Genomic DNA, 50,527 nt, shown 5'->3' on the forward strand with positions numbered 1-50,527 from the left:
ATGCAGGGGCTCTTTTTTAACATCATAATAATACCAATAGTAATAGGTGCCTGGGGTGCAACCAAAATATTTGTAATGCCTTTCAAACATCAGCAGCATTGACAAAATCACCACCAGTCAATTACACCTTTATCTGGAACAGCTTACATCTTGTGATGATACCTTTAATATCAACAAACACAATCTGCCTATGCCATCTGTGGATAAAAATGCCAAATCCAATCTAAATACCTGGTTGATTGTGCAAGGAACCCCAATACATAAAATTACAATTAACAATTATTAATGTATTACTACATTAAATGATAATAAATGGAAATGGTAGTCCCAATGATTATCAGCATATTGGGTGACATACCAAAAGGCCTTGGGTAACACTTAGAAAATCTGCGCATTGACAAAAATTTCCCTCTGTCAATTACAAAAAAGCCACAGTGCTTGGATTGGCACATATACTATACTGACAAATTACAACATTCCAATTTTTTGGGATGAAGTCAGTATGAATGAAGAACAACAGTGGCTATAGAACTGAAAGTTGTTGTTGTGATTATTATAAAAGAAGGAGAAGGAGGAAAAAGAGAAGTTCTCTTTCCCCATCTTCCATTACCCTAAGTTAAGACACTTTGGAAAAATGGACTCCTTCCACTTGCTCAGATTTCTGAGATATTTAACCCCAATTTTGGCTTGGCTGCTGGTAAGAGAAATACACCTTCATGGGACAAACTGGGACATATGTCTGTATCAAATTTGCATGTGATCATTTATAGGCAAATTTATAAATAATTATTAGATTTAAAGCAACAATGACATGTTTAACCCTACTGGGAAGAATAAGACTTCCTGGAATGGGTCACTCGCCTATCCAGGCATTAGCTGTTGATAGGCACTTCAAGTCCTTTGCTTTCTCTTCTTGTTCAGGTTCCTTATCTTGAAACAGAGTCTTTCAAAAGCTGCGACAGAATCTCCTGCCATCAGTAAACTTGTGACAATCATCCCCCCAACTCCTATTAAAACCAGATGTCTATCAACTGGGAAGTGTGAAGAAAAATACTATTGAATAAATTGAGCATTGTAGAGCTTGAGTTATACTTTTTAAAAATTAATTTTCTTGGATAACTTTTTTTACAGAGTAAAAGCAATTGATATTTTTTAAAGAAAAGGAAAGAAAGAAAAAGTGATAAGTAAAAGAAAAGGAAAAAGATATAAAGAAGTTGCTCCTATCTTTCTTTATAGCAATTATAAATAGATTTATTGTCAATGTTCCGACTGACAAACCCAACCAAAACAGGCACAATCGAGACGATCCAATCTCTTAATGCACAACTTTATTGAGTACATCATTTTGGCACTGATGAGGGCAAAAGCAGATCTAGCTAATTCCTGTGCAAACCTACATAATCAAAGTATAGGATTCTCCCTCTCCATTAGGGCAGGTTACATTGTCCAATTGAGTCTCATTGTATTGTTATGAGAAAAGTCTTTGGCTTTGGCAAATACCTGCTGAAGTGTCCTTGGCTCTTATGCTCATCTTGATGCCTGAAGCCTATGTTCCATCTCCCCCTTCCCTCCCCTCTGGTTCATTGGCAAGCTGGTTGCAACACCAAAAGCATTCTTTGAATCTTGGCATTTATATTTTATCACCTCTGCATTTATGTCATGGCTCACTTTTTCCCATATTCTCCTTTTCTAATAGTCAAATCCATAAATCACAGGTTCATTGTTTTCCTGTTTTCATCCAAAAATCCATAAAGATTTTCCAGTTATTAACAGATATAGTTGTCTTTTCTCTACTCAGAGGAAAAAAAATCAATATTGCCATCTCTGCAAGTTCTGTCATCTGTCACCATTCCTCCAGCCTGAATCATACTTTGGATGGGATTGTCTCAGTACGAGGAGGACAATTTCCTTCTCCAATGCTTTTAGATTTGAAGTAGAAAATTTCAGATAAAAGAGGTTAAATTGAGGACCACTCTTTGTAAAATAGAACACATGGTTGTCCTTCTATCCCCAATCCTGAACTCATTATAAACCATGACATTTCACTTCAAACATCTCATAACCTCTATATTTCAAATAATGGTGGAATTTGCATGTTTCTTGGTAGGCAGTTGTCCAATGGTATCCAAATACTTCTAGAGAAACTGAGTCTTGTCCTTCTTTCCTAGTGGGAAGAAAAGTCAAAAGAACTCCAAATGCGTTAATTTTAGTCATTACATTTATTTAATCTCTTTACCATGTTTAATGTTTCACTTCAGATTGTGTAACCACCCACATATCTGCACTCAGTTCAGACAATTTCTTATGAACACAACTAAAGATGACAATTTCATTATATGCAAGGACCTAGGAGGTATGGGATGAAGATCTAATTGGGTTTTTATTTTAAGAGATAGTGATAAGTTGTTAATGCTGAATATACTTGCTTATATATTTTTTCTCGTGTTTTGTGGTATTTTGATGGAAATTTGTGTGCGTGTGTGTGTGTGTGCACATTTTATCTGTTTAATATTCTTAATAAAATTACTTAAATAAAATACTTAACAAAAGAGGATCTCACATAGAAGCAGAGAACAACATCTCTGTAAAAAGCTTCAGAATTAAAGGGATGGAAAAAAGATCTCTCTTCACTACTGCCCTCAATATTATGATAGCTTAATATTTCAGCAGAGTATATATCCATATAGTGGATGGATACCTTTGGATACCCTTATAAATATTCATACTAATATTGAAAAAGTTTGGCTCCCAAATAAAGTCTGGAGTAAATAAAACCTGTCTATTTTGATCAAGCTGTAATTTATCATGTCTAATCAGTTATTAATTCAATTTTCTATTAATTTTAAGTAATATATTTCATTGAAGCAAAAGAGATTTACAGGGCATTCAGAAAGTATTCAAGCCACCTTCACTTTTGTCAATTTTGTTATGCTGCAGCCTGATTTCATGGTCGTTGAAATTCACTTATTTTCTCATTAATCTACACCCAGTACCCTATAATGACAAAGTGAAAACAGAAGTTTAGAAATGTCTATAAATTTATTAAAAACAAATAAACCCTGAAATATCCATAGACATAAGCATTCAAATCCTTTGCAACAATAACTTGAAATTTAGGTCTGGTGCCCCCCATTTCTCTTGATTATTGCTGACACGTTTCTACATCTTGTTTGGAGTTGATCTGTGGTAAATTTAATTGGTTGGACATGATTTTGAAAGGCACATTCCTCTCTACACAGGGCCTCACTGCTGACAATGCATACTGTAGCAGAGCAAAAGCCATGAAGTCAAAGGAACTGCCTGTAGAGCTCCTTTGATTTGAGGAAGGTTCCTGCCCTGAAGGTTCCTAAGTGGCCTCCATCATTCTCAAATGGAAGAAGTTTGTCACAACCAGGAGTCTTCCAAGAGCTGGTCACCTGGTCAAACTGAACAATCGGGGGAGAAGGGCCTTAGTAAGAGAGGTGACTAAGAACCTGATGGTTGCTCCGACTGAGTTCCAGAGATCCTGTGTGGAGATGGGGCAACATTCCAGAAGGACAACCATCACGGCAACCCTCCGCCAATCTGTGCTTCATGGCAGAGTGGCTAGATGGAAGCCTCTCCTAAGTGCAGAACACATGAAATCCCACTTCCACTTTGCAAAAAAGCACCTGAAGGACTCTCAGACTGTGAGGAACAAGATTATCTGGTCTGATGAAACCAAGATTGTACTGTTTGGCCTCAATTTTAAACATTATGTCTGGAGGAAACCAGGCGCCACTTATCACCTGCCCAGTATGATCCCAACAGTGAAGCATGTGGGTGGCAGCATCATGCTGTAGGGGTGTTTTTCAGCAGCAGGGACTGGGAGACTGGTCAAGGTTGAGGGAAAGCTGAATAGAACAAAGTACAGGGATAACCTCAGTGAAAACACAGAGCTCAGAACCTCAGACTGGGCTGAAGATTCACTTTCCAACATGACAACGATCCTAAGCACACAGCCAAGACAACACAGGAATGGCTTAGGAACAGTTCTGAATTTCCTAGAGTGGCCCAGCCAGAGCAAGAGCCTCTATTGAACATCTCTGGAGGGACCTGAAAATGGCTGTCCAACAGTCACTATCCCATCTCACTGAGCTTGAGAGGATTTGCAAGGAAGAATGGCAGAAAATCCCCCAATCCAGGTGTGCAAAGCTTGTCATGTCATACCCAAAAACTCTCAAGACTGTAATTGTTGCCAAAAGTGCTTCAACAAAGTACTAAGTGAAGGGTCTGCATACCTATGCCAATGTAATAATTTCAAGTGGGTGTTTTTTTGTACAATGAATAATAAAAAAATAACACCAAAGAGTCCGTTGCTGCAAGAAATTGCAATAGAATGTACATTAAAGGGCTTGTAAAAGCAACGATTGGTCATGGAATTGTGGCCATAAGCCATGATAGCTAGAAGTGCAAAAATCACGCTTAGAGCTAGTAGCAGATATCAAAGACAAGTGACAGGACATCTTCAGCTTGTGAATCTCTCTTGGTCATCCGTTTCGTTGCTGTCAGAGATTGCAAACTGGGAGAGAATGGGATGATAGGTCCAACAAAGAAAAATTTACAGAATGAAAAAAAGAGGGAGGAAAAAAACCCTAAAATTATATACTTATGATACATATGTAAATGCACATGTAAGGATTATTAAATAATATTTAAAGTCTATGCAAATGAGAGAGACAAGGCAAACAGATTGATTTAGTTGCATATATGGGAATGAGGGCAGCCCACTTCTCTGTGTATCTTCATTACAAACGGCAAGTGACAGAAATAAACCCTAAATCTGTAGGAGGCAGGAGGGGGAGGCTAGGGTGAGATCTCTTGAAAGGAAAAGGCAAGCATTTGAGTGACACATGGGTCTGTGGACATTCGGCCTCCTCTCTCCTCCTCCCCCCATCCCAAGCCAACCATCCTCCTGGCTTCTCCCTTCAAGTCAGCAAAAATACTTTCTCTCCGCAGAAGGCCATATGTGAGTTGGTGGATGAAGTGATGTCAGCACTGGTCACCCAATGGGGGCCCACGGAGAATGTCCAAGGATCTGGTCCCCAGGCTGCCTCATAAGGACGTGTGCCAGCCTCAGAGTTTGGCGAAGGCTTCTGTTCAAGGACAGGTCATCGGGCTTTCCCTCCATCGTTGGATACAGTGCTCCAAGGACCATGGTCTGCTGAGAAAGAGGAGGAACTCCACGGGGGCACGAGTGACACTCCATTGAACACACAGCAGGGGAACAGCAGAAGCAGGCCAAGCCCGAAGAAGTGGGAAGCAGCTTTAAACACACAAGAGGACAGGTGCGGTAGGGCAAAAATGGAAAACGCCCATGCCAAAACAGGAGAAGAATGCCTGGCTTACTTTGGAGTAAGTGAGCATGCAGGCCTCTCTCCTGAGCAGGTGAAAAGGCATATGGAAAAATATGGACCCAACGGTGAGTGCTTTCTAAAATAACAATCCTTTTGGTACCCACTTGGCCAGGTGCCAGGATGCACAAAGGCAGGGGAAATGGAGAGCCAGAGAGCTGAAAGGATGTGCAGAGCAACATAGGTATGAGAAGCAAAGAAAGCAATCCAACCAGAGATGCACAGTGATGGACATGGATTCTAAAATGTAAGGAAGGACAGAAGCAATAAGTAGAGGTAAAAGAGGAGGAATCAACTATTATCAAAGAAAAACGGTCACATAGTTATTGGAAAGCAGGAAGGAGGTGATAGAGATGTTCTAGCAGAGTCTAAAATTGGCCATGGAAGGGGAATAAGAATGAAGGTAGAAGCAAAGCGCAAGAGGGAAAATTGACTATTGCAAAGTTGCGGGGTGGGGGGGATATAGTCATGCTGGGGCAGGGCAGCTGCTGCTGCTTTGCTAAGAATAACTCAGTAAATTCCCTTTGGTATGAACGAGATATCAAAATTGATGGCAACTTGTAGGAGCAGCCGGGAGGTTGAAACAAAAGAGAAACACTGATATTACACGGCCAGCGAAGTGAGCTAGTTAGATGCTGAGTAGATTTGAGAAGAGATGTCTTTGGGGAACAAAATGTAATTGTTGGTTGGTTGCGATGCTGCTGAGTGGGTGGATCTGGAGAAGCTTGTTTTGTGAGGAGTGGCATATCATGCTGCCAAATATGTAGATAATTAAGAGGATAGTACGATTTCCAAATTTTATAATGTCCCTCAAATACATGGGGTAAGGTCAAAAGTTCTGGATTCCTCAGTGGACTGGGATTATAACAAAAATTTGATCAGAGGGGGTTGGAAATGTGTGATGTGCTATTTTGTGGGACGTGCACAAGTTTGTAACTGCTCTAAATGACCCAATGTATTCCTTCCTGTCTCCTTGAAAAGTCCTACCTCCAAGGATTTCCTATGCTCAAACCAACTTTGCAATCACTTAGGCCGTGGCTTACAAAGTTTTAATGAAGTCATTAAAAAGCATACTCATTTCTGCAGAGATGTCCATATCCAACTCACAATTGCTCTCTAAACCTAAGCATGATCATATAACTTCTTTCTTTCTAACTGTCGGCTTATGACACTGAAAATTCACCTTAAACTTCATGGGCGGAACCAACTTCTTTGTAAATCCAGAATAGTTTCACCTTCTCTGTTGCCACCTTTGCTTTCCACTCAGCAAAAGTCATACTAGCAATAACCCTAACAAGCTTTTCTTTCTCTTTCTCTTTTTCTTTTCCTCTCTCAACATGTTGTCTCCGAACCCCAGAACTCCCAGCTGAAGAAGGTGAGTCCTAAAAAAGATTGTACATAAGTGTTAGGAAGGAAAAAAAAAAACCTGACCTTGAATGAGTATGCCCCATATGACTCCTACAGACCATAACACTCATTCAGTGGCTATTGGGTCTCCAGATGGGACCTCAAACTTTCTATTTAGAAATAAAATCTCAGATTAACCTGTGAATTGCCATCTGGTTTGTCCCAATCATTTCCATCACGTTCCATCATGATCGTAGTCATGGAGCTCTTCTTTTGACCAATCAGATGCCAAATTATGCCTCTACCAAACTATATGTTGTTCTATTCAGATCCATGTTCTGATTAGCCATGTATCACCCCAGCACCCATTTCCCCTTTCTTGGGCCTTAGAACTAATTCAAAGCTTATAAGAGGCATAGCTGTGATAAAAGATAGCTTGGTTCTTTGAAATATTATTGACCAAGTAATGGAGGCTGCTTGCTAAATGCCCCCCCCCCCAACATTTTTGGATGAAACAAAGATCTCTGTTTAGGAAACAGATCAATTGGGAAAAGGCAAGAGTAAAAAAAAAAAGGTTTGTATACCTTGCCATTTCTCCAGGTTAATGATTGCTATGGAGCTTCTGTTAACACATAGCTAGACTTGCAGAGAAGAACCTACAATTTTCCCAAGCATAACAGCTGGAACTTGTTGAAAAAATCTATCATAGATGTGTGCAGGCCCGCTATCCCTTCTCTCTTTCCTTGCAGCTCATTGCTTTCTTGATTTTTTTTTTTGGGGGGGGGAGGCAGGCTGACTTCCCCCACCCCATCTCTGCAGTCTCTGTCTCCTTTGTGCCTTTCATGCCACCCTTTCTTGCTTATCAGGCAAAACTATATGGGAGCTGGTGGTGGAACAATTTGAAGACTTGCTTGTGAGAATTCTCCTGCTCGCAGCCTGCATCTCTTTCGTAAGTGACACTGGCCTTGTAACTGAGGAAACTTGGGAAATCCACAGAGGGCTAAAGAGCAGAAGCAACCATTTGGGAGGCAGAATGGGAAAGAAGCTATTTCATGGGCAAGTGATGACTGCAAACATGCTCTCTGGGGATGTCATCCTGTGTTAGAAACACCCTGGTATTGGATTGATTTTAGATTGTTTAGTAATGAGTGGAGTTCTTAGTGCTCTCTGAATTTGGTAGTTTGCTTGTACCATAGACATTTCATTACACAACAAGGCAACATTATCAGTCAGAGAGTGTGGGGTTTGCTCCCTGTTTATAACTTGTGTGGGCAAGCTACTGTATATAAACAGATAGCAAACCCAACACTCTGTCTAACTGATGATGTTGCCTCATTGGGTAATGAAATGTCTACCAGCAAACCACTAAGTTCACACAGCACCAAGGACTCCACAGTTCAACTCTGAGTCACAGATATTACCTTCTATTGGTAATCAGTGTCAACAAATTGATGAATTAGGTGGGTGGGAAGAAATAACTCTCAAATGAAGGCAAATATACATGGATAACAGGATAATGTTGCAGGGTCCAAGCTTGGTTAATCACCAGGGCCAGAGTTTAGTCTTCAGAAATAACTGTAATGCCATATTTGATAATTCCCTTTAACCTCAAGGGTAGGGATTAACTAAGGCTTAATTTGGGTCAGGATACAGAGCTGAAATTATTTTCATTGGCAAAGTAGGCAATACACGTAAACGAAAACTTTGCATCTGAGCATCTTCAATGTATTTTTCCTCATGAATTCTTTTTCAACATTTGGAGTACTTGTAGATGTTTAATTCAATCAGGACATTCTGTTTCTTTTTCTCAGAACTAAAAACTGACTTCCTTTTGTGTAACAAATCAGGAAGTAAATTGAGCTAATTTATCTGCTCAGCAATTTATTTTGGCTCCTTGATGATTAAAAGCAGCCACCTTGTTTTATTTGGCCATTTTCAAATATTTCACAAAACAATTTCCTTCTGAGCAAAATCTCAGAAAACAATATGGGCATCAATGTGCACTGTTTCCCCCCTTTTTAAATACATAATTTTATTAAAAGTTTTAAAAAGGAGACTAAAAAACAATATAAACTAAAAACTAATACCAACTAACATAAAATAAGAAAAAAAGAAAGAAATCAGGAAAAAACCCTACAAGTGCAAGAAAGGAAAAAAAGAGAAAAGAAAGAACATGCAAAGAAGTGGCTTCTTTACAACAGTTGTAAACTTATTACAGTACAGTACAGTGGTAAACAATTGTACTTATTAAAATTACTCATTTATCTTTTAGTCTATGGTTAGACTTTCTTCTTTCTATAATTGATTCACTTTAATCATCAAGACCATAATCATAAGCTCAGAATCAAGAGTTCATAGGGTTTCCAAGTAACAATACATATAGACATTGTGCTTTCTCTGATCAAAAAAAGGTCAGTTTGGCCATCTCAGAGTTCTTTGATAAGCTTAAATCATAATTGTACTTCTACTATAATGAATACATTGATTCAGTCTAGAAAAAGCATATACTTGACCTGTACATTTCTGTTTAAAAATGAATGCTCTCGGGTTCATAGAAGCCACAAACTCCCTGCCATTTGTATAATACAGCAAACCCAAGCACAAGAAGCTGAGATTTTCCTTATTTCAGCACCCAGAAGCTCATCATAGCCTGTTGTGCTTCTGCCCAGTTTCCTGACACTTGAGATGCAGCCTCCTCAGATTGTGATATTAGATCTTTCAAGAGCACATGGCTAGGCTCAGCAACAAGAGGTCTCAGAAAAGGTCATAATTTGCAGCCTGGTTTTCATGTCTGCGTGGTTCAACATTTCATTCTCAGGCAGCCCAGGAATATTAGCATTTCCTTGACCAAAAACAAGCCAGTCAACCAAACTGTTCTGTCTATTTCCTTATTTTATTTCTCCGAGCTCTGTAGGACATAAGTATTATGGGCCTTCTGAACATCTGCTTTGGGATTGTATTATCATTGAAAAATAGGACAACAGTATAAATAAAATCAAGATCACATTGGAAATAGCACTGTCTTCACCATGGTTTCAAGACGTGTTTGGCTACAAGTTTCAGAATTTATGCAGTTTGGTTGAATTATTCTCTCTCAGAGGATGATTGCAAAACACACTTTTGAGATGCTCAACTGGCCCTAAACAAGATACATTTTATCTTTGGCACACATCTACACTTATCTCCTCTGCAGTTGATGAAAGAATATGTCTTTAGTGTTACCTTTTTTCCACTGTCTGTCATGCTTTTCCACTCCTGAAGCTTCATTAAATAGAAACTAATCTGGAAATGTACATAGTGCTTCTAATTTTTAGGATTGCAGTTATTTAGAATGAAGTCAGTAAGAGGCAGGCTTGTTTTGAATGTTAGGTGTTGAATTTGAACCTGCAAACAAAGAAAAAGAACTTTGGAGATAACTCTGGGAAACAATCAAGCATTACTAAGCACATTTGTACTGTTAATTGACTATAATCCTTCTAACAATTATGTCTCTTCCCCACAAGTATATCAAACAGCATGAGGTATATATTTGCACCAGGCTCTGTTCCTATAATAGAAACCCTGTCAGACACAGCTCTCACAAGCAGGGGGCAGTGTGAAACCTTGTACAGATGCTTCATTGCAATTGTGTGCAGCACATACCTTCCTTCCACATCTCAAGCTATACATAGTTACACACTTGCTCCTGCCTACACAATTGTGCAACATCCATGCGCATGCACGCATGCACACACACACAGCAGCAGGAGCCCTTTGTGCTGGTGCTATCAAGTTTCATGGAGATTGACTGACAGGCTTCATTTTTGTGCCAACCCAAAATGCAGGCTGGCTTCAGCTGTTTTCAAATGGCATGTTCAAGGAGAATTAAAAAGTAAATGAGATTTCAGAAGGAGAAAAGAGAGGTAGGGCTGGGATTTAGGATTCCTGACTGGAAAATGAACAAAGACCATATCTGAATGAGAGAGAAGTGGAAGATTAACAGCATTCACTCTCCTCCCTTCTACAACTATGTATATCTGTTTGTTTACAGGTACTGGCATGGTTTGAAGAGGGTGAAGAAACTGTCACCGCATTTGTGGAACCATTTGTCATCCTATTGATCCTGATTGCCAATGCCATTGTTGGAGTATGGCAGGTAAACAAACTAATCATGTTTTGTTTCATTGTAGTTTGGTGGATGCAGGTGTGTGAAGTAATCCAGACTCCAAAGGAAAAGGTGATTTGAAACATGTGTGAATGCACATGTATCTGTCAGCTGCCTTTAAATACAATGTCTCTTTTGCTGGAATTGCATAGAAAAAACCCAGGAAACCATGAGCTGCCATTACAAGTTACTAATGGGTAAAATATAAGTATCCTGTACACCTCAAATCCCCTTTGCCCCTTCAGAGCCAGATCCCTAGGGTTAATTCAGATGTTGCACAGGCATCAACAGATTGTAGTCCTCTAGTCAACTATAGAAGCTCCCTATGGACTTTAGACAAATCCTCTATATTAACCAACCTATCTCAGGAAGTTGTTCTGTAGGAAAATTTAGGACGGAGCCCTATACATGCCTCTTTGGACTCATAAATGAAAGGTGGTTGATAAACACAATAAATAAAGAAGCAAACAAACCATGCTTTAAAGCAGTATTTTTTAAACTTGGCAACTTTGAGGTGTGGACTTCAACTCACAAGGACGTGAAATCCACACATCTTAAAGTTGCCAACTTTAAAGCATAATGGGTACATTCACAAGCCACACCAAACCAGAGCCAAGAAAATCACATTCTGATTTAATGTAAGGTAAGAAGCCCTCTTTAGCACATGAAGGTATCTCTATGATGCTCTGAATGCACTACAAGATGGCTTAATATATATTTTGTTCTTCAGATGTACCTTATGAATATTATCTGACTGCTATCATGAGGAGATTGCTGTACTCTAACCTAGTCAATCTCGGAGAGCATGAAAGTTCTTTCAGCAAATTGCAGGGTGTCAAAATATCAAGGCTTAATGGAGTAGGAGTTTAGATCTTTACTCTGTGCCTGGCTCACCTTTTTCAGCTTGCTTTCTTGCATTGCTGAGGGGCCCCGAGCGGTAATTGAAAGCATCAAGAGGGCATCTTAACTCTGAGTGGGGCCCTTCTCCTTGCAGGAACGAAATGCTGAGAATGCCATTGAGGCCCTAAAGGAGTATGAACCTGAAATGGGCAAGGTCTATCGATCTGACAGGAAGGCGGTACAGAGAATAAAGGCCAAAGACATAGTCCCTGGCGACATTGCAGAGGTGGCAGGTAAGTGCAGGTGGGGGTGAGTGGAGGAGGAGGGAAACGCATTAAAGGTCATGGGGATTCCCCAGGGCAAAGAAGACTAAACATAGAATGAGTACCAGAGTCAGTTTGGATACCACAAGTTCTCTTCCATAATCTTTAAATCCCTAAGAAGCTCAAGCTCCCAACTTAAGCTATTAGAAATGAGGCGACTGAAGATGACAGATACCATTAGCAGTGACATTCAAAATGCTTAGATATTTCTGGAGCTACTGCTCTAGAAGACAGTATTTTCCTCTCACCCCAATACCTACTCCTTGACAGAGTAGGGTCAAGGTCAATTAAGTCGACGGGGTATCCCAGTATTCTCTAGTGCTTTCTTTTCTAGAGGACATATATAAGGGTAGTGTGATTATCTAGTAACAATCATCTACAGCTATATTTCTCTCTAAAGAGCAGCTGCCAAGATTTCTGCCTCCGATCTCCACCTGAGGATTTAAAAATGCTTCCGAGTTGGTTAAACTGAAGCAATTATTGACCCTGACATAGCATTTCTGTGTTGATTTAATTGCACAGGTTGCCTCAACTTGAACAGGGTTGGACAAAAGACTGAATAGTGATAAAGAAGCATTATTTTGTGAAACAATTGATTTGCAAAGATATTAGCATTAAGCAGGGATCAACCCATTATTAGATAAGCAGAGGAATTATAGCTGGAATACATGGCAAAGAAGACATTATTCTCTGTGAGCTGAAAGAAATAAAGGTCATTTTCACTTGCACCTAACCAGGACACAAAACACCCTGATTATATCTTTTATTTGCTGTTACCTAATGATATAGCCATCATTTTGTCCCCAATGCACAAAGAAGACAAGCTTAAGTAACCCTTAGTTATAATGGCAGTGAAGTAGCATTTGACTCTTATTCTAATGCTGTTCAAAGTTAGCTTCTAGGTAGGTCAAAACTGTCTGGTTTTGTTATCCATAATTTTGGAAGAAACTAAAGTGGCTGCAGTGACTTGAAACAGCGGCGGTTTAGGCAGATTGAGGCCTGGCAGGCCTGAGCAGCAATTTTGTGCTGGTTTATTTCTGCAGTTAAGATGGTAGAGAGCAGTTTAACTTAGCCCCAGAAAAACACCCTCAGCGAAGTCAAGAATGCTTCTATTACAGTAGAAGTGATTAAATTGAGATCTAAGGGAAAGTTCAGAATTTATCAAATTAATTGAGTGAATATCAACCATGAATGAATTAAAGGAAGGAACTGACTGGTTTTGAATTTCCAGTATGTGAAAAAGAAATGTTCTGACAATGTCTATTTCTACTGTAAATACTTCCTGTTATAAATTGTATTAATGACTACCCACTCTAGGCACCCCTCCCCTTTTCAGGAGAAGAGTTGCTATTTTCACTTGGGTTAGATAGTGTTTTTCTTCAGCCTCAAATCCACAGGAAGTTCTGCAGATGCTGCTTCAGCAAAATCTGAACAAGACCCCTCCATCATGGAGCTTGTTTACTCCTTGGGTTGCCCTGTCTTGACCCTGGAATAGAGGCGAGAGGGATGTTTTGGGAACAGACAGTCCCCATGGAGAGTGAGGGCTGTAGGGGGAGCAGTGAAAGCAGAGCCCTGAGGAATCCCCTTCAGTTGCACTTACTGGATAGCAGCTGCCCTCAGAGCTGGGCCAGCAGCCAGATCATTCCCTCCTTTCTAAATTAATTTAATTCGGAGATCATTTACTCTTGGGGCCAGTTGCACAAGTGTTTCCAAAATATAAAGGGCAGCCACCCACCCATCCATCCACCCATCCAACAATCCATGTGATGGAGCAGTCTCCCTCACGAGGTCTTGTAGCTTCTCGCTTTTCTTTTTGTCACACATTCACACTAAGGAGATCAGAGTGGTTTTTTCTTCTGTGTGCCTAAAAAAGAGAGATACTGCATTGCCAAAAAATTAATTAAAAAAAGAAAAAAAAAGGACAGACTTTACATAAAACTCATATTCTCCCACGTATGTATAGCAAATAGGGCAAAGTGTGAAGGGGAAATGTTTTTTTTTTCTCTTTTGAGTCTATACATTTAAGTATAAATTTTGAAAGGATTTGTTAATTTAAGTAGAATGCATGACATAACAACTGAACAGGAGATATGCTGGCTTCTAACAGTTGGTAGGCCACAACAAGCCCCTCCCCTCTCATTTTGTTCTATTTGAACCATTCCCTTCAAAATATGATCACTGCCTCCCCACCCTTGTCCTATCCCACACCAATTTGTCCTGGAGAATTAAAAATCCAACAGGAAATTAATACTCCAGCTCAAATATCGATAAAATAATACATGTGTGCGTGTGGCTGCACAAAAACTGAGAGGTAAATGTTTCCCTCTACAGAGAATGCGGGACTTAGAAACTCTCAATCCTTCCCCGTCTCATTCTTTTTAAAACGGAAAGCCCAGTTCCTTGGTCATGCTTTTTTTGTCTTGATCCTCACATCCTTAAAAATGTGCTTATTAAAAAAAATCCTAATATATATTTTGATCAATAAATCTCTGAGTTAGAAGATTTGGTGACATTTTCAAGAACACAACCAAAGATTCACCTTGCCTAGCGCCCTAGCTCTAGCGGCTACTGCCCAGCGATCCCGGGGAATCTTATAAGCAGGGTTTGAAGGTGACAAAATTTCCCTGTTTTGATTTCTCATGCTAATTACTCAAAAGGGGAAACTTTCTATACATAGATGCCCTGTTCTTAAATAGGACGCTGAATAGCTCTTGTCTGGTCCAACTGTCATTCATGATTTTATCACCTTCTTTCATGTGCCTCAGTGACCGAATGCCAGGGAAGGACACAATGTTCTTGTGTCTTCAAGAATTGCATAAGGAGGGGATTCATTTCCCTAAATTTCTTCTTAAATGTACCAAACTTGTAGTCAGTCCCCTGTGCATTTGGCGTCTGCTATCACAATATATATGGTAGGAGGCAATTCAATAGTTGGTAATAGATATGTATTATCAAAGAGACAGAGAGAGTGTGTTAAGTCAAAATCCTTGAATGTCTGCAGGAAAGAATTTAATAAAGATAAAATTCTGAGGAGCCACTGCAGCTCATGGATAACTCTGAATAGCTTATGCTCTTTGTTTTTTTCTTTTAAATGTTACTGGCCAAGCAACTTTAGCATCACTTTGGGGATGTAGGAACATAGTTATTGCCACCTTTCTCCTAGTCTGGCCTGGCCTGAGTTCCCCTCCCTGCCTAGGGAAGCCATGACCTCTCCATCTCCTTGAAGAAGAGAAGGCAGTGGAGCAATGGACAGTGCAGAGCAACCAGCTTCGCCTTGTATGGACACTGGCAGGCAGCTGGTGGTGCCTTGGGAATGTGATGAGGCAGGCAAGGAGGGAGAGAGAGAGGGAGGGATGGAGGGAGGGAGGGAGGGAGGGAGAGGGGGGAGGAGGGAGACTTAATGCGCTGGTGGAAAAGCGAGCTGGGATGCATGGGGACATCTACAGTTACCGTGCCTTGTCAGATGAAAGGAGGACAGGCAGAGGAGAAATCCACACTGGGATGCTACCTCTGGCTACCTTAGAAGCAAAGGAAAAGAAAATCACTTCCACCCCATCTGCATCCTACATTCTTCAATCCTGACATACCCAAAGCATACCCTTGATGATTGCCCACTTCTGAGGAAAACAGGGATTTTTGAAGTTTTTCCTCTGCATTTCTGAGCAATATTTATTAGTTTAAAGTGCATATGCAGTAGGTATGAACAGGTATCTGGTAACTGGGCAGAGTCTCATAAATGGCTTTAGTATGGCAAAGGTTTGTGTTTGTTAAATAGCTTAGCTGGGAGGGATTCTCTGAGGAGAATAGAAAGGTGAGAGACTGAGGAAGCCCGCCTGAACTAACTGGGCAAATGACTTAATAAAAAAAAGAAAACCAGAGAACATCTTGAAGGGGAATGGGGTCAAAGAATCCCAAAATTATTTCTGATTGAACAGGAAGAAATTGGATTTTTCTCAATGGAAGAATTTTATCACCACAGGAATTAAACCTCAAAAACTATATTTAAATGCTAAATGGGAGGGATTTACATAAATGCAGATGAACATTTTCACTCTTCTGATTTCAGTTGCTCCAATTGGTTGCATGTTGTTTCTGCCATAAATAGTAGTATATTTATTTCTGAAATGTAATGGTGTAGAAAACAAATAGGAGTGCGAGTTAATGTATAAAGGACATTTCATCCACTGAAATTCCTGCTTCAAAATTTGACCCCAGTAAGAAATGTTTGTCATTCAAGCTACCTTCAGTTCTGTACAAATAATGTTCTTTGTCTTTACGCCAATGTTTCTTGACCTTAACAATTTTAAGATATGTGGACTTTAACTCCTAGAATTGCTGATTGGGAAATTCTGGGATCTGAGTCCACATATCTTAAATCAGCAAAGGTTGAGAAACACTGATCTAGACGGTAAAAAGAAACCCATCCTGATGATCCTGGGTAACTTGAGTTGTTCGATGGTCTGTCCATAAAGTTTTCAGATTTGTTACTGTCTTCTACTGCCCTCCAGTGGATGCCAAACCTCTTTTCTTTCCTTAATATAGAACTTGGGTCAATGGATCTGTAGCTTTTCTGACCCAAGACATTCTGCTGTCTGAAGCAGAAGATAAGGTAGCTTGCATGCCTTAGAAACCATCTGGATTGGAAATTGAATTTCATCTGAGGGCAGGTGTCTACTAAGGCAGACACGTAGCCTGGAATAAACCTTCTTCTTTGACAGAAAGGAACTGAATGCATCATGGCCTGAGACAAACTCTTTTTTTTTCCCTACTGGAAGGGCTGCCAATACCTTGCTTCACAGTGGAGGGAAACCTTGTATAACTTCCTTATCATAATTTCTCATGCAATGACTTGTAGGTTGAGCAATTGACAACACATGCTTCATGATGTTGCCATACAATTGTCACACTTTAGAAACTATAAGCCAGGGACATCAAACTCACAGCCTGTGGGCCAGACCACTCCCATTTCAGTGAAGGGGAAAAAAGTTGTGATATGTCACGTGCCGATGATGTGTCGTCGTGAGTTCGACACCCCTGCTATAGGCCATTTGCATGATAATATGACTGACACAAATTATGGCATTTGTACAATGACATCATGAAGTCAGTGACATTACTAAAGCATCTGCTGGACATCTATTAGTCCAGGTGATGGTTTTGGTTGTGGTTGAGTTCACATAATACATAAATAGGCTGAAGTCAATTCGTTGTGAAAACTCAGTAGGGTTATTTTGTGACCCAGTGATTGGACATATACGATATACAAAATCTGGTTAGGGAATTAACCTATTTTCTGAGTTTACATAGTATACCGATCTGTAAATTAACTAAATGGATTGGGTGTTTCACAACATGCTAAATCTGGAGGAACAAATTACTCAAGCATAGTATATTGTGCCTATGCTACCATTAGATTTTTATTTGACCTGATTAAGTTATGCCAACCCAGAAAATTGGATTAATTCAGAAAATTGTGGTTTACTTAGCCCTGACTTAGCTTATAGTCAATAGCAGGTGTTTTATATTGTTTACATCAAACAATAGTGACTGTTCTATGGCTAAAACTGGAGGTTATTCTTTTTTTTGTTCCCCAGTTGGTGACAAAGTTCCAGCTGATATCCGCCTCATTTCCATCAAATCCACCACTCTGCGTGTGGACCAGTCTATTCTGACAGGTAAGGAACTCATACACAATACATTAGCAATAAATAAATTCTGCCCATAAGATAATTTTTTTTTTGGGGGGGGGGAATTAAAATGAAAGGGAGAAAGAGGAAATAACAACAGAGACGATGTTTTTAAATCTCAGTCAATCAGCGAAGACCTGGAGAAGAACCTATATTTTAAACCACTTTGTAAAGGGGAAGGATAGGACTAAATAGAGATCATAGACTCTATGGATAAATCTGTGGTTGGGAAAACATGCCTCAGAAAATCATTGGTATAGGTATGATTTGGGTATGATCTATACAGATGTTGTTCAACCTTGGCTAATTAAAGATACTGTATGTAGACTCTAACTCCCAGAATTCATTAGCCAGCTATGCTGGCTGGAGAATTCTGGGAGTTGAAGTCCACAAGTCTTAAAGTTGCCAAGTTTGAAGACCTCTGATCTATGCAATATGTAATACTTGCATTCAGTCATAGTTATAGTATAGCCTTTATTGTCATTGAACATCATGTGTACAATAGTCAGGCCATCCTGACCCTGTTTTGTATGAAGCAAATGATCTGACCCTTTATATCTTCACCCAGGTGAATCTGTCTCTGTGATCAAACATACTGACCCTGTCCCAGATCCCCGGGCTGTAAATCAGGACAAGAAGAACATGCTGTTTTCTGTGAGTATTATTGGCAGGGCTGAAGATGTAAAGTCTCGTGATGCATCTTTTTGTCCCTGATCCAAATAGTGCATGGCAGGGATACTAATGGGAATTAAACATCATATTACAATTGTCTTTATTTGGTAACACAGTGGGATAAAGAATCAGTTGAATGTCTATGGAGATTCTCAGTCATCCAGGTCATGGTTGCCCCAAAAGTGCTTTTTCAAAAGGCAACTGGACTTCCCCCCTCTGCCTGAAGATATTTTGCTTCTCATCCAAGTTCATCTCAGAGCCGAAGAAGTTTCTTGGATGAGAAGCAAAACATCTTCAGGGAAAAAACAAAGTCCAGTTGCCTTTGGAAAAAGCACTTTTGGGACAATCAAGTAACATCATTTTATTTGCTTTTCCCTGCTTTTCCTGTTCTCTCAAGCAACAATGCAAATTGATATTACATTTTATTTCACCTATAGGTAACTGAGGAAAACAACCAGCTTGTAAATTCCATAATTTTATCCTTCCTATTAATAACATATGACTGTCAGAAAGTGTGATATGATATAGCCAAAATTTGAATATGATTGCAAGTCAAATACAACTAGAGAGACATGGCAAGTGTAAAGTAATCAAATTATTGACTATGTCATCAATCAGTATTGACTCTAAGTGACCACAGAAAGATTGTATCCAAGATGATCTGTCCTTCAGATCCTCCTATGATTCAGCTGCACCTGAATCTGCTGATCATGCTTTTTCTTTTTCTTTTTATCTTTGCAAGAGCTAATTTTGCAAATTTTAAGGAAATGTACTGTTATTTGCTTATTTTTGCTTCTTCATTAAGAATTTAGCAGCATGCTAAAACCTCACCCCAGAAGGTATGCACATGGTTCTTGGAATGGGTGATGGAATGGGAGTTTTGTGGCTGCCATGATCCCTAGCAGAAGTAATTTCAGCAATGGCCAAAACCAATGGCCTCCAACCTTTTGGGCACCAGGGACTGGTTCTGTGGAGAGAGATTTTTCTGTGGATCGGAGGGAGCGTGATTTTGTGTGCTGCCTGCATCCAGCAGATGGGGCTTCACTTGTCGTGTGGCCCGGTTTCTAGCATACTGCGGCCTGGTGCCGATCCACGGACCAACGGGTTGGGGACCCTTGTCCTAAACAATAGTTCCAGCCATAATTATTATTATTATTTTAGATAGAGAATGAACATGCTATAGATGTAGCGCAGACATGTTCTTTATACTGCCATGAGGACTAGAGAACTTAGATTTTAAAGAAAGGAAACAATGTACTTATGCAAGATTGTACATAGCCATATTTACAGCCTTCTTTATCTAAAATAACTTAGTTTTGCCCATCCATATTGAGTGCCACTTTCCTTTGTTGATTTTAATCCATCTTGTTCCTATTCCTCTTCGTCTTCAAACTCACTCCAGGGTACCAACATTGGTGCCGGCAAAGCTATTGGTATCGTCATCGCCACAGGTGTGAGCACTGAAATTGGTAAGATCCGTGATGAAATGGCGGCCACAGAGCAAGAGAAGACGCCACTACAGCAGAAACTGGATGAGTTTGGTGAGCAGCTGTCCAAAGTCATTTCCCTCATCTGTGTGGCTGTCTGGCTCATCAACATTGGGCATTTCAACGACCCCATACACGGAGGCTCCTGGATCCGTGGCGCCATCTACTACTTCAAGATTGCCGTTGCCCTCGCTGTGGCTGCCATCCCAGAAGGTCAGTTGAGGCCATTCCAGGTTTCCACAACCACCTGTCCAGGCTTAATGAAAGCTGGCAAATTTCTTTCTTTTTTTAAATAGCTTTTGCTGCCATCGTATTTTTGTGATTTCATTTTCTTCTGCACTGTACATATGGTTCACTGAACTCTGGAAACAGTCTGAAAGAGTTGGAGTCTAGCCCTTTAGATATTAACCCATACTCTTGCAAAGCCTTAAGTTATCTGTGACAGTATTTATACTTTGTGCAAACTCTCATTGTTGCATGTTGGCTTGTTGAACCCCCCCCCCCCCCATACTCTAGTTATACATAATGCTAAGCTATAAACACTGTTTTACAAATTTAGGTGGTTGAATTTATAATATACAGGTAGTCCTTGACTTACAACAGTTCACTTAATGATCGTTTAAAGTTACAGCCAGACTTTAAAAAGTGACATGACAATTTTCCACACTATGACTGTTGCAGAATCCCCATGGTCAAAATTCAGATACTTGGCAACTGACTCATACTTATGACGGTTGCAGTGTCATTGGGTCAGTTGATTACCTTTTGCAATCTTCTGACTATCAAAGTCAGTAGGAAACCAGATAAATGTAGCAACTGTGTAACTAACTTAATAGCTGCAGTAGTGATTCACTTAACAATGGTGGCAAGCATGGTGGTACAATGGGGCAAAACTCACTTAACAAATGTCTAATTTAGCAATAACATTGGGATCAATGGTGGTCATAAATCTAAAACTACCTGTAATCACATTAAGCCAAAACCAAAAAGAGCTCAAAACTTCAGGTTTAAATGTGCCACTGATACTTCTCTTGGCATTGCTACGTATTTCCTATATCCTAACTGATTTTATTTAATCTTTATTTAAATGGAAAAGCAGCAAATGGGGAGCTAGCAGATTGCAAAAAAAGTGGCATTCTCTATCATCCCTTTTCTTGCCAGGAAAGCCTTGGGAATTGCATAGAACAAAGAGGCATTTTTGAGACAATAAAGAAGGGAGCGGGTACAGCTCAATGCAAGGTCTGGAAGGATCAGAGGTGGTATTCAGCAGGTTCTGACCAGCTCTGGAGAACCGGTAGTGGAAATTTTGAGTAGTTCGGAGAACTGGTAAATACCACCTCTGATTGGCCCCATCTATTCTCTGCCTCCCGAGTCCCAGCTGATTGGGAGGGAATGGGTATTTTGCAATAACCTTCCCCTGGAGTGGGGAGAGAATGGAGATTTTACAGCATCTTTTCCCTTCCACGTCCACCAAGCTATGCCACGCCTACCAAACCATGCCCACAAAACTGGTAGTGAATTTTTTTGAATCCCACCATTGAGAAAGATGCCCACCTTTCTAATATAGGTAGTTCTCAACTTACAACAGTTTGTTTAATGACTGTTCAAAGTTACAGCAGCACTGAAAAAAGTGACTTATGACTGTTTTTCACACTTACAACCATTGCAGTATCACCATGGCCAAAATTCAAATGCTTGGCAACTGATTCAAATTTATGACAGTTGCAGTGTCCTGGCGTCATGTGATCCCCTTTTGCGACTTTCTGACAAGCAAAGTCCATGGGGATGCCAGATTCACTTAATAACCATGTAACTAATTTACAACTGCAATTCATTTAACAACTGTGGCAAGTAAGGTCGCAAAATGGGGCAAACTGCACTTAACACAGGCCTCACTCAGCAACAAAAATTTTGGGCTCACTTGTGGTCGCAAGTCAGGGACTACCAGTAGAAAAGCCAAATCAACCAAGAAAACACAGAGCATCCTAGAGGTGAAAGGAGTTACAATCATCTTGCAGACTTGCTTTCTGGTACTTTGGTTTGTTCTAACCACCCAGGCCCTCCATGGCAGCCATTTTGGAAGACTGACGGAGAGGAGGGTGTTTCTTAAAATGCAAATGTGTCTACCTGCCTCGCTCACACACACCCCGCACCCCCCCCCCCCAAGCTAGGTTTTCTGGTGTTCTGACTACAGTAATGTTGTATCACTTGGCCTTTCATCACAGAGAACAGAATTATGACCTTTTTTTCCAGTCCTTCTACTACAATGTTGTCACTCTGAGATTTTTGAGATTGTTCAGATCCAAAGTATTTCCTATACTATTGGGCTATGACACACTGTTATATTTCTCATTACAGCCTTAGCATTTTTTGTCACAAATTGGAATCTAATAATGTGAGTTTCTCAATGATATCTGAAAAAGAAGTATAATTATAGGTAGTAAGGGCTAAAAAAGGGTCATCCAAGTGGATTTGTTTGAGTGTGATATGAATTCTCCAAGCTTATCTTTTTGCTCCTTCCTTTTCTTCCTCCTCAGGCCTTCCCGCTGTCATCACGACCTGTCTAGCTCTGGGGACTCGCCGTATGGCCAAGAAAAATGCCATTGTCAGAAGCCTGCCCTCAGTGGAGACCTTGGGCTGCACCTCCGTCATCTGTTCCGACAAAACTGGCACCCTGACTACCAACCAAATGTCGGTTTGCAAGGTGAGCTGAAGGTGGATGCCAGCATTTTTCTCATCTAGAGTCTCTCTTTTGGGCATCTCATCTTCATTCTTATTGAAATCTCCTTCCTTCCTTCCTTCCTTCCTTCCTTCCTTCCTTCCTTCCTTCCTTCCTTCCTTCCTTCCTCTAGATGTTTGTTGTGGACAAAATAGAGGGAGATTATTGCGCCTTGAATGAATTCAACATCACTGGTTCCACCTACGCCCCTGAAGGAGAAGTGTAAGTACAAATGTGAACTCTAAACAAAGCCAAATTTTAAACCTGATAGCCTAAGCCTAGATAGATAGATAGATAGATAGATAGATAGATAGATAGATAGATAGATAGATAGATAGATAGATAGATGATAGATAGATAGATGATAGATAGATTTGATTTTTTAATAACCAAAGTTAATACTTTAGTTTTTATGTTATGCTAAATAATGTTTTGCTTCAACTATGGTTTTCTTAAGTTGAAATGATTGGACTCACCAACACATAATTTATGGATTATTATGGTTTGAAATTATAATGGCTTGTTTCACACAAAATACTAGATTAAAACTAAATAAAAAATATTCTTCCTTGATATGGTATTTATTCTTCCAGAAATTCCAGATGCTTTGATTTCTTAGCTGTTGTTTTGCTTCTCCCATAATTCACAGAAACAATCTATGCTCCTTCCAATTATATATCTCGGCCACTGCTGAATTAAGCAATGCCATGGGCATCCTATCCCAGTGGGGAATGGGAAGCAACAGGTTCAGATGAATTCTGGCAAGACTGAGTAGCTTTGAATTTAGGGCCCTATAAGTTGCAGGACGACTGTGTTTCCCCCAAAATAAGACAGGGTGTTATTTTCTTTTGACCCCCGAAATAAGTACTTGACCTTATTTATGGGGAAGTCTTATTATTTTTGAGGTGCAAGAGGCAGCGAGCGTGGTCACCTCATGGCTGCTGCTGTGTTGCAATATTTTTGGGGAGGGCTTATTTTCAGGGGAGGGCTTATTTTAGCACATGCACTCAAAGGCCTGATTGGGCTTATTATCCGGGGAGGGCTTATTTTCAGGGAAACAGAGTATGCTATCCTCAGTGCTAGATAGGGTCTGCTGTCCTAGATAGACAATGTAGTGCACAATGTAGTGTCGTCCTAGACTCACAATTTGCTTAAAATATTCACAGCTAGGGGGCTTTGCATAGATTTGTGTTATGTGCCAGTTGAGTCTGTTCCTGGATGAGGGGGGGACTCTGCTCACTGTCACTCAAGCCCTAGTCACCTTCCAATTGGAATATTGTAATGCACTCTACATGGGGCTGCCCTTGAAGAGTATCCAGAAGCTTCAACTGGTGAAAAATGCAGCAATGTGGGCAGTGAGGGCCACAAAGGATGAACTTTGTAATACTTGAAACATGGTTTCTGTAGTACTGTTGCACTGGCTAACTAAAAGGGGCTTTCCACCAGCAGTTACATATGTTTCTAGGACAGGACGTCCTTCACAAGCTGCACTGATTGCCAATTTGCTTCTAGGTGTGATTCAAGGTCCCAGTTTTGACCTTTAAAGCCCTTCATTGCGTAAGGATGGGTTATTTGAAGGACCACCATTTCCCAATTACATCTGCCCATCCCATAAGTTCTGGCAGAAGAGCATGCTGTGGCTTCCATCTGCTATACTTGGTGGGCGTGAGGAGGGAGGTCACCTTCTGGAACATTCTTCGTCCCTGAACTGAAGTCAGTTCTATCCTTACTTAGTTTTCAGAAGTCTCGTAAGGCCTGGCTATGTCATGATCTCTACAGAAGTAGTATTCAGCAGGTTCTGACCAGTTCTGGAGAACCGGTAGTGGAAATTTTGAATAGTTCAGAAAACCGGTAAATACCACTTCTGACTGGCCCCGCCTCCATCTATTCTCTGCCTCCCAAGTCCCAGTTGATTGGGAGGGAATGGAGATTTTGCAGTAATCTTCCCCTGCCACGCTCACCAAGCCATGCCCACAAAACTGGTAGAAATTTTTTTTAATCCCACAACTGATCCTCTTACTAATTTAATAACTTATGTGCCTCATGTTTTTTACACTTTTAAATAATGATTGTTTCTAGCATGTTTATTGCTTTATCTCTTTGCTGTACGCTGCCAGAGTCACTTTTTATGAGATGGGAACCACATACATGGGCTATATAAATAAACTGAATACATTTTTAAAAACTTTTTTGCATATACAGATTTAAGAATGACAAACAAGTCAGAACTGGACAATATGATGGTCTTGTTGAACTGGCCACAATTTGTGCCCTTTGCAATGACTCTTCGCTGGATTTCAATGAGGTGAATGCTTCTCTTTGGCTTCATCATCCACTTCTCACCAATTGTTCATTAAGGGATATGTGTGGCCCCTTCCAAAACAAAACAAAACCAACTAATTCATCATTTAACTAATAAAACCAGAAGCAAAAAAAGATGAAAATTAAAAAAAATTCTTTGGAGTCTAAAAACTTTTAAAGGCAATATAAAGATTTTGACCTGGCATCCAGAAGAATCGTATGTAGTACTGGACAATGCTCTTGTTCTGACCTAGGCTTCCCAAAAGCACAAAGCTGATTCCTCATCCCGATAAAACCCCTTTTATTTATTTTAAAGTGAATTCCTCTCCAGCAGGGTCCCGGCGAACAGTCTTTCAGGAGATTTCACAACTACAGACCTTTATCAGGCTTGAAGAGCTGCCAGGCCAATATCTTCCAAATGCCACTGTAGCAGACAATATTTGGCAAGAAGTTTGGAACAAATCACCCTAATGAATTGAACTAATTGTCTCCTGCAAACTCCCCTCTCATTTCGCTCCTCTTTATTCCCTATGGGAGGGGCCATTCACCAACCACCTGTGGCTTTACTCCTGAGTCGACCCTTGTTCCTTAGTTGTTCCCTTCTCCTGGCAGCTCTGCACTGGGAACAGGCTCAGCTGTTCTTCTGCCCCACTTGTGTCCGACTCCGAAGGCAGCTGATAGCTGTCAGACGGCCTGGCCCCCTCTCTGCCTCCGATGCAGAGCATTCGTCAGAGCCTTCCCCAGGCTCCAGGACTGGCCCATATACCTTTCCAACCTCCTCACTGTCTGAGTCTTCCACCAGATCCACTGGCCACTGGTAGGCCACAACAATTCTAGCGGGAATAGATTCCAAAATTCTCTAATTTCCTTCTCCAAATTAGAGTTGGCAGGTTCATTGGACCTGAGAAAATGACTATTAAACCTTAAATGCAGGGATGCCTGGAATAAAAGGAAGTCCAAACATCCTCCTCTTTTTTGTATCTCTGGAGATATGGTCAGATGTTGAGGGCAAAGGATTTACAAAATTCATTATTGCTGGTTTCTTTTCTCACAGGGCTGATACAATTGTGCTACGTGCACCAGTGATCATTACTTTAGGCAGACAGCCAGTTTGGTGTATTGCTTAAAGATAGTGGTCTAGAAACCAGGAATTCTAATCCTAATTTAGATACAAAGCCACCTGGGTGACTTGGAGCCAGTCTTTGCCTTAGGAAGAAGGCAAGATGAAATCACTTCTGAAAAAGTCACCAAAAATCTGCCTGGACCAATCAATATACAGTACTTGCCAGGAGTAAAGACTAATTTGAAGGCACAAACAACAGCAACAATATCAGAGACTAGCTATAAGCCTGCAGAATAGCCTTGAGAATAAGAGTTAGTCCTTTCAGGTAGACCAGACTAGAAAACCAAAATTATGAATGCTAATTTCTTTTATTATATAGTCACAGTAATATAATATTGTGAGTTTGAATGCTCTCTCCCCAACACTCTTTTTCTCATATCGCATTATCTCTGATTCTTCCCTTTCCCAGTCCAAAGGTGTATATGAGAAGGTTGGTGAGGCCACTGAAACAGCCCTTACCTGCTTGGTTGAAAAGATGAATGTCTTCAACACAGATGTACGAAGTCTCAGCAAGGTGGACCGTGCCAATGCCTGCAACTCAGTAAGTACATGTTTCTTCCAGGAATTGACTCTCATTAGAGTGCCAGGCACAGGGGACCAAGCCCGCCACGATTCACGTCTCAAAGTAGTTTCTTTGTTGTTCGAGTATAGGCAGAATCTTGCCAGATTAAAGCACACTCTGTATTACTATCAGATAAATACTGTGAAGATTTAGGAAGAATTCCTTCTTTGATCTCTTTCTTCATACCAATGACTAAGTGGTCTCCATTCCTTCCTCCTGCAACTTAGTGCCAGATTCCACCATATAAAGTCTTATATTTCTTGGTTACTGAGTGGTGCCATGTCCACCTCCACTGTAAAGTTCATGCAACATGTTTTCATGCCACAATATTTATTGTTTACATTGAGGTTCTCAAGATTCCCCCATGGTCTACCGTGGAACAGTTTTGGAATGCAGAAGCATTGTTCAGTGGAGCATGGGAGGAACACAATAGTAGAAATGTGTTTGGGTTAGAGGCTTGCTGTGGAAAGAGGGGGTTGATTCTCTGGAGATATAACTTAGCCAAGTACCATTTATCCCCCCTTTTTTGTAATTTGCCAATTCTGCCTTGTAGCAGACATCACAGGAGTGGGTTTGATGAGCTACATTATAGTCTGTGAAAGATGATGCTATTATCTATCTATCTATCTATCTATCTATCTATCTATCTATCTATCTATCTATCTATCTATCTACATCCCTCCATCTCAATTGATAATTCTGGGTGGCTTACAATTCCAAATTATTCCAAATTATTGGTGGCTTAGTTATTACCACTGGCCTTTTGCTATTTTAGCTGCTGTAGACTTATGTAGCATCACCTGGAAGCTGATATTTAATTGAATAATCTGTTTTGCTCTGTTGTGGTACTGAAACATTTATTTGTTTCCTTGCAAAAAAAATCTTAAGAACCATCCTCTGATGGTCTTATCCAGTATATTTAGGTCTCTTCTGAGGCTCAATAAAGGATGATTATTCTCACATTACATACTTTCCAGAGATGGCCATGCGGTAATATTGGAAACCAACACTAGTATATTTGGAGGATCAATTGTTTGGATTCGTGTCATTCATTTGCTGTGGTTCTTTGTGAAGCAAACTAAGGTTTAACTCTCTTTTTCTCCCTCTGCTTTGCATTTGTTCAGGTGATCAAACAACTCATGAAGAAGGAATTCACCCTGGAGTTCTCTCGTGACAGGAAGTCCATGTCTGTCTATTGCTCTCCAGCCAAAGCTTCCAGGGCTGCTGTTGGTAACAAGATGTTTATCAAGGTGGGTAGTAGGCTTCTTTGTGGCCCAACTCAAGTGACCCACAAGGGAAAATAGGAATTCACTCTCTGCATCTATTCTAAGTTCAAATATTTTTTTCTAGTTCATTTTTCCAAAGGTACCCCTTGACTTACAAACTTCAGTTTAGTGACTGTTTAAAGTTACAATGGCACTGGAAAAAGTGATTTACAACCTTTTTCACACTTATGACTGTTGCAGCATACCCTTGGTCACGTGATCAGAATTTGGATGCTTGGCAACTGGTTCATATTTATGACTGTTGCTGTGTCCCAGAGTCACGAGTGATCAAGTTTTGTGTCCTTCTGACAAGCAAAGTTAGTGGGAAAGCCAGATTCACTTATCAACCGTGTTACTAACTTAATGATTTCAGTGAATGGTGGCAAGAAATGTTGTAAAATGGGGCAAAACTTACTTAACAACTGCCTCGCTTACCAACAGAAATTTTGCGCTCAATTGTGATCTTAAGTTGAGGACCACCTGATATATACAAATGGTAGCTGTTCAGGTGGAACTTAGCTTGGCAACCAACTTAGTCTGGAAGCTTTCCATGGACCATTATATCAGGGAGAAGACGAGGTCCTCTCTTCTTTTTTGTAGCTAGTTTTGTTCTTATTTGTAAATGTTCTCCTATTGGAGGAAAAGGGGGAAATAATGGATAGACTTTCAGTTATCTGAACCTCCTTCAGCAGACATATAGTTCAATGATGGACCTTTACATGACTATATCTACCACTTACTCTTCCGCATAAAGGAAAGAGAATTTCTATGCTGAAGTTTTATGGCCTGATCCAGATATTTATGTAGTCGCATTGTGTGCTATTCTATCCACTTTCTCCACGAGTGACAATGCTTGTTACTTTTGTTGTGTCTTCACAGGGTGCCCCCGAGGGTGTGATTGATCGTTGTAACTATGTTCGTGTGGGCACCACCCGCGTTCCCCTCACATCCTCTGTTAAGGACCACATATTGGGCGTCATCAAAGAGTGGGGCACAGGACGGGATACACTCCGTTGCTTGGCATTGGCCACTCGTGACACCCCACCAAAGAGAGAAGACATGTATTTAGAAGATTCCACAAAATTTGTTGATTATGAGGTAAAGCTTACCACTAGTGGTAGATTATTAATGAAAACTATAGAGCTGGGGTATCCAACCTTGGCAACTTTAAGATTTGTGGACTTCAATTCCCAAAATTGAAATCCACAAGTCTTAAAGTCACTAAGGTTGGATACAACATTTTTACAATATTCTAAATACTGTTTACTTTGAAGATTATGTGTGCATTTTACCTTAAATTATTATAGTGTCTTAAAATGTACTTAAGGTAAAGGTAAAGGATCCCCTCACACATATGTGCTAGTTATTCCCGACTCTAGGGGGTGGTGCTCATCTCCGTTTCAAAGCCAGCACTGTCCGAAGACATCTCCGTGGTCCTGTGGCCGGCATGACTAAATGGCAAAGGCGCACAGAACACTGTTACCTTCCTATCGAAGGTGGTTCCTATTTTTCTACTTGCATTTTTACATGCTTTTGAACTGCTAGGTTGGCAGAAGCTTGGACAAGTAATGGGGGCTCACTCCGTTAAGCGGCGCTAGCGATTCAAACCACCAAACTGCCGACCTTTCTGATTGACAAGCTCAGCATCTTAGCCACTGAGCCACCATGTCCCTTACTGAGCTTTATATTTCATACTGCCCTGAAATGCCGTTTAATTTATTTTCTTCTTTCCTTTTGTAAGAGACTTCTCGCCTGAACATTGATCTGAGAATTTTCAAAAGTTAACAAAAACTCCCAGGTGCAGGGATCTCTTGTGAAAGAAATGATGAAACTGAATTAAACAGTATTTTCAGGGCAGTATGAAATATAAAGATCAGTAAATACATCTTAAGACAATGCAGCAATTTAAATGTATGGATTATCATTAATTTTTTTTCACATGTGCAAGTGTGCATAAAGGGAAATGCATGCTTTGCAGCTGAGGAAAAAACACCTTGATTGACTTTAGATACTATATAGCCGTGATGGCGAACCTATGGCACGCGTGCCACAAGTGGCACGCGGAGCGATTTGTCAGGGCACGCGAGGCGCTGCCCTGTCAGCTGGACAGCGCGCATGCGCGCGCTGGGCAGCTGAGTTCACCTTTTTAAAAACTATTTTTCACCTTCCCCAGGCTCCAGAGGCTTTATAGGAGCCTGGGGAGGGTGAAAAGAGCCTCCCCGCCCCTCCCGGAGGCTTCAGGGACTGTCCCTGAAGGCTTCGGAACGCTTAAAACGACCCTCCGAGCAAACCGGAAGTGACTTCCGGGTTGCTCAGAGGGTCGTTTTAAGCGCTCCGAAGGCTTCAGGGACCGTCCGAGGCTTCCCTGATGCCTTCGGAATGCTTAAAACGACCCTCCGAGCAACCCGGAAGTCACTTCCGGTTTGCTCGGAGGGTCGTTTTAAGCGCTCCGAAGGCTTCAGGGACCGTCCTCGGAGGGTCGTTTTAAGCGCTCCGAAGGCTTCAGGGACTGTCCAGAGGCTTCCCTGATGCCTTCGTAGCGCTTAAAACCACCCTCCGAGCAACCCGGAAGTCACTTCCGGTTTGCTCGGAGGGTGGTTTTAAGCGTTCCGAAGGCTTCAGGGAAGCCTCTGGACAGTCCCTGAAGCCTCGCAGGGCCTCTGGGGGGTCGGTGGAGGCTCTTTTCGCCCTCCCCAGGCTCCTATAAAGCCCCTGCAGCATGGGGAGGGCAAAAAAAATGTAAAAATCGGGGGGGTCACGCGTTTTGCGCGCATGCGCACTGGGGGGTCGCGCGTTGCATTATGGGTGCGGCACGCCCGCACTCGACCCCCCTGCGCTCCCCCCACTTGTGGCACGCGAGCCAAAAAAGGTTCGCCATCACTGCTATATAGCTTGATTATGGAGTGTGGGAATGGCCTTCGTCCATGATCTTTAAAATTACACCAAAATCCTGGTGGCAAAAATGTCAGGCAATTGCTTTATGTTTAGTCATACAAGAGTAATTCCTTCATCCCAGCCTCTGCTTCCTTGAGAACTCTGAAGGACAAGAGAACAAGCCACGTATCAGACATATAAGCAATGTGCTCATCCAACTATGTTAAACCATAGTGTGTTTAATCATGGTTTACTGAGTAAATCACCATTACCTACTTCATACAAGCCACTGAACCATACATCCTGTTTTTGAAGTCACACTAGGTCAGGGGTCAGTAACCTGTGGTCCTGGAGCCACATGTGGCTCTTTCATCCTTCTGCTGCAAGTTCCTATTGCCGGTCAGCTCTACAATTGATAGGGCTTTCAGTTAGGACAGGTAGAGGAAAAAGGATGCTGTGCTAGAAGGAGACTCTATGGTGGGGGAACCGGACTTCTGGTCAGCTCCAGAATTAAATGGGGGGCTTCCAGTTAAGACCTTTGTGGCTCTTTGAGTGTTTAAGGTTGCCACCCCTGCACTAGGTGATATAAGGCACCAAAATAAAAATTGGCATTGATATTTTGGTTCAGTGCATTGTATGAACAATAAAGTGGGAACCAGCCACTTTGTACTTTTCTCTATTCCTGGTTTATCTCCTATTAATTTTTCTCTGTTTTATTTTCTCTATTTTTTCTCCAAGAAACTTGAGTTAACATATAAAACTCTTCCCCCTCCTGTTTGTACAAGTGAGTTGTAACTTTGGTTAGTCTGGGAGAAGCTTCCCATCATCACAAATGTTGTCTCTGTGGAGATTTTGATCCAATTCTCCCCTCAAGCCACTATATTATAATTGATCTATTCAATAAAAAAGTTTTATTTATTCATTACTTTAGCTTCTAGATTATTCCATATTCAAAGAAACTCAATAGCTTACAAATGACAATATAAGATATACCATTAAAAATCAGTAACATAAATCACAAAGTCATAATGTGTCACCATTTGGGTTACAATAATCCATGTTTTCATAACTCTTTGAAAAAGTGATCAGAGAATTCAGTTTGAGCCTTTATTTATCTGAATTGCAAAGATTCCCACCTTTGACATGGTATAAACTTGATATAAAGACCAGATGGAGGTTATCTAGTGAAAGGATGTATGGGCTAGTAGGTTCCACAGGCTGGCTCATAATCTTTTTTCTGACCTTTGCAGAATGACCTGACCTTTGTGGGCTGCGTAGGAATGTTGGATCCTCCCCGCAAAGAAGTCTCAGGATCCATTATACTGTGCCGTGAAGCTGGCATCCGCGTCATCATGATCACCGGTGACAACAAAGGTACTGCTATTGCCATATGTCGCCGCATTGGCATCTTCACCGAAAATGAAGACGTGACCGACAAGGCCTACACCGGCCGGGAGTTTGATGACTTACCCTCTGCTGAGCAACGCGAAGCCTGCAAAAGAGCTTGCTGCTTTGCCCGGGTTGAGCCCACGCACAAGTCAAAGATCGTGGAGTTCCTGCAGAGCTTCGATGAGATCACTGCCATGGTGAATAGATGGGGATATATGTGGGCAGGGAAGGAGTGGTGTGGTGGTCTAGAGGTGGAGCTCTCACCTCACAATTAAGAGTTCAAGCCTAAGTGGAGGCAGATATTTCTCTCTCTGGGCACAGTGAGACCATATCTGCTGAACAAAACTCTGCATTGGCGACAGAAAGGGCATCCAGCCATTAAACACTCTGCTAGTTCCATTCAGTTGTCCAGACTCCACAAGAAATTATGGGGTTGTTAAAAGATGATGATGATTATGATGATATGTGGGCAGATCTGTGCATTAAATCTGGATGAATGAATGGGCACTAGGGAAATTTAATACAGGTAGTTCCTCAATTTACGACCCAAATTGGGACTGGAATTTCTGTTGTTCAGTAAGGTGATTGTTCAGTGAGTTTTGCCTGATTTTAAGACCTTTGTTGTCGTGGTTGTTAAGTGAATCACTGTGGTTGTTCAGCGAACCACATGGTCATTAAGCGAATCCAGTGACGTGCAGTCAGGTGAGGCAAGTGAGGCACAGCCTCACCACTCTCATCATGAAAAAAAAAAGTAAAAGGAAAAAGCTGAGCTAGTTGCTGCCTCACCATGGATGACTCTGCTTAACCTCACTGGTGCTCTCCCTCCCCAAGTGTAGTGACTTCCTCCCCAGGCCCCCATTCATTTCTCTCTCTCACACACACAGCTGGATAAAACTATATAAAAATCTAGCCCAGCTTCACTGATTACAAGTTTGAAAAGGCAACGTGGCTCCACCTGCAATCAAACTACACTTGGGGAGGGAGAGCACAAGCAAGCACTGAGGAGACCACAGGAGGAGGCAGGAAGCCAGGCAAAGAGCCATGCTGTAGTACACACACTTCCCCCCAGCCTCTTTCTTTTGGAAGGCTCGGGTCAGCTCCCCTCCGGCTTCTCTGCCTCTCCTCTCACCCCAGCCTGCCAGCAGGAGGTGGTGGGTGGGCTTTATTGTGTTCCAGGCATTTCCCACCCAGACAGCAGGCTGCATTTGCAATGGTGGAGGTGTTTGGGAAAGGCAGCAGGGGAATGGGGGGGGGGGGGATGGCAGAGGAGCTGCTTTCAAGCCACTGGAAAAGATATCCAATCCAACTTTTGTGTGTGGGGGGGTTTGCTTGAGAGTGAGTGAGAGAGGGAAGGGGTAGGAGAGATAGTCCAATCCAACTTGTGTGTGTGTGTGTGTGTGTGTGTGTGTGTGTGTGTTTGAGAGAGGGGGAGGAAGGGAGAGAGGGAGGAAGGAGGGGAAGGAGAAGAAAAAGAAAAAGAAAGAAGGAGCAAAGGAGAAAAACAAATGCTGTCGCTTTAAATTGGAACTGAGCATGCCTGGCTGTGGAATTCTGGGAGTTGAAGTCCACAAGTCTAAAAATATTTGAAACCCAGCACTGTGTCAGTGCCTCACCAGTCATAAACCTCACTGCACGTCACTGAGCGAATCCTGCTTCGCCCCACTGATTTTGCTTGTTGGATTTTGCAAATGGGGATCATATGACCGCAGAGAGCCATAACGCTTGTAGATATATGCCAGTTGCCAAGCACCCAAATTATGAATATGTGACCATGTGGATGCTACAATGGTCATAAGTGTGAAGACCAATCGTAAATCACTGTTTTCAGTGTTGTTGCATCTTCAAATGGTCACTGAAAGAATGGTTGCAAGTTGAAGACAACCTGTAAAAGTTATATGATAGTTTACATTTTTGTAGCCTGATGTTCATTAAAAGAATAAAAGTCCATCTTCAGGGAACTTCTCTCTGACAGAGTGCTTGCTATTCAGATTGGATATAGCAGAAATTTACTATATAAAAGAATCAATTGTTTTCCTAATTGACTGTTTGGTGAATAATTGAGCATCTCTTTTCATTTCAGCTATTTAGAGAAGAGATCTTTCTATGTTTCCCCCTTATCACTCTTTTGATCTGAGGATTAATTAAAAAAAGAGGACCATGTCTCCTTCCTATATCAAATTTTTTAAAATCCAGACAGAGGCAAAGCATTGGAGACTCAGGAGAATCAGGAATCAAATCAAACTAAATTAAAATAAAATTTGAAACAAATGCTAAAATAATAAAAATAACCCTGTTACTTTTAACAAGAGCTCTGAAGGAGCATGATGTCATCAGGGAACATTTCAGGGATCCCCTTGAGGAATTGCTCACTGTTGGATGAAATATCCATCTGGTTCAGTTCCAAGCCAGGAGGAAGACAGTGGAAACATGAAGGCTGATTGGAAAAATGGTTTAATTAGAAAACAAAATCACCAAGCACATAGTTCTCTGGTGCAGCTGAACACATGGAGTTGAGAGGGAAGGGTATTTATACCTTCTCTTGGCCTTTGAACTTGAGCTTCCTGTTCCTGTACAAGAACATGTATTCTGTTGGCTGTTGTCAGGCTCCCATAGTGCCATGTACAAATCCTAGGAGTTCGTCTGAGCCAAACTTGGTTGAAGTTTGGCTGACGCAATGTCCTTAGGAGATTGTTAAATGTAGTGAGCTCTGCTGCTAGTGGGTGTCCTGGAGGGTTATATCTTGACCCCATCACTCTGATGGGATTAAGAGTCAAGGGTCTTTTGTTTTGTAGATAGGCTCTTTAATGAGCACAAAATATCTGCTGGGAGGAGGGAGCTGGGGCTCTGAGTCTCTCTTAAGATTTTTATTTATCTTTTAGGGGAAATATTTTATTTTGCCTTTTAAAATATTTCTCAAAATATTTCATTCTTCTAGGAGGTGGGTAGCTTCTCACATCACTTAAGATGTTTTTAATGTCCTCTTTTCTGTTCTTTTCCGAAATGGAGGACCACCTAGTGATGGAATCATATCCCTCATCAAGGAGGATTGTTCAGTTTTGGAACCTGGAGGTTTTCCAATATTTATTTATTTATATCTCCGTTAATTTTCTATCTCCTTCCTCCCCTCCCCTCTCTTTCTGTCTCCTGATAGACCGGTGATGGTGTCAATGATGCCCCGGCTCTGAAGAAAGCCGAAATTGGAATTGCCATGGGCTCTGGCACTGCAGTGGCCAAGACTGCCTCTGAAATGGTGTTGGCAGATGATAACTTCTCCACTATTGTGGCTGCGGTGGAGGAAGGCCGGGCCATCTACAACAACATGAAACAATTCATTCGCTACCTCATCTCCTCTAATGTGGGTGAGGTTGTCTGGTAAGGGGCTTCGCATGCTGTCATCTGGCCAGCTTCAAAGCTAAACCAGGTTGTCTGGAAAATGGTTTTGCAGAGGGACAAATCAACACCGAGTAACTATGGTGGGAAAAATCTGTCCCACCTCTCCAAGTGATAATGGTGATGTCACATGTTCCTGCCTTCCAGAGACTTATTTGATCTCATGCTTGTCTTTCTTTTCTGCATCTCCCCACCCCAGTATCTTCCTTACAGCCGCCCTCGGTCTCCCTGAAGCCTTGATCCCTGTACAACTGCTGTGGGTGAACCTGGTGACAGATGGGCTTCCAGCCACTGCCTTGGGTTTTAACCCCCCTGATTTGGACATCATGAACAGGCCACCACGTAGCCCCAAGGAGCCCCTGATTAGCGGTTGGCTCTTCTTCCGCTACATGGCCATTGGAAGTAAGTGCTTTCCTCCAATAGCTGATGTCTTGGTCTAGTTTTGGACCTATATCATATATATGGCCTATATCATATATTTTAACTGTGAATTCAAGTCTGCACCCTCATCCTTGTCTTATGTGACCTAACAGTAATCTCAGCTCAGCAATCTCTATCATCTCCAAAATCCCAAGCAAGCACAAATCTTCTGCATGACCCAGCCTGGTACAATTAGACTACCTTTGGTTTATTCTTCAGTCAGTTGCATGTTGTTCATACTTACTATTATATGTTTGCAAACAGAGCCATTAGGCTATGGCAAAATATGCATTCATTAGATAAATAATAGTAATAGCACTTAGATTTATATACTGCTTCACAGGGTTTTACAGCACTCTCTAAGTGGTTTACAGAGTCAGCATATTGCCCTCAGCAATCTGGGTCTTCATTTTACCAACCTTGGAAGGATAGAAGGCTGAGTCAACCTTGAGTCAGTGAGGATTGAACTCCTGGCAGTGAGCTGAATTAGCCTGCAGTACTGCATTCTAACCACTATGCCATCATGATGCAAGGAATTAACCAACCCAGGCTTTTCATTTCAGTTTCTCAGCAATCAACCTTGAGGAGATAGATATCCCTTTCTGCTATCACTGGCCTTCTCTTTGCTCACAATAATTTTTCATTTCTGTTTTGCCTACAGTGTATGTCGGAGCAGCCACTGTTGGGGCTGCTGCCTGGTGGTTCATATATGCTGAGGATGGACCTGGAGTGTCTTACCATCAATTGGTGAGTTTTGATTGCTCTAAGTTGTGGGAGACAAGTATTGTATGAGGAAAGAAGGATTTTTTAATTCGGAAAAGCTCAGTCTTAATCTCGCTTTTCCCCATTCTTCTTCTCCTAGTCCCATTTCATGCAATGTACAGAAGACCACCCTTCCTTTGACGGCTTGGACTGTGAGATCTTTGAGTCCTCTGTCCCCATGACCATGGCTTTGTCCGTCTTGGTCACCATTGAGATGTGCAATGCGCTCAACAGGTAAAATGGAGGAGGATAAAGGCCTTGGTTTCATACACATGGTACAGCCTTGCACATTTTCACTAGTATTTCTCCATGCATTGTTTCCACCTTGTGCAAATCTTATGCTTTCTCCAGCTTTCCAAATTGTGCAGGATGATGGGGAAGGACAATTAATGTTCTCTGTAAACATAATTCAAAGTCCATGCCAACAAAAAATGAATTTTAGAGATTCAGCTTTAATCCAGCTTTTTAGCAGTGCAAAAACTTACATTTGAAGTTAACTTATATTTCATGCAAAACACCCAGCCACTGCGAAATACTATGTATGTTAGAATAATTTTTACAACAATATAAGGAACCAAGGAATATCTGAATAATAGCATTGTAAGTCACCTACATCTCATTGGACATGTCTTCACAGAGTCTATGACAATTTGTCACAACCAATTCGCCACAGCCAACTTGCCATGACCAACTCATTGTAGGACTACTCACCACAGCCAACTCACCGCAGGCCAACTTGCTGCTGGACAAGAGTTACACTAATATTAAACAAATAGTGGAATAGAATTATTAAAGAAAGGATGCAAAAGGAGGGACAGAAATGAAATATGAATGACAAAAATTAAAATATTTTTTTTATTTTAAATAATTAAATAGAATTGTTAAATTATCCTGCAGCGAGTTATCCCACAGTGAGTTGGCTGTGGCGAGTTGGTCATGGTGAGTTAACTGTGGCGAGTTGTCCCATTCTGGTCTTCACAATAGAAGAAAGGCAGACTGCTGAAGCATGCCAAGATTAATTAGCACAAAAGTAGTGATTTCCCAGTTATTGCAGCAGAACTCTTGCCATGCTCCAAAAACAAGTATCCTTAATTTAAAACATCTACTTATTTGCATAATTAATTCATGTTTTACTGTTTAGAAGGGAGGGCAAAGAACAAGTGCCCCCAATCACTAGCTCTCCCTTTCTGATGACATGTTTTAAAGTCTTAAAGATGTTGATTTGAAATGTAGTCTGAGAACTACAATCTCAGTCTGTAGTCTAATTGAATTCTGCATCCAAATTGCAATACTGTGTTCTAACCTTGTCGTAATCCTCAATTGCACCCATTTGTTAACTCCAAGGGCTGGGACCTTCCAAGCAGAGCTGAGATATCTATCTAATTAACCTTTAGCTCAAAGGAAAGTTGCTCACGTCTCATATATCTCAATTTTTTTTAAAGAGGACTAGTCATTTTATATTTGCATTGACTGGTTATTTAAGCCTGGGAGCTCTCATTTCAAAAACAGAGTGGAAATCATAACCTTGATTTAATTTCCAATTTCTCTCTCCTATATAGCCTTTCAGAGAACCAGTCCTTGGTACGGATGCCTCCCTGGGTGAACATCTGGCTTCTGGGATCTATCTGCCTCTCCATGTCTCTGCATTTTGTCATCCTTTACGTTGATCCCCTGCCTGTAAGTAATAGTGACCACATTTTTGATCAGTGAGGGCTGGGGGATTTTACTTTAGAATTCAAAAGTAAAAAGGGGCCATGGATCTGCAGAGGCACAAATAACGCAAGACTTTTCTTCAGCTCTTTAAAACAACTGTGTCATTTCCAGGATCATGTGGCACCTAAAAAGGACAGCTACATGACCAACATGGCCAGTTGTTTTAGGGAAGAGTAGATGGGTGCTAGATTCATGCCTGTCAATGAACCTTTTTGCCTTCAAATCTGAGGCATGACATAACCGAAATTGCTAGGGGATTGCACTCCCACTTCTTGCTGAAATCTACAGAAATTTAAAAAAAGGATTATACAAATCCTTTGGAAAAAATACTTCAGAATGCACAGCAATGTGCTCTAAGCTCCCCCCCCCCCCATCATTCAAACAGTTGCTCTACTGTACTTCTAGTTGGAGAGGTCTTTTCCAGGCTTCTTCAGCTATTCCCAAAACTGTTTCTAGCTACTTCTTCATGTCTGCATATGCACAGCCACCTCTGCTTGCTGGGGAAAATAAGTGAAGCAGCTATGCATGAATGTATACTCATAGGGAAACATCTAAGAATAACTTCTAAAAGCAGCAGACTCACTCTAGAAGAAACAGCTTCTTTAGTGGCTTGAAAAGAGATGCTTTAGCTGTTCTTCCATTCATTCCGGAATTCCTTCATCAAAGGATTTATACATTCCTAATTGCTAGAAAGAACAAGTCCCATTTATTAAATCCAATTTTTAATCAGGAGTCAGTCAATTATGTCTAATATAGCCTATCATTTACATTATTTTAGTACATAGTCTGACTATGAGTGGAAAGGTAGAAGAAAATACATGTATTTCTCTATTGATGTCTCCATTGTTTTTCTTGTGCTTTCCAGATGATCTTCAAACTGACACACTTGGACTTGCATCACTGGATCGTGGTGTTGAAGATATCCTTGCCCGTCATCTTTCTGGATGAATGTCTCAAATTCGTTGCCCGGAACTATCTGGAGCGTAAGTCTCCCTTACATACCTTATCTTCCCAGTCATTTGCCTTTTCCTTCTCACTGGAAGTGGATTTTTCAGATGGAATCCATGAAAACAAAATCACCAAGTCGGAGAAGATAAGAAATGGAATGTCCCTTCCTTTCTGATCTTTCTCTTTGTAATTATTTCCTCCCTTCCTCTGAAATTTCCTCAGTTAGTCTAGAATTCCCATCTGCAGTCATTCAGTGGGACACACCTTTAAATAAAGGATTCTTTGGTCACTTGGGTTCCTTCCTGGTGAACTCCATGGAGCACATCCAGATGCATCTGATATCAGTTCCAAGGAATTTACAATTCTGATAAAGGCAATGATAGAGTCCCTTTTATAAAGCTGTGGAGTATGTCCGTCCCCATCCCCCGGATCCTTGGTTTTACTTTTTTAGATCTGACAATAAAAGTAGATCTGGTGGACCAGAGGAAGCACAAAAGTAGATGGAAACTGTCTGAGTGTCTATGGAGATTCTCAATTATCCAGGTCATGATTGCCCCAAAAGTGCTTTTTCAAAGGCAACGTCAGTTCTGAACTGAAGAAGCTTCTTGGATGAGAAGCAAAGTGTCTTCAAGGGAAAACAAAGTCCAGTTGCCTTTTGAAAAAGCACCTCTGGGAGTTCTGTGTAATAAGATATAACAAAAGAGAGAAGAAACAGTTGTTTGCCTATCTCTTATTCTAGAGAGTTTCCCCTCCTTTATGGATTGCTAATCATTCATTTATTCATTTTACTTACTCATTCCATCCAGACTAATAATATTCTCCTCTTCTTGGGAACTTCCTTCCTAATCTCTATTAACTCTGGCTTCTTTTATCCTTTCCATCCTGTAGCATAAGCTCCTTCCCCCTCTATTCTCCTGTATCCTGCCTCCCAGGTATCTTACTGTACAACCCTCAATTGCATGCCTTGTTTGTTCTCTGGCAATTCCTTCATATCTGTCTGTTGATCTATGCAGAAAAATAGGCAATATCTGTGCGGAACTGGGGGAAATGTTTCTTTTTTGCTTGGACAGTCTGTTTGCTGCAAGTGACATTGTCCAGGAAACCAGGGGCCAGCTACATAGGGGGAGAGAGCCTGCTTCATAGGGCCAGAGACAGAAAATCCTTCCCTGAAAGAGAATTATTCCAAGAGTACCATTTCTTAATGAAATGTTTGGTGGTAATCTGATCAATACAAGATTCCATGTTGCACAAATTCAACTTCTTGTTAGGATACAGGAATGGTCATGGCCACTTCAATAAACATCAATTATAAATGTTATGTTTTGAATGCCCACAGAACAGGCTGAATTTCCAAGGGGGGGGGGTTCAAATTGAGCATTTTCAAGATGGTGGGACTAACACACCTGCCAAAGAATCTTTATATATCTACTTAGAAAGCTTCAAATATTTCAGAGACTATAGAACCATGTCTAATCCACTGATCTTCACAGAATAGATTGATCTATCAGTGATTCTACCTTACAGTAGACATAGATAATGTGAATATAGGAATAATCAGAAAGTGTATCCTTCTCTTCCTTCACCTTCTGCTTCATCCCTAATGAAACCTATATACATAATATTGAATATAAAGGAATTAGTGACGAAGAGAGAAGGAGAAGGAAAAGTACAATAATAATCTGTTTTGCTGATTGCTTCCTATTTCAGTCCACTGAAACTCTGGAAATGGTACTTTGGTTCATGTGTCAAGATACACAAATAAGCAAAATTACAATTCCAAGCATTTACTGACAAACCAGTGTGTCTGAAATGTTGGTATAGAACGTAGGGAAAATAAACTTGACAGAGATATGCAAGACTTATTACTAGGGGAAAAAGGGGTGAAAGATATTTTATATTCACAAAAGACATAATATTCAGAAGCGGTTTAGACAGACCTCTCTTTAATTCACTGAGCAGTAAGAAAAGAAAGTACAAGACAATTAGATTTGCAAGATTGATGTCAGCACCACTAGGCAGACTCAATCCAAAAGTCAACTCCACAGAAAGGGGAAAAATACCTTTATTAATTTTTGGCTATAATAACATAGCCTTGCAGGTCTGATTGTGCTGTGCTTTCTCTTTATAGTTCAGTAAGTTAGGAATGTGTCTGAACTGCTACCAATATCTGTCCATTGTAAACTTAAAACCTTTTTTTACACCCGTCCCAATCACCCTGGTGATGGATCTTGTGTATTTCTGTCAAAGACATTTCCCATACTCTCTACAGCTGTTATAGGAAAGACAAATTATTAGAGAGGGTCTGATTTTGAATATCATGTCTTTTCTAAACTTAAAATATGTCCCACCCTTTTTTGCCCTAGTTATGGATCTTGCATATCTCTGTCAAAATTATTTTCTCTACTTTCTATACCAACATTACAGGAGAAAAGGAAGCAATTTTTTTTACATTAAAACTGGCCCTTATATGAATGGTCATCATCACTCCCTCTAATGACTTCTGCAGTTCCCGTGTTGCAGAGGAAGCTCAGCAAGGGAAACAAATTACTTCTTAGGAAAACTTGCCTGAGTTTATTGACCCTTCCCTGGAGGAACATCTTAGAAATTTCTAATTGAATCAAATCCTAGGGTGGTTTAGAGTTCAGTTTTGAAACCACTGAATAATTCATAGGTTCCTTTAAAAGAAAAAGATGGGGTAACTTTCAGCGCAAACCATTTTACACGTTTATCTGTTGGGTTGCATGAACCCTAATTGTAACATTTCAAATTGTATTTCTGTTAGTTGGACCTTTTTCTACCTTGTGCCTTTCCTGGCCATTCTTGGCCTTTGGTGCCCTTTTAAAGATGCTTCTGACTTCACTGTGTTTGGCTCAATGAGAGGATGGTCTTGGACTGACCTTTGTTTGCACAGAAGTCTTTTCTGCTTTCCACAGCCTTTCTGATTGTGCCTAACTGTGCCTTTATTGCCCTTGTGACATGCTTAGGCAAATGTCTGATTTAAGTCATTGCTTGGCCATACATTTGCTGGACAGCACAGGGGGTGATGCGTCCCTTCTGTGGGCCTGCTGCTTTTGGTGTTGTCAGATTCTTTTTAAAAAGATGGGTGAGGATGCTTGGGCAAAGCTGTAGAGAAAATGATGTTCTGGGTTGGGTGAGCTTTTCTCTGCTGGGGTTAGCATGTGTGAAACTAGGGCAGTGAACATCCCCAGGTCTGTTTATTTCTCCCTAAGGCTCCAAGGTCACACATGCTTCAAAGGAAGCAAGTTCCACTCAGTGTGTAAAATTAGTTGTTAGTCAGTAGAATTATTTGGGGTTTAATTATAATGTAATATATTATCTATTTATCTACCTATCTATATACTTATCTATCTATCTATCTATCTATCTATCTATCTATCTATCTATCTATCATCTATCTATCATCTATCTATCTATCTATCTATCTATCTATCTATCTATCTATCTATCTATCTATCTATCTATCTATCTATCTATCTCCATCCATGCATCCATCCATCACATACCTCCCCAATCAGAAGAACCCAGCAACATCCAGCATAGTCCATAATAAAATACCACAATATTATATAAATAATTAGCAAAATTTAAATCAACATCACTGCTGGAACAACATACAAAAATATTGTTCCACGTGGTAATAGCACCCCCTTTAAACTATGAAAAATCCTCAGAAAAGCTTCATTTTTATTAACATCATCTCAGGAGAAGTCTCAAACTCTAGGGGAAAGCTATTTTATAGTTTGTCTCATTTTCTAAGCATAACACTGGGCACAGTATTATGGATTTTCTTTTTATTAGTCTCTCCAGTGTTAAGACAACATGTGGGCCAGTTTTCTCCAATCTAGTAAGAGGTCTGTAATTTTCAACATATTTATTTAAACCATTCATTAGATTCCATTACAGCAACTATCAGAAATAAAAAATGTTAAGTATACCATGGACCAATTAAAAATTGTATAGGAAATGAGAATTAAAAATTTACAGAAGGCATAAACATTTCTCAAAAAGATTGGGAGGGAAAGAAAGTGATCTAAGGAAGGAATTCATAAAGTGAGACAATCCACTTTAAAAACTACCCTCAACAAATATCAAGGAGTACACATTCTTGCCAGTGATGATTGAAAGCGGAAGAAAACTCAAAGTAATGGAGTATGGGCCCATGGAATTTGGCATGCCTTCTCCAATTAGAAGAGGGGGCTTTCCCCAACAGGATGGAGAAAACACATATGGCTACTAGATTATGAGATTATATGTCTGATAATTATCTGAAGGCACAAAGGTTTATAGAGATAGAAAAATGCAGAAGGAATAATAATCGCTATTTGCTAGACTGCCACTTGTATTGGAAAAGTGGGGATAACCCCATTAGGCCTCTGGCATTCTCCAACCCAATTGCAGACCAATATTTGCAGAAGTAGATCTAGGTTACTCATCTTGCTTGCAGTGTATGTGAGGAGCGGGGTGGTGTCTTGATTTCTTCATTCTTTGCCTTTTATTCTTTATTTTCTTCCTCCCTTTTACAGACAATATAGAAGGAAAGAAGTGAACATTTGAATCATCATGGAAATAACCACGTTGTTTCCCCCCGCCCCAACCATCAAGATTTGCCCATTTCCCAAACCCCACTGTCTTGTCTTCGGCCCCGCCTCTGCTTCTCTGCCCCTCTGTTATTTAATAGTGTCTCTCTTCCCCTTTAAACCCTCTGCTAGTTGGATTGCTAGTGTGGGCCACAGTGCTGGCATTTGCCATGCCACGTTCCCTGCCAGCTGCTTCTCTACCCAACCCACAAACCCCACCAGCGACTCGGCTTCTGTACATTTTGAGCCACCTGCCTGTCCTTGCCTTTGCACACGCAAGCCCACGCTCATACCACATGCATACATACCGTCCCAAGTGCTTTCCGCATTAGTGACCACACTATGTTCGTTTCCCCCTCCCTCCCTCTTCTTATGACTAGAACCCACCTCAAGCCCAGGACTGGATTTTTTAATGCACACATAAACAGAAGGAAACATTTTGTTAGGAAAAAACAAACAAATGAAACTCCTCAACTTGGAGGAAATGAAGAGATTCTTCTAGCTGCTTATTTATTGATATTAAAGAATAAACTCTTAACTGTATTAAAGATTTCTGGCTTTTCTCTTATTGTTATGCCTCACTGGGGAATGGACAGAGAGACTGATCACTCTTCTTATTCAATATATAGATTGTCCTCGACTTACGGCCACAATTGAGCCCAAAATTTCTGTTGCTAAGCAAGGCAGTTGTTAAGTGAGTTTTGCCCCATTTTATGACCTTTATTGCTACAGTTAAGAAAATCACTGCAGCTATTAAGTTAGTAACATGATTGTTAAGTGAATCTGGCTTTAACATTGACTTTGCTTGTAAGAAGGTTGCAAAAAGGCATCACATGACCCTGGGACACGGCAGCCGTCATAAATATGAGTCAGTTGCCAAGCAACTATAATTTTGTAATTTTGATTGCATGACTAAGGGATGCTGCAATGTCATGTGTGAAAAAAGGTCATAAGTCACTTACAACAAATGATTATAAGTCTAGGGACTACCTGTATACGGAACTACTAATCTGAAACTGGGTGGGATGACATTCCAAGTAAATAATAATTTATTTAACATGACCCATGGGATACATCATAATTGGCTGGGTTTGCATGGCATTCTGTCAGACACACACACGCGCACACGCACACACATACACATACACACCAAGAACTCTCCAAATATCATAATTTTATAAACTCTCTAGTTAAGCACAGCCATTAGGGTCTAATTGTCAAAGTTGCATACTGGCTGGAAAATTCTTGAAGCTAAAATCCAAATATAAAGAACTAGTTGAAAATTTCTGTACTAGAAGTGGCTAGGGAATATAGCAACCCTAAGCCATAAATCATAATCAAAATCCAAGCAGACTACATAATAACAAAGTATATTGGGTGAATTAGCCCACAGCACTATAGTACAGTAAGCAATGTATATTTTCCCCTCTGTACAACAATTCTGGATTTTTGAATGTACAGTGTGCAGAAATTCAATGTTTATATACCAAGGTATTGGATTCCTCTTAATATTGGCAACCACAATTGTCAGGAAAGTGCTTCTTTTCTGTGTAATAAGATATAACAAACCATGGCTTGTTTGAATCTCATTTTGAAAGGATTGTAACCTTTAACCAGCACCCCATTGTTGATGAAACATCTGGAAAAAAACAAGAAAAGAAGTTGCCACTTTATAATTCCTCCTCCTAAATAGAGCAGCAGAGAGAGGTTTCTTTGGAGCTGGTGGCATTGCCAAATTGACTCTCCCATGCAAAAAAAGAAAAGAAAAAGAAAGCTGTTAATTGCTTATTTTTATGAGACAGATTGAAACTATCATATTCAGTTAGAAAATGCAAATCACACTATATGGGCAGAAGTAAATCTGCCTCTGCCAGCAGCAAAATGTACTTTGGGTATTTCCAGATACAAAATTCTTAGCATTATCATTCAAGAAAGACTTCCAAAAACAGGAAGTCCTATTGAGAGGTTTTTCAAGTACAAATACATGCCTCATTTGGGAGCAGGCCATATGGAATCACAGATGGAATAATAGCAATTGCATAATGCAGGATACTTATGGTGGGCAACTGCAGTCTAGACAACACAATTGGAAGATCAACAAAATAATCATTGAGCACAGATTGTAATTCATCTGACAAGCATAAGACTGGAGCAACTCTTGGTAAGATCAAACTTGGAATATTGTGTCCAGTTTTGATCGCCACGATATAAAGAAGATGTCAAGACTATGGAAAGAGTTCAGAGAACAGCAACAAAGATGATTAGAAGAACGGTTCCAGGAATTTGATATGTCCTCCAAAGTGCCAGACATAACAATGATAAGCTCCTGAGAACCAAGGCCAGATCAACATGCCCTAGCAACAGCAGGAGGGAGTGCAGAGAAGTTCATCACTGGCTTGTTTGGCTAATGTGGCTATGACACAAGGAGGATGGACAATATCTATTCTTTAATTATACCAAAAATGCGGGGATTATTCAGTGTTGGTTTCACATCTGACCATGTGTAAGGACTTGCCTCTCCTCTCTCCTCAAGAAAGCAGAACTCTTGAAACAGGCATTATTTCAAAAGGAAACTTATTGAGAGAAAGTGATAGCAAGGCAAAGACGGCAGGATCTGAGGATTCCTGGGTATAAGAGATAGAAACCCCTCTCCTCAGTTTGGAGCAGGGCAAGCCAATCCACAGGTGCAAAGAAGTTCAACCACAGGCTGAAACAGATGGCCCTCTAACTATTCCTTCCCCCCTTACATTCCTAGGAAGGTAAATCAAAATACAAGAGAGGCATACTATAGGAAAAAGGTTATAAAGTGAGGAATACATCCAGGACTTCCCCACAAGAATATGGCGTGTCCCGGTAGGGTTCTATGAAACCTGACACCATGCTGACTTGATGTACCCAATAAATAGGATTTTTGAGGAAGCCAAGGCCTCAGAATCTTGAATTGTTTGGGATAATTACTCGGAGCCACGGCGAAGAGACTACTATAAAGAAGAGGGGGAAAACCTGTTCTCCAAAGCACCTGAAGGCAGAACAAAAAGTAATGGATGGGAATTAATCAAGAGAGAACCTATGTAGAAATAATGATAAATTTTCTGCAGAACAATTAACAGTGGAAAGGTTTGCCTTCAGAAGTTGTTGGAGCTCTATCACTGGAAGCCTTTAAGAAGAGACTGGACAACAATTTGAAATGGTACAGGATCTCCTGCTTGAGCAGGGGGTTGGACTAGAAGACCTCCAAGGTCTCTTTCAAATCTGTTATTCTGTTATGCCTCAGCTAAAATAAGAAGGGAGGATTCAAAAAAACAAGATCATCCTATGGAATCCTAGGCATCCATGTGTGTATGTGTGTGTGTATAGACGGACTTATGATGAAACCTACCTTGCAATGCATATTTATTCTTACACAGCATACATATGTTGCACATGATGCAAGTATGTTTGTTTGTTTACAGTATACTATATTAATTTTGTTTGGCACCCATCTCACACAATATAAAATGGTGGTGCTTGTATGTGTGACATCAGAAAGCACATTTGGGTGACGTGATGGTTAGGAACAATACCTATGTATGGAAAGGATTGTTAGTTTTCCTGCTTGGCAACACCCTGACGTGGCTGCCTACTTTGCAGCTTAGCTAAATCTTGGGTTGAAATGTCCTGTGTCACGGTTAATTTCAGCATCAGTTGCTGGCTGTTAGAGCTTTGCCCACACATCCATCATTGGCTCCAGCTGCAAAACGTTTTTGAAAACCACAGCAACCCCTCCCCAAACCATCACCAAGGGATGACTGATTAACATTAGCAGCATGCCTGCAAAAATGCGCTGAATCTCCTGGGCCAGAAGCAGCCCTTCTTGCCTGTTGGATGAAATAAGGCTTTCTGGCGTGAGTCTTTGATTGCAATGCAAATCGTACAGTTCAAAGAAAATGACTACAAAAAAAAAAAAAAAAACTTTTTTACAAGTTGGGATGCTGGAAGCTATTTTCCCATTGGCTGGAAAACCTATCAATATCTGCATGTCCCAAAGGTGCTTTTTCAAGAGGCAACTAGACTTTCTGTTTTTTCTTTGAAGACGTTTCACTTCTCATCCAAGAAGCTTCTTCAGCTCTGACTGGATGGTGGGGAATGGAAGGATTTATACTCCTTGCTGATGGCTGGTCATTTGCATTCTTTTAGCGAGATGTTAGTGAGTTGGACTTTTATCTGTGTCATCAGGGTCACCTGAGTGGTGCAAATGGGTGTGGATCCTTCTTGGAAATATTGAAAGGACTCTAGATTGGAGATAGATGATGTCATATTCCTCCCCCTCTGTTAAGAAAAGGCTGCTCATCTATGTCAAAATCGAACAGCTTTCTCTCAACAGAGGGAGAGGGATACAACTTCATCTTTCTCCAATCTGCAACATAGTCATTTCAAAATGATTGCCTAAATAGGAGTCTCCAAAGTGGTCAGTATCAGCCCCTGGCCCTTGGGTTGATTGGGCTAGCCATTGTTGTTATTATGCAAAGTACCATTAGTTAAAGTAGTATTTATTAAATTATTTTCAGATAGTAAATATTTGGAGTTGAGGAACAATCTTAAACTTCATGAAGGGATCTCTGAGGTAAAGAGTTTGGGGATCCCTGGGCCAGAGGGAACCTCAGTCATGTTATACTGTAAATTTAGAGTACATTTTAACAAATTGTTATTAATTATGAGTATCCTGGTGTTTTCCCAACATTCATCTTTTTAGTATCCAACCCACACTACATGAGTCAACAACACGCACACACATCAGTAACAAGGATTTCTGCACAATTCCCTTATATAACTGCACTCCCCATATTGTCTCTCTCTCTCTTGTCTCTCTCTCTGTCTCTCTCATCTGTCTCTCTTGTCTCTGTCTCTCCCTGTCTCTGTCTCTCTCTCATCTCTCTCTCTCTTTTCTGTCTCTCCCTGTCTCTGTCTCTCTCTTGTCTCTCTCTCTCATCTCTGTCTCTGTCTTTCATCTCTGTCTTGCTCTCATCTCTGTCTCTCTCTTGTCTCTCTTCTGTCTCTCTCTTGCCTCTCTTATCTCTGTCTCTCTCTCGTCTCTCTGACTCTCTCTCCTATCTCTGTCTCTTGTCTCTCTCTGTTTCTCTCTCTCTTTGTCTCTCTCATCTCTGTCTCTCTCTGTCTCTGTCTGTCTCTATCTCTGTGTCTGTCTGTCTGTCCATCCATCTGTCTGTCTGTCTCTTTCTCTCTCTCTCTCTCTTTCTCTCGCATCTGTATCTGATTCAGAGGTGGGTTGCTTCCGGTTTTACTACCTGTTCGCTTTGTGTGTGCTTCACAATTCAATGTATAATTGTGTACAAACAGTGAACAATTTACAGTGAACTGCGCATGCACACGCACTGCTAAACAACATGCTGGCAATGGCAGTGGAGACCAGGAAACCGGTTTGGGGGCATGGCCAGCCTGGGTCGCTATTGGTTCAGCGACCCAAGCCAATATACCACTCCCAGTTCGGCTGAACCGGGCTGAACCGGGAACAACCCACCTCTGATCTGATTTTCTTGAAGGGTGAGTACCATCAAATGGATTCTATTGGTTTTAAAACTGTTTCTCAACCTTGGCCATTTACCTTTTGTATTTGCTTTAAATCCCAGAATTTCACAGCCAGAATGGTCAATGATGAGGATTATGGGAATTCATACAATTGGAAATTGGCAAAGTTGGAAATGCTGCCTTAAAATATTGTCCTAGCATGTCCCTAAAATTCCTATCGCTGCAATGACTATCATGATTATAAACAGAGAAACTAATATTTTGGGGACAAACATTCGGAGTAAAAATTAGTATATGCTATATAATTACAGTAATAGTTAGCCCACCAAAGCCCTAGTGGAAGCCTGGGATAGGGCGGCCACTGGGGCCTTGGATCGCATTGTGCCTTTGCAGCCTCTGATCTGGTGTCAATCCCGGGTGGCTCGCTGGTTTACCGAGGAGCTCCGGGAGATGAAACGCTGGAAAAGATGCCTAGAAAGTGGCTGGAGGGCCAGCCAGTCCGAATCTGATCGAACACTAGTAATAATTCATATTAAATCCTACTTAGTGGTGATAAAAGCAGCAAAACAACAACATTTTTCCGCTTTTATCACATCCACAGATAACTGCCCAGATGCCCTGTTCAGGGTGACCCACTCCTTACTTAACCAGGGAACTGGGAAAGACCCCTTGCAGGATAGGGCTGAAGAATTTGTTCAGTATCTGCAGGATAAAATCGCTCAGATCCGGACAGGCTTGGACTCTGACTGTGTAGATTTGGGTGAATTGACGGGGATGAATCTTGTGGAGACAATCTGGGATGAGTTTGACCCTGTGACCCCCGAGGGCATGGACAGGATTATGGGGAAACTCAGTGCTGCCACTTGTGTGCTGGACCCGTGTCCCTCTTGGTTAGTTTTGGCTTCCGGAAGGTGACACGAGGCTGGCTCCAGGCGATTACCAATGCTTCATTGAGAGAGGGGTTCTTTCCCACCGCCTTGAAGGAGGCAGCGGTGAGGCCCCTCCTTAAGAAGCCTTCCCTGGACCCAGTTTCTTTAGCCAACTATGTTCCAGTCTCCAACCTTC

At 41.0% G+C, this 50,527-nt stretch overlaps 1 protein-coding gene across 2 annotated transcripts; it reads left to right on the forward strand.

Moving 5' to 3' along the window:
* The first annotated feature begins 5,060 nt into the window (after positions 1 to 5,060).
* On the forward strand, positions 5,061 to 44,484 carry ATP2A1 (ATPase sarcoplasmic/endoplasmic reticulum Ca2+ transporting 1). Of its 2 annotated transcripts, XM_081970051.1 has the most exons (23): positions 5,063 to 5,440; positions 6,730 to 6,747; positions 7,586 to 7,668; positions 10,750 to 10,854; positions 11,858 to 11,996; positions 17,621 to 17,701; positions 18,282 to 18,367; positions 19,788 to 20,085; positions 22,410 to 22,576; positions 22,725 to 22,813; positions 24,794 to 24,896; positions 26,425 to 26,556; positions 27,702 to 27,827; positions 28,722 to 28,940; positions 31,967 to 32,302; positions 35,257 to 35,477; positions 35,695 to 35,897; positions 36,577 to 36,662; positions 36,778 to 36,911; positions 38,237 to 38,354; positions 39,256 to 39,373; positions 40,227 to 40,270; positions 43,883 to 44,484. In XM_081970051.1, the coding sequence occupies exons 1-22, from the start codon at positions 5,323 to 5,325 to the stop codon at positions 40,229 to 40,231; spliced, it is 2,985 nt and encodes a 994-aa protein (XP_081826177.1). In that variant the 5' UTR covers positions 5,063 to 5,322; the 3' UTR covers positions 40,232 to 40,270; positions 43,883 to 44,484. The 2 variants fall into 2 exon arrangements, with proteins under 2 accessions (XP_081826176.1, XP_081826177.1); XM_081970050.1 differs by lacking the exon at positions 40,227 to 40,270 and having other exon boundaries at positions 5,061 to 5,440.
* Positions 44,485 to 50,527: the final 6,043 nt, after the last annotated feature.

The sequence above is a fragment of the Natrix helvetica genome (assembly GCF_964273705.1).
Source record: "Natrix helvetica genome assembly, chromosome: Z".
In the NCBI taxonomy this organism is placed as follows: domain Eukaryota; kingdom Metazoa; phylum Chordata; class Lepidosauria; order Squamata; family Natricidae; genus Natrix; species Natrix helvetica.

Coding starts and splice junctions, on each gene's coding strand:
- ATP2A1 (XM_081970050.1), top strand. CDS start 5,323: ATGGAAAACGCCCATGCCAAAACAGGAGAAGAATGCCTGGCTTACTTT. Junction 11,997..17,620: donor CGACATTGCAGAGGTGGCAG/GTAAGTGCAGGT, acceptor TTTGTTCCCCAG/TTGGTGACAAAGTTCCAGCT. Junction 35,898..36,576: donor CCGCTACATGGCCATTGGAA/GTAAGTGCTTTC, acceptor TTTTGCCTACAG/TGTATGTCGGAGCAGCCACT.